This window comes from Sorghum bicolor, chromosome 2 (assembly GCF_000003195.3).
Source record: "Sorghum bicolor cultivar BTx623 chromosome 2, Sorghum_bicolor_NCBIv3, whole genome shotgun sequence".
Taxonomy (NCBI): domain Eukaryota; kingdom Viridiplantae; phylum Streptophyta; class Magnoliopsida; order Poales; family Poaceae; genus Sorghum; species Sorghum bicolor.
The window spans coordinates 64,952,858-65,019,493 of record NC_012871.2 but is presented as its reverse complement, the minus strand read 5'-3'; the positions used below and the strand labels follow the sequence as shown (position 1 = coordinate 65,019,493).

General features: G+C 44.4%; 3 protein-coding genes across 11 annotated transcripts; 1 reads left to right on the top strand and 2 right to left on the bottom strand.

Moving 5' to 3' along the window:
- On the bottom strand, positions 5,977 to 12,212 carry LOC110432761. The gene is made up of 7 exons (XM_021453568.1): positions 11,755 to 12,212; positions 11,562 to 11,664; positions 11,107 to 11,202; positions 10,979 to 11,030; positions 10,634 to 10,759; positions 10,292 to 10,539; positions 5,977 to 6,096 (listed from the first exon to the last, which is right to left on the bottom strand). Exons 1-7 carry the CDS (start codon positions 12,210 to 12,212, stop codon positions 5,977 to 5,979), a joined length of 1,203 nt encoding a protein of 400 aa, XP_021309243.1.
- Positions 30,122 to 58,110, bottom strand: LOC8059008. Of its 9 annotated transcripts, none has more exons than XR_002450113.1 (12): positions 57,802 to 58,096; positions 37,238 to 37,316; positions 33,423 to 33,452; positions 33,079 to 33,220; positions 32,730 to 32,934; positions 32,559 to 32,651; positions 32,388 to 32,486; positions 31,963 to 32,292; positions 31,129 to 31,854; positions 30,804 to 31,037; positions 30,682 to 30,721; positions 30,122 to 30,562 (listed from the first exon to the last, which is right to left on the bottom strand). XR_002450113.1 is itself a non-coding variant. In XM_021453781.1 (12 exons), exon 3 carries the CDS (start codon positions 35,731 to 35,733, stop codon positions 34,681 to 34,683), a length of 1,053 nt encoding a protein of 350 aa, XP_021309456.1. In that variant the 5' UTR covers positions 35,734 to 37,125; positions 37,238 to 37,316; positions 57,802 to 58,110; the 3' UTR covers positions 30,122 to 30,562; positions 30,682 to 30,721; positions 30,804 to 31,037; positions 31,129 to 31,854; positions 31,963 to 32,292; positions 32,388 to 32,486; positions 32,559 to 32,651; positions 32,730 to 32,934; positions 33,079 to 33,157; positions 33,286 to 34,680. The 9 variants fall into 9 exon arrangements, 5 of the variants coding, with proteins under 5 accessions (XP_021309456.1, XP_021309453.1, XP_021309454.1 ...); XM_021453781.1 differs by having other exon boundaries at positions 33,079 to 33,157; positions 33,286 to 37,125; positions 57,802 to 58,110; XM_021453778.1 differs by adding an exon at positions 34,291 to 37,125 and having other exon boundaries at positions 33,079 to 34,216; positions 57,802 to 58,110.
- On the top strand, positions 62,308 to 64,493 carry LOC8059007 (eukaryotic translation initiation factor 3 subunit G). Its single transcript, XM_002462626.2, has 2 exons — positions 62,308 to 62,583; positions 63,810 to 64,493. The coding sequence occupies exons 1-2, from the start codon at positions 62,463 to 62,465 to the stop codon at positions 64,307 to 64,309; spliced, it is 621 nt and encodes a 206-aa protein (XP_002462671.2). The 5' UTR covers positions 62,308 to 62,462; the 3' UTR covers positions 64,310 to 64,493.

Sequence of the window (66,636 nt, the reverse complement as noted above, 5' to 3'; positions counted from 1 at the left end):
GCTCGGGTGTGCGGGCAATCAGGTTTTTGGGGAGCGTCTTCCACGACTGCTCGCCGGCGAGATCGTCTTCTTCCACTCCGGCAGATCGGGATCGTCTTTTTCCTGGTGGACGTTCGGGACTGCGACTACTTCATCTTCGTTTTCTTCTTGGTGGACGTTCGCAGGACTGCACTGCGAACATCTTCCTGCACCGACTGAGGTCCACTACTTCAAGCAACACACTATGTCGACTAGTGTGAATGGAGCCGCCGGTGCCTTCGGCACTGGTCCCTCCTCGGGGTACATCTTAAACGATTGTTTTTATTTTCAGTATGTCTGCTGTAGTTGCAGTAATATTTGCAATGTTTATCTCTAATCTGAGTAGTGATAAAATTACACACGTGCATATATATGTGTCACCACACTTTTATGTGTAATTTTCTGGATTAAATCAAACATTAAAATGTCTAATTTTCTAACAATCCAAAAACCTGATATTAGGCATTTTTGTGGTTTTGCTGCTGCGTTAAAACTGGATCCTTTTGATGGTTCAAACTATAAGCGGTGGCGCGCGAGAATGATACTGTGGTTGACTGCTATGAGTTGCTATCACGTCGCTAAGGGGAAGCCGGAACAATTTACTCGTGAGGAGGAGCAAACGTTCCTGGTTGCTGATAACCTCTTCAGAGGCGCCGTGATTAGTGCGCTCGATAAAAAGTATGTTGACAATTATATCATTTGCACCACTGCTAAGGAATTATGGATACGCTTGAGGCCAAGTTCGGGGTTTCTGATGCTGGTAGCGAGCTGTACCTCATGGAGCAACTGTTTGATTACAAAATGGTGGATAACCGTTCTGTGATTGAACAAGCACATGAGATACACGCCCTAGCTAAGGAACTAGAACAATTCCCTTGTGTGTTGCCTAAAAAGTTTGTGGCCAGCGGTATAATCGCTAAGCTGCCACCTTCTTGGAAGGATTTTGCTACTTCTCTAAAACATCAGAGGAAAGAGTTTGGTCTTGCCGAACTCATGGGAACTCTTGATGTTGAGGAGAAGGCGAGAGCAAAAGATACACATGGGAAAGGCGTTGAGTCTTCTAATGCCAATGTGGTGCAGAAGAAAAAGCAATACGCATTCCGTAATAAGAAAAAGAACAAGCAAGAGAACAAGCAAGGGACAAATCCGAAGCCAAAGAAAACTACAACCTTTAAGAAGAAAAAGGCAGATGGAGACTGCTTTGTTTGCGGTAGCGATGACCACTGGGCAAGTGCTTGTCCAGACCACAAATTCAAACGAGAAGAGAAAAAGTCAGTGAACATGGTCATTAGCGAGGCTGAAGGAGGAACATCTGGATATGATAATTATTTACCCACTGTTCTTTCAGTCTGTCATTCACCTGAGTGGTGGATGGACACTGGGGCTAATGTTCATGTATGTGCTGACATCTCTTTGTTTTCTTCTTATCAGGCCGGCGACACTGGAGCCTTACTGATGGGGAACGGCTCTCATGCGCGTGTTTTTGGTGTTGGTACGGTCATTCTGAAGTTCACTTCGGGAAAGACGGTGCTGATGAAGAACGTACAGCATGTCCACTCCATCAAAAAGAATCTAGTTAGCGGCTCAAAGCTTTGCAGAGATAGCTACAAAATAGTCTTTGAGGCTAATAAAGTTATATTTTCAAAGTTTAGAACTTTATTGGTAAAGATTATGATTGCGGAGGCTTGTTCCACTTATCTATGCATGATGTGTGTAATAAAATCATGAACCATACTGTTATTTCGAATGAGTCGAATATTTGGCATTCGCGATTTTATCATATTAATTACGGTTGTTTAACGCGGCTAGCAAATATGAATTTAATCCCGAAATTTAATTTAGTCAAAGGTTCTAAGTGCCATGTATGCATGCAATCCAAGCAACCTCGCAAGCCTCATAAGGCTGTGGAGGCGAGGAACTTGGTACCATTAGAACTAATCTATTCCGATCTATGCGAGATGAATGATGAGTTGACTAAAGGTGGTAAACAATACTTCATTACATTTATAGACCATTGTACTAGATTTTGTCATGTGTACTTGCTTAAAACAAAGGATGAAGCATTACAATATTTTAAAGCCTATAAAACTGAAGTAGAAAATCAACTTGAGAGAAAAATTAAATGCTTAAGGTCCGATCGTGGTGGAGATTATTTTCAAGTGATTTTTCTGATTTCTGCGTAGAACATGGAATTATTCATGAGAGGACACCACCATACTCCCCACAGTCCAATGGGATTGTCGAAAGAAAGAACCTTACTCTAACTGAGATGGTTAACGCCATGTTAGAGACTTCGGGACTATCTAAGGAATGGTGGGGTGAGTTGATATTGACAGCATGTCATGTCCTGAATAGAGTTCCTACAAGGAATAAAAAAATCACACCATTTGAGGAATGGGAAAAGAAAAGAATAAATGTCTCCTATTTACATACTTGGGGTTGTTTGGCTAAAGTGAACGTGCCAATAAACAAGAAACAGAAACTTGGACCTAAGACAGTTGATTGTATTTTCTTTGGTTATGCTACTCACAGCGTAGGGTATAGGTTTTTAGTTATAAATTCTGGAGTATCAGATATGCATGTTGGTACTATAATGGAATCCAGAGATGCAACATTCTTCAAAAGTGCCTATGAAAAGTACACCTAATATTTCTAGTCATGAGTCTATAAATTCCCATGAGCAATTTATTCCGATAGAACAATTTGAGGAACCCCATGTTCACTATCGTGAGGATGATGATAATGTAGTCACTCGAACGAGCAAAAGACAAAGAAAAGTGAAGTCTTTTGGAGATGACTATATTGTGTACCTCGTGGATGATACCCTAACAACCATTAAAGAGGCATTTTCCTCTGCTGATGCTAACTTGTGGAAGGAAGCAATAAGGAATGAGATGGATTCAATAATGTCTAATGGAACTTGGGAAGTGTGGAGGTATAAACCCCTATACCCTTACGGCTAGACTTGGGCCAGAAGACTTGGCCCATCACGAGACAGTTCGAGGCTTGATCCAACTGTTCGGAGTCTCACGCAAGAAAACAAGATGTGGAGATCAAGCCAGATCCTAGTCGATTAGAATAGGAATTGATATCGTGTTATCTATGGCATTTGTAACCCACTAGGATTAGTTTCTAGATCTGTAACCCAGCCCTCTGGACTATATAAAGAGAGGCAAGGGACCCCCCTAGGACATATCATCTCAACTCGACACAATCCACAACAATACAATCAGACATAGGACATAGGTATTACGCCCATACGGCGGCCGAAACTGGATAAAAACCTTATCTGTGTCTTGCGTCACCGTCAAGTTCGTAGCTTGCGCACCTGTCTGCCGATAAACTACTACCGTGGGTATACCCCAAGGTAGACTGCCGACTAGCTTTCGTCGACAGTGGCGCGCCAGGTAGGGGGTGTGCGTACAGCTTCCCAGACGAACAAGATGGTCATCGTCCCAGCTTCCGTGGCCGTGGCTGAAGATCTCACGTTCACCGTCGGGCAGATCACTTGGACAACTCGCGGTGACGGCCTTACGACCACGACTCTGGAAAAAACCTAGATCCAATCTGGGACAGTAGAGGCGTCGACCTCGATCACGCCGACTTCGAGGACTCGACCTCTGCTCCCTCGCTACAGGGCAAAGCGAGTCAACAACTCGGATCTTCTTCAAGCCCTCGATTGCGCCGACCACAAACTTCTCGAAGCCTCCAACCTAGTGGATTCAATTCTACGCAAGCCCGATCAGGCGGCAACATCAAATTTTTTCGACTCCCGTCGACCAACTCGTGACACCACGCACGAACGACTAGAGACATCCCTGACGATAACATCAACCACTGCGGGACGGACTGTCAAGCTCAAGACAGCCTCTCCAGACCCGACCTTCCCTCATGGTCTGAGCAACGCGGCCGATCACTTTTCGTGGCACATCCAAACCCTATTCGGGAATATGGGCTCGTCGCCGAGCCAGAATAGGCGAGCAGCCCGTCACTTTGTCAATATGGTCTCCATCTGCACTTTGCCAGAAGACAAGTCCAGCAATACAAACTCCAGCAGAGGGTCTGTCCCTACCTAGGTTTTACACCCTGAGGACGAAGACTATGACTTAGATCTGCCGCCATACCCCCCGGGGTTTTCCCACTTTCCAGTCTTTCCACCCAGACGTGGTGACCTGGTTCTCAACGTCAGCAACGACGAACCGGTTGTCGAAGGCGAAACTGACGAGAGCAGCGCAACGCCGACCGAGCCCAACGACGAGCAGACGAGGAGCGACAACTCGCCCCAAACAACCTTGGCGATGCTTTTGACATGGTCAAAAATCAGCAGGTCTACAAGACACTAAGCGCTAATGTGGCCGTCGCCATGGCAAACTTAGATCGCCTTCCCGACACTCCGAAATATCAGGACGTTCGAACCAACATACGAGCGCATCTGATCGCGGCCATGGGACAGACCGCTACTCTGCTCAAAAGGGTCCAAGCCGTCTCCTACACGGAGGTAACCTTCGACCGGACTCATCGCAGCCGCACCTCACCGCGATCCGGTGGGCACTGTCGTAGCCGTTCACCTATCAACAATCGAAGGAGGGACACCCATCGTGATAATCGTGGTCGGGACACTGGCAGTTACCACGAACAAAGACGCGGACGTGGTCAGGAAGTGAACCAAGACCGGGACCTCCGACACAACATTCCTCCTAAGGATGTCCATGAACGCATCAACAGGCGCATTACGGAATGAGCGGTACATGAAAATGTGCGACGCATCGAGTACGATGCAGCACATGCCCCCCCGGTCTAAGGCAGTTCTCCTCACACCTTCGCCAAGTCGTATGGCCTCGCAACTTCAAGCTTGAGAAGCTTAAAATGTACGATGGCAAGGAGAATCTTGAGAACTAGATCACTCTTCATGAGATCGCAGTCCGATCAGCTGTAGGGGACGAGCACGTCATGGCAAACTACTTCCCGGTCATCCTCGACCAAGCCGGCCACCAATGGCTCCTCGGTTTACCCGAGGACTCTTTTGATTCTTGGGAAGAATTGTGCCAGGCGTTTATTGATAATTTCATCACTACCTGCGAGCAGCCCGGAAATAAATACGACCTCAAAAGGATAAGGGACAGGAAGAATGAACCCTTGCGCGATTACATCCGACGCTTCTTGGATATGCGCCTCAAGATTCCGAAGATTTCCCACGACGAGGCTATATCGGCCTTCATCAAGGGCCTGCGCTTCCACGAAGCATTAAGAAGCAAGCTATTACGCAAAAGGTCGACCACGGTCGCTGAGCTCCTCGCCACGGCCAAAAACTACGCCGATGCCGACGACACAGAAAAGCTCATCCGTAAAGATGTAAGAGGAGCCAAGCAGCCTCCCCGACGCGATGACAGCCGTGGGCGTTTCGACAACCGGAATCCCTGCCGCGGCGACAACCGCAACCACCGAGAAGGGTGGGACAGGCGTCGTGACAATCGCGACGATTTTAGAGACAAACGACCTCACGACAATGATCACGAGGTGAACACAGTCAAGCGTTCCAATGGACGGCGAGACTACCAGGAAGACTATAACAAGACGTTGAAAGGACCATGCCAACTCCATCCCAAGTCCAACCACACGATGGAAGAATATCGTGTCCTCAAAAGCATCTACACATAGCGGGCTGCTCAGGGGGATACCGCCAAAAAAAACTTGAAACATGACAGACACGGTTAGGAAGACGAAGACGACGACCAGGATAGGGACCCATGACACCAATATGTCAGTCCCACCGACGTGGTACACTCCATCTTTGGAGGAAAAGTCTCCATCGAGTCAAAATGAGAAAGAAAGCTCTTGAAGAGGGCTTGTCTTAATGTGGACAGCATTGATGGTCTGATCGCTGATCCTAAATTCCCTCCCTGGTCGCACCGAGAGATTTCCTTCAACAGGCAGGACTAGTGGGCCGCCATCCCGGAACTAGGGCGCTTCCCACTGATCCTGGACCCGTGCATCAACAGCGTCAGGTTCGAGCGCGTGCTCGTTGACGGGGGTAGCTCCGTCGATATCCTTTTCCGCAACAGCTTGCCTACTCTCAAGCTAACTTCGGCGCAGCTGAAACCGTATGACGCTCAGTTCTGGGGCGTCTTACCGGGTCAAAGTTCAGTACCCCTTGGCCAGATAACGCTGCCTGTCGAGCTCGGAACACCAGACCACTTCCGAACAGAGTTCATCAACTTTATGGTCGCCGACTTTGACGGGACTTACCACGCAATTCTAGGCCGTCCTTCGCTTCCAAAATTCATGGCAGTTCCACACTACTCATACCTAGTCCTCAAGATGCCAACCGAAAAGGGCGTCTTAACCGTCAAAGGCAACGTCTACACTGCATACACTTGTGAAGAGAAAAGCTTCAAGATCACTGAGGCAATTGATCTCTCGATTCGCATGGCAAAAACCGTAGCACAAGCCACGCAAGTTCCACCCGACCAGCTCCAACTACCCGAGCAGGAGACTCCAAGAAAAAGCTCCAAGTCCAAAGAGCACAAGGAAGTACAACTGGTCGACGGCAGCCGAGAGAAGACGGCTCTTATCGGGGCCAACCTGGACGCCAAATAGGAAGACGCGCTCGCCAGGTTTCTAAAGGACAACATAAGCGTTTTCGCATGGACCCGCTCACATGCCCGGCGTCCCACAAAGCCTGATCGAGCACTCCTTAAACGTCTCAAAGACCGCAAGACCTATCAAGCAGAAGCTACGACGGTTCGCTCGTGACAAAAAGGAGGCTATTAGGACAGAGATCACACGACTTTTAGCAGCGGATTTATTAAAGAAGTGTATCACCCCGATTGGCTCGCCAATCCAGTCCTTGTAAGAAAAAAGAATAATGAATGGAGAATGTGCGTTGATTACACTGATCTCAATAAACAATGTCCTAAAGATCCTTTTGGTCTCCCTTGTATCGACGAGGTGGTCGATTCAACAGCTGGATGCAAACTACTCTCTTTTCTCGACTGTTACTCTGGTTACCATCAAATCTCGCTAAAGGAAGGCGACCAAATTAAAACTTCCTTCATCTCTCCTTTCGGTGCGTATTGCTATACCACCATGTCCTTCGGACTCAAAAACGCCGGAGCCACCTATCAACGCGCTATTCAGCAATGCCTCCATGACGAGATACGTGATGACCTCATCGAGGCTTACGTCGACGACGTTGTCGTCAAAACTAGGGATGCGAGCACCCTGATTGACAACTTAGACCGCACTTTTAAAGCATTAAATAAATACAAGTGGAAGCTTAACCCCAAAAAGTGCATCTTCGGGGTTCCCTCTAGTCTACTGCTCGGTAACGTCGTCAGCCGCGATGACATACGGCCGAACCCCTCAAAAGTCAAGGCGGTGCTCGATATGTGACCACCCTGGAATGTCAAAGATATTCAAAAGCTCACGGGGTGCATGGATGCTCTCAGCCGGTTTATCTCTAGGCTAGGGGGAAAAAGGGCTTCTCTTCTTCAGACTTCTAAAAGCATCGGAAAAATTCTCCTGGACAGAAGAGGCCAACGCTGCGTTCACCTAGCTCAAAACTTTCCTCACCTCACCACCCGTCCTCACCGCACCTCAACCCAACGAGGACCTGCTCCTTTATATAGCAGCAACTGATCGGGTCATTTCCACGGTGCTCGTGGTCGAGCGGGACGAACCAGGCCACGTCTACAAAGTCCAGAGGCCAGTATACTTCATAAGCGAAGTCCTAAACAAATCCAAGACTAGGTATCCCCAGATACAAAAGCTAATCTACGCCATCTTAATCACCTCAAGAAAGCTGAAGCACTATTTCGACGGCCATCAGGTTTTAGTTACTACCAGTTTTCCGTTGGGGGACATTTTGTGCAACAAGGACGCCAACAGAAGAACTGTAAAATGGGCAATGGAGTTATGCCCATTTTTTTTGGATTTTCAGAGTCACACTACCGTGAAGTCTCAAGCCCTAGTCGACTTCATCGTGGAATGGACGGATCTCAACGAACCACCCTCTCCAGTTGTCTTGGATCGCTGGTCAATGTTCTTCGACGGGTCCTTAAACATCAATGGAGCCAGTGTCGGAATACTTTTTATTTCACCAAACAAGGACAAACTTCGCTACGTCCTTAGGATCCTCTTCCCAGCATCCAACAACGTCGCCGAGTACGAAGCATGCTTGCATGACATCCGATTGGCTGTCGAACTGGGAGTCAAACCTCTACTGTAAAGAAATCTGGAGGTGGGAATCAAATTTTTACGGCATAGAGTACATCCACGTGGTCCGGGACAGGAATCAAGCAGCAGATGCGCTGTCAAAGATAGGATCGTCCCGAGCACAGATTCCACAAGGTGTTTTTGTTCAGGACATTCACACGCCAAGCGTCGGGACGGACCTGGTCAACAAGCCACCCAATGAGACACTGCTCGTAGGGGACGCCACTCTGACAACCGGCGGCCATGACTGGCGCACTCCTTTCGTCAAGTATCTCTCGGATGGTTCGAGATTTCAAGACAAAACGGAGAACGAGCGACTTATCCGGTGCTCTAAAAATTACATACTGGTCGATGGTAGACTTATGCGTAAGAACGCAAACTCAGAAGTCTTGTTGAAATGCATATCCCAAGACGATGGCATCAAGTTATTGGATGACATACATGTTGGATCCTGTGGCAACCACGCCGCCTCTAGAACACTGGTCGGGAAGGCTTTCCGAGCAGGTTTTTACTGGCCAACCGCAATCGCCGACGCCGAGAAACTGGTCTGACATTGCGAAGGATGCCAGTTCTTCACCAAGCGGACCCACGTACCTGCTCATGAGATCCAGATGATTCCGTCGTCTTGGCCATTTGCCTGTTGGGGTCTTGACATGATCGGGCCATTCAAACCGGCTCCTGACAATTTCAAATTCGTGTTCGTGCTAATCGACAAGTTCTCGAAGTGGATCGAGTACATGCCACTAGTCAAAGCGACTTCCGAGAAGGCTGTGGAATTCCTCAATCAAATCATACATAGATTTAGGGTTCCCAACAGCATAATCACCGACCTAGGCACTCAGTTCACCGGCACTATATTCTGGGACTTCTGTGATGACAGAGGCATAGTCATAAACTACGTGTCGGTAGCCCATCCGCGAGCCAACGATCAAGTCGAGTGAGCAAATGGAATGATTATTGATGCTCTAAAGAAAAGGTTGTACATGGAAAATGATAGGGCACCAGGGTGGTGGATGAAAGAGTTACCAGCCGTGGTCTGGGGTCTTCGAACACAGCCTAGTCGAGGCAGTGCTCCCCTCGAACGTAGCCTTTGGATCTCCAAGAGTCGAACATTTCGACCAGTCTTCAGCAGAACTCGCTAGAGAACTCGAAATCAACTGCACAGAAGAGAGACACTTGACTTCCTGCCTTCGAACAGCAAAGTATCTCGAGGCCATTAGGCGATACCACAATAAGAACGTCAAAGACCGCTCCTTCGTGGTCGGTGATCTGGTACTCAAATGGAAAACAAGCCAGGAGGGAATGCACAAGTTATCTACACCCTAGGTGGGACCTTTTGTGGTCGTCGAAGTTACACGCCCTACATCTTATAGACTGGCGTACCCAGATGGAACACGCTTGCCCAACTCCTGGCACATAGACAAACTACGACGCTTCTATCCCTAAGTTTCAGTACATTTTGCTTGTAAATCTTTTTTGATGAATAATAATAAAGTTTGCCTTTTTTGCCATATACTTTTACATATGCAGAATACTCGACAAGTGCTACAATAACTTTCCTCGACAAACTCCTCAAGGGCAATCAACATGATTCAGTGATACATCACTCAAGCAAATTTATTCACAGCGCTCAAAACCATGGTTCTCAAAATTTATTACAAACTTTATATACAAAGTTTACAATAAACACCCCTCTGGGCGGCTTCTAGTCTACTCCTACAGACTACTCTATAAACCTACTGCTCAGGCTGATCACCCGCACGGTTATCTTGTCCCGCCGAAGGGGTCGGGGCCACCGGCGCCTGGCTGGTCGAGACCACAGGCGTCGACCGCCCATCTCCCGCAATCGACGCCCCCGACAACTCCCTATCCGACCTGTCTGATCCCAGCTGATCGGGGGGGGGGGGGTTGACGTCCCACAGAGGTTTATATCGCCGATCACTATCGACGATAGGTCGAGCAGACTGATGCGAAGGTCATCTGCCTCCTTCAGACCAACCTCTTTCAGATACCTCCTCTCTAGCCAGGACAGATCGACCAAAGGGTAGTGAGCGCGTACCATGCTGAGGACGTGTGCTTCGGCAAACTCCCCGGCATCCTTGACGAATTGCTGAAGCCAGCCCCACGCTTGCTGCACCTTTTCGACCGGGGTCAGTTTCGGCGCGCGGGGCTGGTCCTTAGGGAGCTCGGGACTGATCAAGTCAAGTACTGGGGCAACTCCTTTCCAGAGCTTGATGCAGTTCGTCTTCCAGGAGTACCGTTCCTTGACCAACTCATCGAGGTGCTTCTTAGTGTTGACTTTAAGCACTACGACAAAACCAAGCAAATAGTCAGCAACATGCTACGGCAGTATAAAAAGAAGAGAGAACTACGTGGTCGAAAAGGACGAAACAGCTCTTACCAGCCAACTCCCGATTCTTGTTCTTCAGTTCCTCGCCAACCCTGCAGTCGGTCTCCATCACACTGGCACGCTCCTGGTCGAGCTGGTCCATCTCTTTTCGGAGACGCTCGATCTCCTCCTCCAGACCTGAGGCAACAATTGTTTGTCATCAAAACCGACCACGTGGTTAATTGCAACTGCTCGGACCACTTAACTTACCCCTTTTCGCATGGTCCTTGTCGGCTAGTCGCCGATTCAGGTCCAGCAAACGCTCCTCTTGAACCGCCTTCTCGGCCGCCTCCCTTTCGGCCTCCAACCGAAGGTGGTCCACCTTTGCAGTCAAGGCCTTGTTCTAGGCGACCACACCTTCGATTTGGTCGAAGCTCATTTTTCGGTACTTCGCCGTTTTCATTGCACCCTGCAAGAAATATACATATTACACAGTGAACAAGCAACAGTATATACATACTCCAGCAGAACATAAGACCACTCACCTTAACTTCATCAACAAGCCACTTAGCAGCGCGCTCTACCCTCTGGGCCTCCTCGGTCTCGGCAATCTCCTTGTGGCCGGCCCAGTGGTCCCCAAGCTGGCGCCACACATAAACATGTTGGCGACCATCGTGGGGGCGCCCTTGGATTTCCTCCACTTCATCATCGGAGGCCGCCTGGGCCCCCTAGTCCTCCACGCTACCCCCAGCCACGGTAACGGGTATCAGAGGACCCTTACCCCGGCTAGGGGAGCCTTCTGGCGTGGAAGCCTCCGCTGGGGCTGGAGTTGGGGCCCTCTCTTCTTCAGATGGAGGGGGGTCGGGACCTTGTCTCCCTCCTCTGCAACGCTGCTCGGGGGAGTCTCATCACCCCTTGTCGGGGTACTCGCCCCGGCCTTATCTTGAGCCGGGTCCTCCTCGGCGGTCTTTGCCACGGTCACAACCGCAGGCTACTCCACGGGCTGCTCGCGGGCGGTCTGCTCGGCGGCATTTTCATCGGCAACTGCCGGTTCGGCTGTTCTCTGGCCGGCAACGTTGCCCGGATCAACATCCGAGGCCGCACTAACAAAGAAGAGATAATGCCAATTACCATACCAACATCAAACTTCGTAAAAAAATAAAGAGAGCGCAGTGACACTATTTATAACTTACAGGTCGGAGCTCTGGTGCGCCGCCGTGAAGAACCTTCTCCTGGTTCGTCCGGCCACCGCTGCCGCTTCTATTCCTCTAGGATGTACCGGCTCGACGTGCGCGGCAGGCGGGTCCCTGGTCACCCAACCAGCGTCGATCGGCGCGACGTTAGGGCGGCCGTGTGGTCTCCGGACCAAGGACGGGGCCGTCTCGTCCTCTTCGTTGTCGTCGTCGACAATCCTCACAAGCCGGCGACGCTTGGGGGCATGGCTGGTCGATCCTTGGCCCATCGAAGGGTCTGCAGCCATCCCCGCTAGAATTGCTTCCGTGGGGGATGGCTCCACAACCATTGGCCTTTTCCTAGCCACCCTGTCATCCATGGTCGGTGCTGGACGGCTCTGGTCCTCGTCGCTGCTGGTGTATTGGAGACACCGAACAGCATTGTCTGCCGGCGGGTCCACCCCAGCAGGATGGTCCATACCGGGTGCCAGTGACACATACACCGAGCACCGGTCAATATCTCCTATCTGCGATACAAAGGCAACAAGTCATTCAGTCAAAAGGCTACAGTATTCAAATAGCAATACAAATAAACCAAGGTATTCATTTACCTTAGGAGCTGGTCGGCCTAGCTTGAAGGCATGCATCCGATCATTGTTGACGGTCCTTAAGTATCAAATTTAATTATCAAATAAACAAAGAAAAGGATCCAAATGAAATCAACATCTAGACTTAGGGTTTTATCTGACAGAATTCCACGAGTTTTGGTGTTTGTCTATTTCTGCAGGGGGTTATCAGGAAATACGGAAGAAAGGCCCACACGTCGGGATTACATAGAGATATTAACGTGCTGCGCAATTATCTTACATCTAGAAGACTCCAGAAGCCACGGGAAGGAAGCGGAGACCGAACGGAGTCAGGGACAGGGCGCCCGCCCACCTTTTTCGGCCAATCACGCTCAATCTCGTGGATTATGCTCCACCGACCTAAATGATCAAGAATAACCGTTCAATCAATGTCGGTTTGATCCGACGGCCCAGGTTCACTTGAGGGGACTATAAAACCAGACCCCCTGGCCCCTGGAGGAGGCACCCCTTGATCATTATTCATTATTCATAGACAGAGCAAAAGCTAGGGTTTAGAGATGAGAGCTCTCCTCTCTTCTCTAAACTAGAGTAGATCTTGATAGTAGCGAGATGGAGAGCGAAGGAGGATTAGAGGAGAGGCCGGCCTGTCGGTTCTTCCTCCGGTTGTACTTCGCCATGATCAAGCTCTAATCAAGCTTGCTCATGGGATGACTCTGGTAATCTACTTCTAATTCATTATGCAATTACTAATCATGTATGTTCTGGTTCACAACTCTTTTGAGTACTTCTAATCTATAGGACCCTATAGGTTAGAGTTGTAGTATAGGTGTAAGCGTGGTGCTTAGACCTAGATTACTTGTGGATATCCCCTGACTAGCTGGATCGTGTGGAAGGCCGCGTAGGTGACAGTTACGTTGGTCCCTTGTAGTCCACCTCTCGTTAGCAGGACGGGTAGGGTTTATCGGCCTATGGATAAGCATCCTTTGTGGTGTACTCTTATCACGTGGTTCGTCCCAGACATAGACATACCCCTTTGAAGTAGAGAAACCATAGTTATCCTCTCTATTCTGCTACCATCGCCCATATACTAGAATTGCTCTACTCTCTATTCCCATATTATTACCCATTGTTATCTTACCTTTAATATTGTTCTTATTCAATTCTACTACCTTTCCTATTTATACCTATCTATCTATCTTGGTTAAGTTAGAGCGTAGATCAGTTCTCCCGTTTCCCTGTGGATACGATAAAACCTTTAACCGGGTAAAAGCTTCAACGGTATCCGTGCGTTTGCGGATTATCTGTGTGCGTATAAATACCATAGTACACTCTAGTGCCATGCTGGGGATGACAACCTAGTATTCAAGTGGTGTTAGCATGTGTCAACAAGCATTTTTGGCGCCGTTGCTGGGGAAACGGTTGCTGAGTTGACTACGAACTAGTTTAATCATTTTATAAAAAAAAATAAATAAAAAAATATTTTTCTTTTATCCTTTGCCTCATCTCTGCTATTCTTTCTTCTTATCTAATCCTTGATCTCTGGTCTATCATGAATTCAAACATGTCTATCAATGAATTTCATAGACCTATGGGCACACATCTCGAACCACCAAAATCTTCAAAGCCTATCATAGCATCTAGTTTTGAGATAGACCTCGAATACATAGAATTTATTCAAAAGCAACCTTTCTCAGGAGAAGGTGAGGAAAACCCATACACACACCTAAGAGAGTTTTATCGAGTCTGTGACCTCCTTCGCATAGAAGGCATGTCCGATGAGACCCTTAAATGGAAGCTCTTTCCGTTCTCTTTAACGAGAAAAGCTAGACATTGGTATAAACTCAAAGTAGGGAGTGTTCATGGAGATTGGAAGGAGTTATATAGTAGTTTTCTTTCTAAATATTTTCCAATCTCCAAAGTGGTGGAACTTCGGCGTGAGATTCTTTCTTTTAGACAACTAGAAGAAGAATCTCTTGGCAAATCATGTGACCGCTTTATTAACCTTACTCTCACTGGCCCAAAGCTTTCTATTCCAGAAGAAGTTCTTCTAATCCACTTTTTTGAGGGCCTTAGTAGGGAAGATAAGCAAACCCTTCATGCGGCCTCTGGAGGATCTTTCCACCACCTATCCGCTAGAGAAGCTTGGAATTTGATTGATTTAATGAGCGGAAAGTCTCCTAGCTTTTATATCCCTGAGAAAGAGAAAGAACCAGTTCCTAGACAAGAAGAAGAAGTTTCGATAGCCAGATCACAACCACTTCAATCCCAAACTTTAGCTATCGATCCTAAACCATCAATACCCCAAAATTCTCCAAGGGAGGAAGGAATTCTGACCTTAAATCTTTTAGATGCTGATGGTTTAGACTTCTGGTTCTATAAGAGACCTTCAAGCAGGGATAATTCAAATCCTTGCAATAATGTTTCTCTTAGAGAATGTCCTGGTTCCTATCATGAAGAAGTCGAGGATGACATATCAAGTGAAGGAGAGCTAAGCCATATAGACAATTCTATCTACTCCCCTTCCATGTTCACAAGTTCTAAATCCATCCTTAACCTTAGAGATCCCTCTTATCCCTCTTCTTTTCAGTCTCATGATGATCCTAGCAATTCACCAAGACGACCAAACCATAGGAGTCATGAAGACCATAGGGATGGCATGTCAAGTAATGCCATAGAAGGAGAGCTAAGCCATATAGAAAATTCTAACACCTCCCCTATTTTGATCACAAGTTCCAAATGGCTAGAATGTGTAGAATGGATGGATAAGGAAGAAGCCATAATGGATTCTGACTTTGACTCAATTTCAAATGGTGAGTTCTTGACTCCCTTTGAAGATGAGATTCCTCCAACTATAGAAGAGGACATAGGTGAGACCAATCCAGGAGAAACTCCGAACATTCAGATTGGAGACGAAGATAACATTAATGAGCATGGAATTTATTTCATAGCCACTTCGTTTACTCCATGCTCATATGCAACATCTTCCCAATCTATTGGTCTCTCCGACATCACCACACTTGAGATCTCCAACCCCCTCTTCCTTTCTATTTATAAAAACTTTAAAAGGGTGGTTGTCGATGCATATGTCTATAATAAATATAGCAGATCTCGCCGACATAAACTGATGGTTTCCCAAGGACAAGCTTAGTGTCTTAAAATAAGCATTGATCAGATCGTAACATGAGCCTTTAATTATTTGCAACATTACCTTATGTATTGAGCATATAAGGATAATTGTAAAAAAATATTCCTTCGGGTATTCTTGTCACTAACCTTTCCAGGATTGGAGCAAGAAGATCGGATGAATGACAAGCACAAGGTATGTCCAACCAATCATCATACAACATTGAATTAAATTCATCCAAACTTGAATTTTGCAAAAATTCAAGCTTGGGGGAGTACTTTACATAAAAACATCCTTTGCCATGTTGCTATGCTGGTTGTCCCTACCTTTGAGACATGCTCAATTTGTTAAATACTAATCACACTACTTCATCTCTACTTGAGTAGATCTCTATAAATGCTGTCATGCTACCTTTGTCTATTTACTAGCAAGTGTTGGTTTGGAAGTACTCGCCATACTTCCATTGGCTTTTAAATTAAGCATGGTGCTTAGGTTGAATAGCCTTCCTTAATCTGATTAGACATGGAGTCTAGTTTGGTTATTGAACTAAAAAAAACTGCTTGAGTAGATATTGGTATATTTTGTCGGACTAACCCCTGCAGAAAAACTTTCAATATCGATTTGGGAAGTCCTGAGATAAACTCACATCAGAGACGAAGAGAGTGACACATGAAGTTTAACAATTTGCACAAGAAGGACATAGCTCATTCATCATAGAGAGATGATCCATGGAGGGTGCCACAAACACGATGCACAACCGCTAAGAAAGGAAAGCTTCCACAAGGTGATACTGTACCATCACTTTTCAAGCAAGGTAACATCTTAAGGTACTTGACTATCACTTTTATAAGCTTCTCCTTGGTTCTGGCGTTCACATAAATAAAAGAGACAAACATGTATGATTTACAACTCTAGATTAACCAACCCAACTGATTCAACATGTTTAGTCCTTTAATCTTTGTCCCTAGTACTACATCCATGATCCCACACTCCTAATCATATGAGCTAAAATGTTACACATTCAATCATTGAGAGATATAAAGAAAAAGATATATACAGATTATCTTTCCATAAGGTTGAAGCGATCTGATCTGACAAATGTTATAAGTGCTACATTCATGAACTTATTATTCATCAACTTTGTCTTGCTCACCATGCTTAAGGTTAGAGAAGAACAAATACACTTTTGGTTCTGTTGGTGTTTTCCCACCAACAGGGCCCATGCACTTGATCTCTGCCTTGTCTCTATGAGCAGGTACACTACGAGCACAAACACACTGAGCAAGATACTGGTAACACCGCACTTCGAACTGCTGGGCAAACGAAGAACATGGGTGACACCGTATTAAAAAGTGCAGACGTCAAGGTCCGCACCTGAATCAAATGACGCACCTGAAGAATGAACACGTTGAGAAGTCTTGTCAAGAAGACTTAAAACATTGAACCCTCGCCGAAAGGTAAGATCGGTAGTTATCCATATTTATCCTTTCTGCATTCCCTTTTCCCTTTAATTATTTACTTTCCTTAAATAGATTATTAGTTAATCATGCTATCTTGAAAAGAAAATAAAAATGTTAAAAAATACTAAGCCCCATGTGAGTATACGAGTGGCATAAAACCCATAGGTACCTTCACTGTGGTGGCACAAAAATAAAATAAATATTTCTTTTCTACTTTATAAAATAAAAATATAAAAACAGGGAGTAATATTTACTGAGGAAGCTCAACGTGATGAAGGCTAGATATTTATGCTAACACTTAATTAGTTCCACAAGCTTTGTTGTCTATTTGAGCTCCACAGAATTTAAGAATCAAGAAGACTAGCAGACGGAGGACATTCTAATCGCTGTCCGAATGCTGCTAACTTTCAAATACACCTCTGCCACCTGCTAGCTACATCAAGAGAAATTACGTCAAAATTTAGCTTGGGGGAGAGCACCCCCATTTATCTCGCTAAGTATTTCTACCTATCTTTATACTTATATTATATTAGAATATTAAAATACATAAACTATGAAAACCCAAATAAAGATTTTGTGCTTATATATATATCTTTTGCTTAGTGTGTTTAATAAATAAATAAAGTGGCTATGCTAATCTGAATCTTAATAATAAAACTCTAGCATGGATATGATGAATAGTTGCTCTGCCTAATTTGCAAATTTGAAGTTCTCTCTCAAGTTTAGACATAACTGTTATAATTTAAAGCTTGCTCTAGATCTAAACTTGTGGGATGAAAACTTGATCTGAAATCTAAGTTGTTAACGGATATGATATGGGAAGGTTGAGCTGCTGTTTATCTGTTCCTAGAGATGCTAGAATTCTGGAGAATTTTATCTTTGAAAAATCTTTAAAATATTGCATGATGAGTTCCTGTATGATGAGAGTTTAAATTCCTACCACAGCCATATATACATGCTTGCTAGACTTTGAGCCACACATTTACTATTTACTGCTTATGAGCATTGAGTGTGGTCAAGCTGTGTAGACTCTTAGGAGCTTGTCATGTGGTTAAATCAAGATTCACTTGCACGTTCACTCATATATGCTACTTCTACTCCGGAAGTAGCATCCACATATATCCATCCATGTCCATCTCCAGAACCATCTAAAAATATTCTACTCCTAATCCGGGAGAGAATAGCCAAAAATATTTCTGTTTTCCCTTGTGAAATAAATGCTCAAGTTATCTTGCTACTACCACTTGCTATATTATCTCAAGAGATGAGTGCTCTGAAAAAAAGAAGAAAATAAAAAAATAAACGAGGAAATAAAAAGGGGCAAGTGCCCGGAACCTCGAAAGAAAGAAAAAGTGAGACGAGAGGTAAAAATGGACAAGTGTCCGACAGTAGAATTAGGGGTACAAGATACCCACCTGAGAGGAAAGAAAAAGAAGAGCATCTCATTCTCCTCATAAAGTTTCAAAAAGCAAGGAAGGTATGTATCCCCTCATAAGAGCAAAAGTAGAATTAGACTTTCACCATTGTTATCACCATCATCACTATACACCATTCATTCGCCACACATGCACATCTTGATTTGGCTTATTGATTTGTTTCTTTGGATCCATGGTTTGACTATACAATAAATGTCTTGTAAGTATGTATACTTTATCTCCCACCTATGAGCTCCAGATATTAAAGCCTTATTAGAGTAGGGTGAGAGAGAAGGCAATGTCACTATGCCTTATACCACAAATACCACATATTTTGAGAGAAGGCATATACCATCACTGCCTTGGTAAGGATCCAGAAATACCACAAAAGAGAGATATGAGAGAGTCATACAAAGGAATCTCTGAGTTTTATTTGAAAATCTGCAAAAACTCCAGAGCTATAGCTGATCAAGAATAAGAGACATGACACTTGGCTAGACTGTTCTATCTTTTAACTACTCAAGACAGAAGTGACGGTTACAAGTCCCATGGTGAAAGGTAAAGTAAGTAAGTTTTAGTTCTTGACAGTTTACTCTAACTCAGAGATGAGAACTTATTTAAAAGCATGTGTACCGTCAATTTTTAAAGATATTGCAACAACTTATGATCCATAGCTGAGTCTATCCTTGCTTAGGGACGAGCAAGAGGTAAGCTTGGGGGAGTTTGTTGACGGTCCTTAAGTATCAAATTTAATTATCAAATAAACAAAGAAAAGGATCCAAATGAAATCAACATCTAGACTTAGGGTTTTATCTGACAGAATTCCACGAGTTTTGGTGTTTGTCTATTTCTGCAGGGGGTTATCAGGAAATACGGAAGAAAGGCCCACACGTCGGGATTACATAGAGATATTAACGTGCTGCGCAATTATCTTACATCTAGAAGACTCCAGAAGCCACGGGAAGGAAGCGGAGACCGAACGGAGTCAGGGACAGGGCGCCCGCCCAAGTCCTTAGGACGCACGCCCACCTTTTTCGGCCAATCACGCTCAATCTCGCGAATTATGCTCCACCGACCTAAAGGATCAGGAATAACCGTTCAATCAATGTCGGTTTGATCCGACGGCCCAGGTTCACTTGAGGGGACTATAAAACCAGACCCCCTGGCCCCTGGAGGAGGCACCCCTTGATCATTATTCATTATTCATAGACAGAGCAAAAGCTAGGGTTTAGAGATGAGAGCTCTCCTCTCTTCTCTAAACTAGAGTAGATCTTGATAGTAGCGAGATGGAGAGCGAAGGAGGATTAGAGGAGAGGCCGGCCTGTCGGTTCTTCCTCCGGTTGTACTTCGCCATGATCAAGCTCTAATCAAGCTTGCTCATGGGATGACTCTGGTAATCTACTTCTAATTCATTATGCAATTACTAATCATGTATGTTCTGGTTCACAACTCTTTTGAGTACTTCTAATCTATAGGACCCTATAGGTTAGAGTTGTAGTATAGGTGTAAGCGTGGTGCTTAGACCTAGATTACTTGTGGATATCCCCTGACTAGCTGGATCGTGTGGTAGGCCGCGTAGGTGACAGTTACGTTGGTCCCTTGTAGTCCACCTCTCGTTAGCAGGACGGGTAGGGTTTATCGGCCTATGGATAAGCATCCTTTGTGGTGTACTCTTATCACGTGGTTCGTCCCAGACATAGACATACCCCTTTGAAGTAGAGAAACCATAGTTATCCTCTCTATTCTGCTACCATCGCCCATATACTAGAATTGCTCTACTCTCTATTCCCATATTATTACCCATTGTTATCTTACCTTTAATATTGTTCTTATTCAATTCTACTATCTTTCCTATTTATACCTATCTATCTATCTTGGTTAAGTTAGAGCGTAGATCAGTTCTCCCGTTTCCCTGTGGATACGATAAAACCTTTAACCGGGTAAAAGCTTCAACGGTATCCGTGCGCTTGCGGATTATCTGTGTGCGTATAAATACCATAGTACACTCTAGTGCCATGCTGGGGATGACAACCTAGTATTCAAGTGGTGTTAGCAAGTGTCAACAATCATCACTTCGAACGAAGTTGTTGTCAGCTAGGTTGAATAACTCGTTCATCAACCGCTGGATCTCTGATTTTTCCAAGCTGTCCCGGTGCATCCTGGTCAGGTCTTGGCTTCCCACGTACTCGTACACCGAGTGCACTCTCCTCTGGCAAGGCATCACTCGTCGGGCGAGGAAATTCCCGACCACTCGTCGGGCAAGGCACCACTCGTCTGGAATAGAGTTTGGGTGCAGATTGCAAATCCCGATCTCATAGTAAAGGAGAAGACCTTGAAGAAAAGGATGAATGGGAACCCTAAACCCCCTTTTGAAGTAATCCTCAAAGACTATGATCTCACCGGCGCAGGGCTCGGGGTAACTCTCTCCCTCTGGTGCCCTCCAGCCGCCGAGCTCGTGGTTGTGCAGGAGTCCCATTCCGACGAGGTCGTTGAGGGACCTCGTGTTGCTCCGAGACTTTTTCCACTCTTTGGCCATCATCTGGGCCCTCTTCTTTGAATCGCTCTTCACCATTGTCGTAGCAGGAAGAGCTTTGAACTGGGTGTTGAGGATGGTGAGGATGGCGAAGGCAGGAGGCAGTAGTGGCAAAGGCAGGAGGCTGCTATGCAACTGCTGGGTAAAAATATGGACATAACATCAAGACCTTTATAACAGCAAAACCACCTTTTCCACTTCCCGCATTTTGGGGAAGTGGGCGGATCTTGCGGTAGTTGTGGCGTTTCAATTTTCAAGAATTATCGCAGTTCATTTGGCAGCCTTTCTGAATGATTGTTGGTTTCCTTTTCTTGGTCCGCGCAAAGAGCAGCTGCACAGTTAGCAGGTGCCCCTTTTTATGCAACAGACTGACAATATGGCAGGACGCTCTGTCACATCGAACATTAATACGGCGATACGATTTTTTTAAAAGATAAGCACAATCTTTGGCCAGACGAACATGATATGCTCGGGGATTGTACCGACTAACGAGCACGATGGGCTTGGGGACTGGTCGGCCAGTTCGCCCAATCGACAAACCAGGGAATGTACCGACCACCGAGCACGATGGGCTCGGGGACTGGTCGACCAGTTTGCCCAATCAACGAACTGGGGACTGTACCGACCATAGAGCACGATACGCTCGGGGACTGGTCGACCAGTTTGCCCAATCGACAAACTAGGGACTGCACCGATCACCATATGCTCGGGGAATGGTCGACCAGTTCGCCTATTTGACTAGTCCGATCTTTAGAAAATCTGGGGGCTGCACCAATCGTCGAGCATGACGTGCTCGGGGACTGTGCCGACCACCGAGCACGTTCACGTTCCCAACCGTGCTCTTCTCAGTTTGGGGATTGCTCTTCTGAGTTACATATAAATTGGACTCATATACAACTGAGGGATAATTTTAATTTTTTAGACCTTGCTACAAGGCTCATGCTTCGCCTTCCAGCAAGCTCGGGGACTACATCGGTACGATGCATCTGGCGATGCATCTCAATATCAGATTTTCTATGAGGACTTTTTCATTTTGACCCTGGCACCACGTGCCTACGTCACCTACTACCAGGCTCGGGGACTAAGTGGGCACACTTCACCTTGCGGTGAACTTGCTTATTTTTGGCAGACTTTACTATGCAGAAAAGTAAAGTGGACACACTTCATCAGGAAAGAAATGTTTTTTCTCAAGAGCACCATGCATTCTTTGAACAACCGGCTTCTTCGATGTTGATGTTGGTCAACTGGCTTTCAAGGTTGGTCAAAATATCGTTACAATTGTTCGAGCGACTTTCCTGGTTATCAAAGATGTCAAGTCTTGCTAGTCAAAGAAGCTCAAGACGGCGTGTTGCATCATAATACATGGAGCTCGGGGACTAGCTGTGGGGGTATAAACTCCTATACCCTTACGGCTAGACTTGAGCCAGGAGGCTTGGCCCATCACGAGACAGTTCGAGGCTTGATCCAACTGCTCGGAGTCTCATACAAGGAAACAAGACGTGGAGATCAAGCCAGATCCTAGTCAGTTAGAATAGGAATTGATATCGTGTTATCTATGGCAATTGTAACCGACTAGGATTAGTTTCTAGATCTGTAACCCTGCCTTCTGGACTATATAAAGAGAGGCAAGGGACCCCCCTAGGACATATCATCTCAACTCGACGCAATCCACAACAATACAATCAGACGCAGGACGTAGGTATTACGCCCACACGGTGGTCGAACCTAGATAAAAACCTTATCTGTGTCTTGGGTCACCGTCAAGTTCGTAGCTTGCGCACCTGTGTGCCGATAAACTACTACCGTGGGTATACCCCAAGGTAGATTGCCATCTAGCTTTCGTCGATAGGAAGTGGTTGAATGGCCTTATGGGTGTAAACCTATAGGGTGTAAATGGGTGTTCAAGAAAAAGCTTAGGCCTGATGGTACAATTGAGAGGTACAAGGCTAGGCTTATGGCTAAGGGTTATACCCAAAGAGAAGGGGAAGATTTCTTTGATACTTATTCACCAGTTGCCCGTTTGACAACAATTCGAGTGTTACTATCCTTGGCTGCCTCTCATGGTCTTCTCATTCATTAGATGGATGTGAAGACAACTTTCCTAAATGGAGAGTTAGAGGAAGAGATCTATATGGATCAGCCTGATGGATTTGTAACAAATGGTCAAAAGGTCAAGGTGTGTAAGCTACTAATATCCCTATATGGCCTAAAACAAGCTCCAAAATAATGGCATGAGAAGTTTGATAGAACTTTAACTTCTGTCGGCTTTGCTGTTAATGAAGCTGACAAATGTGTGTACTATCGGTTTGGTGGGGGTTAAGGTGTGATCCTTTGTCTGTACATGGATGACATACTAATCCTTGGGACAAGCGTTGATGTGACCAAGGAAGTTAAAGACTTTTTGTCTAATAACTTTGAGATGAAAGATTTGGGAGAAGCTGATGTTATTCTAAACATTAAGCTTTTAAGAGAAGGCAATGGTGGGATTAAACTAGTGCAATCCCACTATGTGGAAAAGATTTTAAGTCGCTTTGGGTAGAGTGACTTTCAATTTGCTCCTACGCCGTATGATCCTAGTGTGCTATTGAGGAAAAATCGAAGAATAGCAAGGGATCAACTAAGATTCTCCCAAATTATAGGCTCACTGATGTACTTTGCAAGTGCCACGAGGCCTCATATCTCGTTTGCAGTTAGCAAACTTAGCCAGTTTATGTCAAATCCGAGAGATATTCACTGGCAAGCTCTTGAGAGAGTAATGCGCTATTTGGAAGGTACTGTGAGCTATGACATTCACTAGATCGGATACCCCAAGGTATTAAAGGGTTATTGTGATGCCAATTGGATATCTGATGCTGATGTTTTAAAGGCCACAAGCGGATATGTGTTTCTGCTTGGAGGTGGCGCTGTTTCATGGAAGTCTTGCAAGCAGACTATCTTAACGAAGTCAACCATGGAAGCAGAACTCACAGCATTAGACACCGCCGGCGCTAAGGCCGAGTGGCTTCGTGAACTCCTCATGGATCTACTGGTGGTTGAAAAACCTGTGCCGGCTATTTCCATGAACTATGACAATCAAACGGTGATCACAAAAGTCAACAGTTCTAAGGACAACATGAAGTCCACAAGGCATGTCAAACGGCGTTTGAAGACTGTTAGAAAATTGAGAAACTCTAGAGTTATAGCGTTGGACTATGTCCATACGCCTAAGAATCTGGCAGATCAATTCACAAAGGGACTATCACGTAATGTGATAGATAGTGCATCGAGTGAGATGGGTTTGAGACCCACGTAAGGTCTACCATGGTGGCAACCTATTCTATATGATCGGAGATCCCATGGAGTAGAATGGTGAAACAAGCTAGAAGTAGATTGTGAGGAAATACCCTTTACTTAACTCATCTCAATTGCACTTCTTCCCTAAGTCTGTAAGGAAGGCTGGTTATATACCTTAATGTATTCCAAAGCGGCTTGTGAAGCGATAGATGTTGTCCTACAGAACATCTTAAAGGAATACACCTATATGAGTTTGACTGCTAGTCACAGTCTGTGAGATTTGGGTGGTCTCTAGATACTCATGAATGGGCTAGAAGTATGACTTATATGCTTCATCCAGAGGGGATGTTCATGCAACCCGGTATCAGTTATGAGTTTAGATGAAACTTATATCACACAAAACTTGCAATTCAAGCCATAGTCTATTGTTCAAGGTGTGACTAAGTGTAGTCTGTACTCTAGGTGGAACTTCAACTTAACAGTCTCCATCGAAACAATTGGTATATGAAATGACATGGAAATTTGAGAGCTTTTCTTATGTGCTCTAGAAATAGGTGGGGACTGTTGAATATAAATGGGCTTTTAGCCCATAATTATATTTGATGATTAATTCAAGGGCCCATAATAAATGGTATAATGAAAACGGTTTAGTACTGTATTGATGATTGACCATGTGTTAACTCAACTTAAATAGGTGGCCTTTGATAGCTCCTATGGAGAAGTTGAGAAAGGGAAAAGGGTGCCAAACGCGCGCGTGCTGCCACCGCCGCCGAGCCGAGCTGTGCCATGCCGTGCCTTGCCTTGCCTTGCTTTGTCGAGGTCGAGTCGTGACGTGACGTGACATACGAGGTCCAGACGAGACATGACGTGGCACACTCGTGGTGAATAAGGAAAGGGAGGAAAACGGGGTCTAACGGGATCTGACCGTTGTGCAATTAATGGCAATTAATTGCTAATTGACTGACTCGTTAATGACAATTAATTGTGATTGATTGCCATTAATCAGACGTTTTCTCCTAGGGCCTATATATTCCATACGCGTGACACACTTTCCTTCCCTGCGAGACACAACACAATCACCCCTCTCCTGTCGAGTTGCTCTTGTTCGTCCCCGTCCCGAACCTCTGCGCGCACAGAGATCGGGACAGCAGGCCTCCAGAACTCGACGCCCTACATCAAGACACCTGCTCGGGTGTGCGAGCAATCAGGTTTTTGGGGAGCGTCTTCCGCGACTGCTCGCCGGCGAGATCGTCTTCTTCCACTGTGGCGGATCGGGATCGTCTTCTTCGTGGTGGACGTTCGGGACTGCGACTACTTCGTCTTCATCTTCTTCCAGGTGGATGTTCGTGGGACTGCACTACAAACATCTTTCTGCACCGACTGAGGTCCACTACTTCAAGCAACACACTATGTCGACTAGTGTGAATGGAGCCGCCAGTGCCTTCGGCACTGGTCCCTCATCGGGGTACAATCTTAAACGATTGTTTTTCATTTTCAGTATGTCTGCTGTAGTTTCAGTAATATTTGCAATGTTTATTCTAATCTGAGTAGTGATAAAATTGCATACATGCATATATATGTCACCACACTTTTATGTGTAATTTTCTGGATTAAATCAAGCATTAAAATGTCTAATTTTCTAACAGATTCCACCAAATTCTTTTGCAACCGGGGGAAGAATTCAAAAGAGCTTTTCAAATACATTTTGGGCAATATGAGTTCAAGGTCATGCCGTTCGGCTTAAGTGAGGTGCCAGGAACATTTCAAGAAGCTATGAACTCCACTCTAGCACCGCTACTGATGAAGTTTGTTTTGGTATTTTTGATGATATCCTCATATACAACCGTTCTTATGAAGAGCATCTAGATCATTTGCGACAAGTCTTCGCTTTGCTTCGTACCAATCAGTGGAAGCTCAAACTTTCAAAATGTGCCTTTGCTCAACGGCAGATTAGTTATCTAGGCCATATCATTAGCAGTGCTGGTGTTGCCACCGACCCTGAGAAGGGCTCTGCTGTTTCTTCATGGCTCTCTCCGGCGAACGTCCGTGAACTCCACGGATTTTTGGACCTTGCGGGATATTATCGTAAGTTTGTGTGGCATTTCGCCTTGATTGCAAAACAGTTGACCGAACTACTTCACAAGAATACAGTCTACCGTTGGACTTTGGTACATCAAGCGGCCTTTCAAGCTCTTAAATAAGCTCTAGTTTCTGCTCCGGTATTGGCTCTGCCCAATTTTTCGTGTCCATTTTGCATCGAAACAGATGCGAGTCCTTCTGGTATTGGTGCTGTGTTGACTTAGGATGGTCATCCTCTTGCTTATATCAGCCGTGCGTTGGGACCTAAGTCCAAGGGATTAAGCACTTATGAAAAGGAATATATGGCATTGTTATTAGCTGTACAACAATGGCGCCAATATTTGCGATCAGCTGAGTTTACAATTTTCAGTGATCAACAGAGCCTAGTCCAACTCACTGAGCAGCGGCTTCATACTACTTGGCAACATAAATTGTTCTCCAAGTTATTGGGTCTCCAATAACGAATTGTGTACAAGCGAGGCAGTACTAACAGAGCCGCAGATGCCTTGTCCCGGTGAAATGACCCCAACTCTGTTTGTGCAGCAATGTCAGTAGTCACTCCTCAATGGATACAACAATTGGTGGATGGTTATGTGGCTGATCCCTTTACCACTGATCTCCTCGCTAAGCTAGCAATCAATCCTTCTGTCGTACCCTAGTATTCCTTGAAGGATGGTATTTTACGATACAATCAGCGCATCTGGGTGGGTGCCAACCCTCTTCTGCATCAAAAATTGCTGCAAGCTTGCCACTCTAGTGCCTTAGGGGGCCACTCTGGCTTTCCAGCTACATATGCTCGCATGAAGCAACTCTTTGCTTGGAAAGGAATGAAAGCAGATGTTCGTGACTTTGTTGCTTCTTGTCTCACATGCCAGCAAGCCAAGCCAGATCGTGCACGTCTGCTAGGCTTACTTCAACCATTACCAGTGCCCAATTCTACTTGGGAAGTAATTTCTTTAGATTTTGTTGAAGGGCTGCCCCGTTCCAAGGGCTTCTAATTGTATTTTCGTGGTCATTGATTCATTCACAAAATATGCTCATTTTATACCACTTTCACATCCATTTACAGCTGCTGGGGTAGCACAATTGTTGTTGAATCAGATCTACCGTCTGCATGGGCTGCCTACTGCTATCATCTCAGACCAGGATCGAATTTTCACGAGTTCATTCTGGCGTGAGCTCTTCCGCTTAGCTGATGTCAAACTTCGGATGAGCTCTAGTTACCACCCATAGAGTGATGGCCAGACAGAACGTCTGAATCAGTCTATGGAAACATTTCTCCGCTGCTTCGCCAATGCCTGTCCTTCAAAGTGGCTAACATGGCTGCCTCTGGCGGAGTATTGGTATAATACTGCCCCCCACTCTGCTTTGGGTTGTTCACCATTTGAGGCTCTCTATGGCCACAGTCCACACCATTTTGGTATTTCTGCTACTGATTCAGTCTTCATTCCGGATTTAGCCGTTTGGCTCCAAGAAAGGCGTGTCATGTCTGAGCTCGTTCATCAGCATCTGTCTCGTGCAAAAGAGAGGATGAAGCGCTAGGTAGATAAGAAACGGTCTGAACGACAATTTGAAGTGGGGGATTCGGTGTTCGTGAAATTGCAGCCATACGTGCAATCCACCTTAGCTCCCAGATCCAATCAAAAACTGGCTTTCAAATACTTTGGTCCATACAAAGTCGAAGCACGCGTTGGTACAGTGGCTTACCGATTGACGCTGCCAGCTTCATGTGCGATACATCTAGTTTTTCATGTCTCCCAGCTCAAACCAGCGGTGCTTCCTGGAACAATGGTAACTTCTAAAATTCCATCTAATATTGAGCTTCCTTGCATTCCCTTGTCCATCTTGTAGCGTCGCATCATACTTGATGGTACAGACCAGGTGGAGCAAGTGCTGGTTGAGTGGTCTGATTAGCCCGCTAACATGGCAACTTGGGAGAACCTGACAGCTATTCATCAAGCGTTCCCTTGCGCTCCTGCTTGGGGTCAAGCAGGTTCTCAAGACCGGGGGAATGTTAACACGGGTACTACGACTACTGTAAACCCAGAAGACAAGGACGGTAATGGGCCCAAGAGGAGTGCTAGGAACAGGAGGCCCAACAAGAATTTAATAGGAGATAATTGGAAGTAGGTGATTGCGTGCACAGGAGCTGGGCAGGGCCCATTGAAAGCCCTTGTTTGGTTTTAGATAATTGATGAAAACCTAGTACTAACCTCTATGCTAAGTGTGTGTGGACTTAATGAGGTTGGTACATGCCAAGTGATGGAGCAAATGATGATCATAATGATGATGGTGATGACCACAAAATGATCAACTGCTCAACTTGGAAAAGAAGAAAGAGAAAAACAAAACCCTATGGAGTTCAAGGCAAAGGTATTGCTTAGGGTTTTGGTTTTGATGATCAAGACACCATAGAGGGTGTGATCACATTTAGTATAGATAGCCGTACTATAAAGAGGGGAATTCTTTGGCTAAGCGGTTATCAAGTGCCACTAGGTGTCATTGTTCATGTGCATGCATTTAGAACCTAGTGAGCTAACTTAACTCCTTCGAAGAAAATGATTGTGAAAATGCTAACACACGTACACATGTTGGTTTACACACTGTGGTGTTGGCACACTTTGAGAAGGAGGTGGAGTCTGAAGGGTAGAGAGAGGATGGGTTCCTCTCTCCCTCCCGCCAAGCTTGCGAGGCGAGATTCGACGCTTTTTGAGAAAATGAAGTGCATATTTTCTATTGCACGAGTGGGAAAATTGGAGAAGCCACGAGAGTGTTTCTCACTGAGAAATACTCACCGGACGCTGGCCACTGAGGCACCAGACGCTGAGTCTGTGCGTCCGGTGTAGTCAGTGCCTGGCCCAGCTAGGGTAAGGCACTGGACGACACGCACCGGACGCAGGCTTGTGCGTCCGGTGGTACGTGTCCAGGGTGAGGTCCGTTTGTTTTCCTCGCTGGGTTTAAGTCCGGTGAGCACCGGACGGTCTGGTGCTCAGCGCTCGGTGCCCTGCGCGTTTTGCGAACCTCTCTGCGTTTAAGACCGGTGTGCACCGGACGCGTCCGGTGCCAACTTAGGAGCGTCCGGTGCTTTGCAGGTTACCGTTAGACTCCGACACGTGGCTGTTTCCAGAGCACCAGACGTAGGGGTTTGAGCGTCTGGTGCCCCCTAAAGAACGTCCGATGACCCCGTGTTTTGCCCAGTGAAAGAGCCAACGACTCTATTTGTTTGAGGGGCCTATAAATACGTGTTGGCCGGCTTAGGACTCACTTACTTGGCATTCTAACATACTTGACATCCTTGTGAGCCTAAGCAAACACCTCCCACTTATCTCCTTCATAGATTATTCATCTTTGTGAGATTGGGAGTGATTCCAAGTGCATTTGCTTGAGTGATTGCATCTAGTGGCACTTGGGGATCGTTCTAGCTGCGGTTTTCTTGTTACTCTTGCTGGTTGCCCCCACCTAGATAGCTTGGAGCAGCGGAGGAGGATTGGCATGAGTTGGTGATTGTTCGTGGCCATCTCCCGGTGATTGTGAGGGGTCTTGTACCTTCCCCGGCGAAGAGCCGAAAGGTACACTACACCACAGCCCCAGAGTAACGTTGCACAATGGGTCGTTATATATCGATATAGAGACGTCCCATCGGTCGCTACAGATCTATGGCGACACTTAACAGCTGACGCTGAATATGGTGTCGGTATAGGCTATAGCGACCGACATGTTTTTAGCGACCGATGGTTTGATTATTCGATGAACAAATACCGACCAAAGTGCGTATGGCATATATATGTTATACCGTCCAAAGTACCAAGGCTAATAGGAACTATACCAACTAATAATCAAACGCCATGATCACATGAGCCAAATACATATTTTCAATCCTACTTTATCAAATGCATCACTGTTTGACATTTTAAACATATATAGAAGCTCACATTCAATGTCAGACATAGAATAAGTCATAACATAGGAGTATTTCATTCATGCCAAACAAATGGCACATTTAACAGCCATGGGTACAATGATGTTCGCAACAATGACATAAGTTTGCCTTGCACACACCACAACTAACATGCCCACGTTACAGCACAACTAACAAGTCTGCATTGCATACTACAACTAACATGCTCATGTGAGAACACAACTAACAGGCATGTCCTTGGAGTTCTTTTCATAATCTAACATCATGCAACAAAGGAACCAACATCCATGAGCAAACAGTACTTTACAAAATGGTATGGCATCCCATACACAGCAACATGGATCATCGATGTTTTGCCACCTCACAAAATGATCAGGTCACCACAAAATGATCAGGTCACATCTCCATCTGCTTCAGTGCGTTTTCTGGACATCCCCTCCTACAAGACCAACATACCACAAGTATGAGCAGTTTTTTTAAAAAATATCTCTAGATTAAACTTATATTAGTCTCACAAATAGCAGTTTGGTGAATGTCATGTTGAGGAAAAAAACAGACCTGTAGACTGGGATGAATGTGATGTCATGCTAACCTTCAACTGTAAGAAATATCAGTAATTAGACACTTTATTAACTTACCACATATGAATAAAAGAAACAAAGTCTTGTCTAGTCTATTACCCTGTTGTATGGCCACTGAACTGACATTGACTTAGCATCAGCCAAAGTCTCAATGTCACCATAAGGGCGAGGTAGCATTGTATCCCTTTTGATCACAACCTTCACAACAACTTCACAAAATAGCCTTCCTAGAGCTTGGCCTCCTAGTACATTGATTGGATTTGTTGAAATAACGACCGCCTTACCCACAATTTCTGGTCGCAACATGGCATATAATGTGACCTCCTTTCCAACCTACACAAATAGTTTATGGACTTGTCAGCAAAAAATAAACACATTTATAGAACTATTAGAACTGAAAGCACCATTAGATTGAAGTAATTACAAGATCATCAGGTGAAACACGAGGGTCTTTATTCTTCCTTGTTAGGGCTGCATTCTTCATGGGACTGGTAGCGCTGCAGTCCATAAGTTGATTCTTTGATCCTCCCACAACACTGTGCACAGAGGAGGCACTAGCACGTTGCGAAGATGGCGCAGGAGCAGGTTGCGTGGACAAGCCACCAGCACGATGTGTCGACGTGGACAGGCCAGCAGGATGCTGCGCGAACTGGCCAGCAGCACGCTGCGCGAACTGGCCAGCAGCACGCTGCATGGACGGGGCATTAGCAGGCTGCGCGGATAGGTCAGTAGCATGTTGCGCGGATAGGCCAGCAGCACGCTGCATGGACGGGGCATTAGCAGGCTACGCGGATAGGTCAGTAGCATGTTGCGTGGACGGGGCAGTAGCAGGCTGCACAAATAAGGCAAGACCACGCAATGCAGACAAGGTAGCAGCACGCTCAGAGAGGGCAGGAGTATGTTGATCAGATAGGGCAGGAGCATGAGGTGTAGGTAGGGCAGAAGCACGCGCAGATAAGGCAGCAGCACGCTGTGTAGATAGGAAATTACCATGCTGTGTAGATGGGGCAGCAGGAGGCCTACGAAGAAGCAAATAATCTTCTTGATCAGATTGTTCTGAGTTATCATTAATATCTGGAAAAACCTCATCTTCAAATGCTTGACCATCATGTGCTTGTGCCTCATCAACATGTTCTTGAGACCTTGGACTCTACATAAACAAGACAAGAGAAGTCATAACATGTCACATTAATATCCAGTATAACATACATTCAATAATCAAGACTGAAGTAATTCTAAGTCGGGAGAAGACATTTACCACATGGCTCCGTGAGTTAGAACAGTTATGCGAGCTTATTTCCAAATTTCTTCTTTCCTGCAGTTGCTCTTCCAATTCTTGTATGCGTCGTTCAAGAGCGGCTTTGTCACTCTCAACCTTGTGACGAGCTAGAACTTCCATTTGTAGCCTTGTTGACTTGTAGCACCTCAAACCAGGGGTACCAATGTCTTGGGGAGTTGGTCCTAGACCCAAAGCCCGAACACGCCCTCTTGGCTCCTTTTCTCCACAGGCAGCAGCAAGAACATCACCTTGTTGAATTGATCTTTCTGTCAACTCTGGGTGGGCTTCAGCAATTGATTTAAGTTTGTTCTAACAAAAAGGAAGTTGGATGTTATGCAAATATCAAATCAGTTATGAAAGATCAATTCAGCTACTGACTACAATTCTATTATGAAAGAACTTACAATTATTGGCACTGCTTGTTGGGTTGGAACTCCAGTTTTCCTTATATGTGTTCTAATATAGACTTCATCTCTTCGAACCGGTCTCCCTAGCTGTACACTCTGAAATTGTTTCAATTCTATGTTATAACGGCAGCAAAATAAATGCACTAAAATTCAATGCATCTTCTATACCATTTCATGCCTATAAGCAGCAAAGCTCTTGCTTCCAGAGGTATGATGTATCCCCAACTTGGCACGATTAGCTTTCGATATTTCCCTTCGAGCCTAGGATACAAACAGTTATATTTTGCAAATATATTGAAGTACACAAGTCCAAATATGCATAGATAAAAATTATCTCACTTCAAATTCAGGAGAGGTCCAGTGCTTAATCAGAAACTTCCAGTCATCATCTTTAACTCTATCACCATGTTTTCGCTGCAGTTGCTCATTTGTTAAATTTTCATTAAAAAAAATCTGCCTTCAAGGTAGACTTAAATTCCTTCCATTTCCTTGCAGCAGTGATCAGAACCCAGTTTTTGGCCGCCTCATCAATGTCATAGATTTCCTATGTTTCATGAATAAAACACACCAAATCAGTCCTTAACACAATAATCTAAAGTAGTATGATGATCTGTAGTAAACAATTTTAAATTAGAAACATGTAACATGAAACGATATTTGTGATGCAGCATGTAACACTATACAAGACCTTCATCATTGATTAAATCATCTCCATTTGGTTGATACTCAGGGTCTTCTTCTTCAATCTGCTGACTTGCAATTTCAGCCTGTCTTTGTGACCGGCGCAGATTGGGCAAATCAGCTGCTGCATCATTTGATTGGTGTGTTCTCTATAGAAAAAGGGACATAACACTATAAATAAAAGTTATCAATATGCAATGATTTTGTCTATCACCTTTGTTCTTTTACTAGATTGACCATTTTGTCCTAAGTTCTGCATAGGAGGCAGATTTAGAGATTGAAGCTTCCTGTTGTTCGCTGCAATTGTTTCATTTCGACATTTCTCATAAGGATTGACAGGGGCATCCTTACTGGTTCTCCTAGTTGTCGGCATGCTTCCTCCTATGAATGGACAAAAAACATAGCAATACTCGGAGGAAAACAATAAACACAATATGTGAGTCTGTAGCAACAATATACACAGAAAACTTACTTTCTAGAACCTTTTCTATCATTCTTTTTAGCAACAATAATACCATCTATGTCTATTCTAATAGATGGGACAACCCCATTAATAATATCCACAGTCACATTGCCATTTATATTAGGCAGGTACACTAGGCCATTATCATTAGCAATGTGATCATCCTCCAAGTTATCAAAGTCACACACATCTCTTTGGACTGACTGAACAACAGCAACCCACTCAGTATCAACTGCTTCAGGGACATAGTATACTTGAGTTGCTAAAATGAAAGGCTCATCGGATATCTTTTCACCTGTGTTGAATAAATGCTTAAAATTCACAGATGTGATCCCAAAATGATCTGTTTGTACCCATTTGTTTCGCACACGGTTGTCGACCCAATCACACTTGAAAAGCACCACATTTCCTTTGTGGTGATAGTTCAGTTCAAGAATTTCAGTTATAATACCAAAATATGTCTTGCTTCCTACTAACAGGCTATCATTATTACCACTTTCAAAGTTTGGGGACTCAGCAACTAGAGCAACCCCACTACTTTGAATAGGTCTACCCTCATCATAAGAAACTATGTGAAAGTTGAATCCATTTATGTTATAACTACTATACTTATGTGCAAACATTGCAGGCCCCTTAGCTAAAATTTTTATCTCATCAGGGGCTTCCTCTCCCATTCCTCCACCTGTGATTTTGAAATTACAATTAATATACATGCAAAATCCAAATTGACTAGTGTTAGGTTTTATTACTACTTACATGCAGCCTAAACCACTCATGAAAGGATTCATGATGCATGCGATTGATGTCTCGTCTATTTCGAAGACCAATTGATGATAGATACTGAGCATGCTTGCTGCAAGGTGCATCAGTTTATCACTTTAGTATGCAAAGAAAACCAACCATGTGATGAAAAGTGTGACAATGGGTCTAGATAACTTACTCCAAGTAAGGTTGTATACTGTCATAGTTGAACAAAACATATCTATGGGCTTGCAGCCATGTCTTGTGATCAATACTCACTAAACACTTTCCGGCCAATCCTCGACCAATGGTACCAAAGAAAGGAGTTGTGGTACATTCTTCATCTCCAAACTGAGGTGTGGTTTGAGTCCCATCATGTAAGTAGCGTGAACAAAGTGTAAGGCATTATGTAAAATTAGACCACTCCATCATTGATCCCTCAGGGTGACTTTTTGTACGAACAGAACCCTTCAGTCTCATCAGATACCTCTCCACAGGCCACATACTACGAAAATGAACTGGTCCAGCTATCTTTGCTTGGGCAGGAAGATGAACCATCAAGTGGACCATGATGTCAAAGAAGGAAGGAAGGAATATAGTCTCAAGAAGGCTCAATGTTTTAGCTATTTCAACCTCTAAATTTTCCATATCACTTATTCGAATGACAGGGGAGGAAAGTTTCTTGAAAAAATTACATATACGGATCACTGCAGCACTCACAGTTTCAGGCAATATTTTTCTCACAGCTAGTGGAAGCAAGTGTTGTAAAATAATGTGGCTCTCGTGACTCTTAAGGCCAAATATCTTCCTCTCATTAACATGTATATTTTGACGTATATCAGAGGCGTATCCATCAGGAAACTTGACCCCCTTCAGGACTTGACAGAATAATTTCTTCTCATCGGGACTCATTGAGTATGGAGCTGGTGGTAAATAAAGTTGGCCATCCACTTCAATAGGGTGGAGATCACTTCTAATACCTAGAGCTTGAAGGTCCAAACGAGAATTCAAATTATCCTTGGATTTCCCTTCTGTGCCTAGGAATGTATTAACTAAGCTTTCACTCACGTTTTTTCCTATGTGCATGAAGTCAAAGTTATGTCGCAACATCAAATCTTTCCAATAAGGTAGTTTAAACCATATACATCTCCTTTTCAGTATGACCAATGGCTCTCCTTCCTTACGTCTCTTGCTTGCTGGTTTCTTTCTAGAAGGATCTTTACCAAAAATATGATTAATGTCTTTAGTGCACTCCAAAATCTGCTCCCCAGAAAGTGGAGTAGGTGCTGCCCTAAATTCAGTTTTACCATCAAACTTATTAGCATGGGTGGTTTTCAGGCAAGAACCTGCGATGACCCATATAACAAGTCTTGCTACCATTCCCAAGCCTAAGTGAACATGTGTAGCTATGACAATCAGGACATCCAGCTTCACCAGATGTGACAGACCCGGACACATAGCCTAAACCAGGGAAGTCAGTAATAGTCAATAGTACTGCTGCCCTCAACTGAAAAAACTCCCCTTTCGAAGCATCGTATGTTCTAACTCCCTTGGTAAACAAATCTAATAGATCTTCAACTAGTGGCTGATAATAGACATCCATATCACTTCCAGGAGCTTCTGGACCAGGGATCAACAAAGAGAGGATGAAATTTGATTTCTTCATGCACATTGAAGGTGGAAAGTTGTAGGGAATACAAATACCAGGCCAAACACTATAAGTAACATTCATGGTCCTAAATGGATTGAAACCATCAGTGGCAAATGCTAAACGGATATTTCGGCTATCTTTAGCAAATTCTGGATGTTTCTTATCAAAGTCTTGCCATAGTAGAGAATCTGCAGGATGCCTAAGCAGACCATCCTTTTTTCGGCCTTCATCATGCCATCTCACTAGACTAGCTATTTTAGATGATAGAAATAAGCGTTGAAGACATTTCTTTATTGGAAAGTAGCGGAGAACCTTTTTAGGAACCTTATATACATGTTTTCCATCATGGGCCTTGCTTATTGATTTCCACCGAGAAGCCTTACATTTTGGACAGGAATCCAACCCCTCTTTATCCTTCCAAAATAGAATGCAGTCATTTTCACAAGCATGAATACTATTGTATCCGATTCCTATCGATTTCACCAATTTCTTAGCTTCATGAAAGTTTCTAGGTAGCATCGAACCCTCAGGTAATGCATCATTTAGTAGATCTAGTAGCAGGTTAAAACTCTTATCACTCCACCCTCCAAGGAGTTTGGTGTGGAGTAACCTAATTAGGAAACGCAGTTGTGTATATTTCTTGCAACCAGGGTATAACTCTTTTTTATTCTCTGATACTAACTTTTTAATGGCAGCTAGCTCTGCACAGGCTCTAGGTCTTCATTGTTGTGATCAAAATCCCCTCTGTCATCTATACCAGCTGCTAAATCTCTAAGGAAATCAGAGATCTTATCATCTTCATCAGTCTCCTCCATAAGTTCAACACCATCATTTCCGTGATTCAAATAAGAGCTAACTTCTCCATGTAAGGTCCATGTCCTGTATCCTTTTAAAAACCCATCACATATCAAATGCTCACGTACTTCACTTCCCTCTTTCCAAAATGAGTTAACACACTTTGTACAAGGGCATAATATCTTGCTTCCTACAGCTGAATTCTCAAATGCAAAAGCTATGAAATTGTTCACCCCTTGTTGATACATCTTGGTATGCCTACATGCAGTTTTTAAGTTAATTCCTATGTTAACTGAAGATAGAACTTTTAGTCTTTCTAAAAATAGTGTTGGTACCTAGCATCATTATCGATCCATGATTTATCCATCCTTCTTTGTGAAATATCAAGCAACTTTAGAAATGAACTATAAAATAAATAAATACCATAAGCAACTTTAATTTAAACACGATTGTTGTGTTCATGATCTCAAACAATATTAACAAAGATGGCATGTAGCTGCAGATAGAGGATCATACCGTTGCCACTTAGGCTTAAAGCTGGAGTAAACGGTCCTGTGGAGATTCTTTCAGCTACAACACCAACTCAACAAGGCACCTGTAGTGTGAGTACACATGACATAAGATGAGTACATGTACAAGTAGATTTGATTACCCATGCAAATATTTCTGAATACCAATGCAAATATTTCTGAATACCAATGCAAATATTTCTGAATACCAATGCAAATATTTTTGAATACCAATGCAAATATTACTGAATACCAATGCAAATAGTTCTGAATATCAATGCAAATATCTCTGAATACATAGAAGACTAAAATGATAGTTGAAGATACATAGAAAGGGAGTTGCTCTAACTGGATATGCAAACTATAAAGTATCCAGCCTCAAAGCCCAAATATAAATAAATTCTAAACTGAATCAAAGCATCTAGAGAGCAAAACAGGGAATCGCTAATCCTTCCATGTAGTGGAGCCCGGCCATCTTCCCGGACCCCGGCCGGTTCGACCCAGGCCATCTTCCCGTTCGGCGGCGGCGCGCGCATCTGCCCCGGGAACGAGTTCGCCAAGGTGGAGACGCTGGTGGCCGTGCACCACATCGTGACACGCTTCATGTGGAAGCTCGTCGCCGGCTGCGACGGCAGCTTCTCCAGGTCGGGGAGGGGATTGGAGCAGCGACTTGGAACAGGGAGGGGATTGGAGGCCGGGGGTACTTACGAACCGAGGGTGTGCTCCAGCTTGAACGAGCTCCTTGCTCCTCCGCCAGTCGCCAGTCGCCAGTCGCGCCGCCGCCAGTCGCCTTCGCGCCGCCGTGTACGCGCCGCCACCAGTCGCCTACGCGCCGCCGCCTCCTCTTCTCTATTTCGGGCGCACAGGAGTGGACGGCAGGAGGGGATAAGTTAGGGTTTGGGGCTCTTCTAAACGGGCCGGGAACCGAAGGGGTATGGCCCTATTCTGACCAATGGTGGGCTCTCTTTGATGAACTGTCCCGACAAATCGTTGAACCATATAGCCCAAAATTTATAACGACCGATGCTCGAATGCCAAACAAATGTTTTCCGACAAATAATCGGTAGACATGGTATACCGACTGAATATTGAATGGTACTAGTTCATTTATAACGACACATATGTGATGCTGTATTAGGGCTGTGGTGTAGTGGTAACTCTAGTAAAGTGCTCGTGTCATTGAGCTACCTCACTTGTGGGTCGATTCTTGTGGTGTCCTAGTGAGGACGAGGTTCGTGCTACACCTCTTAGCCACCGAACCACCAAGTGTTGGTCGACACAACGGGGATGTAGCATGCCGGTAAGCACATGAACCTCGAGAGAAAAATTGGTGTCTCAATTGTGTTTGATTGGCATTCTCTCGGTGCATGATTGTTTATATTGGTGATTTGTTCATCCCCTACATGGTGGTATAAATATCTCATCCTATCGTTTACTTACCGCAAACTAGTGTAATTAGTTTAGTTGCTTACTTTGCCTTGTGTAGCTTAATTCACTAGTGTAACTTGTAGAGACCTAGTTCTTATGTGCATAGTGATCATAGCAACTAGAATTGTTGGGTAGGTGGCTTGCAAACACCCCTTTAGAGCTAGAGCAAAAAGCTTCGCTTTGTTATTTACTAACCTCTTGCTCTAGTGAGTTTGTAGAATTTTTTAATAGGCTATTCACCCCCCTCTAGCCATATTAGAACCTTTCAAGTGGTATCGGAGCCGTGGTCACCGTTTTTTGAAGGCTTAACAACCTCGGTGCTCAAATTATGGCTCAAATAGTGTTCAACCATGGTGGGGGCAAACCACTATTCTTTGATGGGACAAGTTCTTTTGACTATTGGAAGAGAAAGATGAAAATGTATCTTGGATCAATCAATGATAGAGTGTGGGAAGTCACGGAGAATGACTTTGTGATCCTTGACCCCACCAACCCCACCGACAATGAGAGAGCCAACAAGCAATGCAATACTATGGCTCTCAACACAATCTATAATGGCATTGATTCAAAGGTATTTGAATAAGTTGAAGATCTTGAGAAGGCTAGTGAAGTATGGACAAGATTAGAAGAAACATATGAGGGCACTACAACGGTAAAAAGTGTCAAGTTGTACATGCTCAAGGACAAGCTATCCAACTTCAAGATGAAGGATGATGAGTCAATCCCAGAGATGTTCTATAGGCTCCAAGTCATCATCAATGATCTCAAGGGCCTTAGTGAGAAAGTAAAGGATGAGGACTTCATTCATAAGTTCTTGATGTGCTTGCCCAAGAGGTTCAAGACATTGAGAACCATCATATTTAGAGGAGGATTGACAGGTGTATCTCCCAATGAGGTACTTGGAGATGTCATGACCGAAGACCAATACAATGATAATGATGATGATGAGGTCATGAAGAAAGATGATGATGATGATAAGAAGAAGAAAAGTGTAGCATTCAAAGCTAGCTCTTCATCTAAGAGCAAAAACAAGGGCAAGGCCAAGAAGGAAGAATCAAGTGATGAGGAGTGCTCCAATGATGATAGTGATGATGAAGCACTGATGATGAAGAAGGGCTACCATACAAGAAAGAGAAAGGACAACTCCAAGAACAAAGAATATGTGAGGCTATGCTACAAGTGCAAGAGCCCCGATCATATTGTGGCGGATTGTCCATACAATAGTGATTATGATGAGCATGAGAAGAACAAGAAGGAGAAGAAAGAAAAGAAGGACAAGAAGATGGTCTTCAAGAAGAAGAAGAAGGGTGGATCCTATGTTGTGACATGGGATAGTGATGCTTCTTCGAATGAAGACTCTAGTGATGATGACAAGGCATCCAAGAAGAAGGCGCTTGCAAGCATTGCTATCAACAAGCCATCACTCTTCGACACTCCTTCATGCTTCATGGCCAAGGGCCACAAGGTACAATATGATGAGAGTAGAGTGAAAGTGAAAGTGAACATGAACATGATAGTGATAGTGATGATGAAAATGAATTCACTAATGAACAACTCATGGACATGCTAGAACAAGCCGATTCTCTTATTCAATCTAAAAACAAGAAGTGCAAAGAATTGGCCAAGAAGTTGAAAGCTCTTGAGCAATCCTTTGATGAGCTCAATGCTAATCATGAGAGGCTAGTGGAAGCCCATGAGAATCTTGGCAAGTCTCACACCAAGCTTGAGAAAGCTCACTCCTTGTTGTTAGAAGAGAACAAGGAAAAGGTTGTTGTATCATGTGATGTGGGCACAACATATGACTTAATTAAAGAATCACCCAACCCATCTATTGTTGTTGCCACTAACTCTTCTTGTAGGTATTCATCCACCACAACCAACTCTACCTCTACTTCTAGTGTCGGTGTCACTTGTGATACCTCACTAAAGGTTCAAAATGAGACTCTCAAGAGAGAGGTGTATGAGCTCACTCACGCCCTAGGCAAAGCCTATGGTGGTGAGGCCCGCTTGCTAAAGTGCTTGGGTAGTCAAAGGTTTTCTATCAACAAAGAGGGATTAGGCTATACCCCTAAGAAAGGCAAGGCGGCCTTTGTAACTCACAAGCCTAGCTTTGTGAAGAGCAATGGTCGGTATTGCAATAGATGCAAGCAAGTTGGACACCTAGAGCTTAATTGCAATAAAATGAACAAGAACACGAAAAATGCTAATGTATCTTACATTCCTTTTGATTCTTGTTATGTGCTTACCAAGGGTGAGAAGGGTGTGCATGCTAAGTTTGTTGGTACACCAATTGTGGGTCCAAAGAAGAAGGCCATTTGGGTACCAAAGAGCTTAGTCACTAACCTCCAAGGACCCAAACAAGTATGGGTACCTAAGAAACATTGATTTGTTTTGTAGGTAAACTATAAAGCCGGAGGAAGGCATTGGGTGCTTGATAGTGGGTGCACACAACACATGACCGGTGATTCAAGAATGTTCAATTCAATCAATTCAAGTGATGACAATGGTATTGATAGTATCACATTTTGTGACAATGGCAAAGGCAAGGTCAAAGGGCTTGGTAAAATTGCTATATCCAATGACTTGAGCATTTCCAATGTGCTACTAGTAGAGAGCTTGAACTTCAATTTGCTATCCGTAGCTCAACTTTGTGATCTTGGTTTCAAATGCATGTTTGGAGTTGATGATGTAGAGATCATAAGTGTAGATGGCTCTAACTTGATATTCAAAGGCTTTAGATATGAGAATCTATACTTGGTTGATTTCAATGCTAGTGAAGCTCAATTGTCAACATGCTTGCTAAATCTAGTATGGGTTGGTTATGGCATATAGGCTTGGTCATGTTGGAATGAAACAATTGAACAAGTTAGTCAAGCATGATCTTGTTAGAGGATTGAAAGATGTCACTTTTGAGAAAGACAAGCTTTGTAGTGCATGTCAAGCTGGAAAACAAGTTGGCAACACTCATCTAAAGAAAAGCATCATGAGGACATGCAAGGCATTTTAATTGTTGCACATGGACTTATTTGGACCAACCACATACACAAGCATTGGTGGAAACAAATATGGATTTGTGATAGTGGATGATTTCACAAGATACACATGGGTATTCTTTCTTAGTGACAAAATTGATGCTTTTGCAACCTTCAAATCATTTGTCAAGAGAATACACAATGAGTTTGAAACAACCATCAAAAAAGTGAGAAGTGACAATGGAAGTGAATTCAAGAATACAAGAGTTGATGAGCTTTGTGATGAATTTGGCATTAGGCATCAATTCTCGGCCAAGTACACTCCACAATCAAATGGTCTTGTTGAGAGGAAGAATAGAACCTTGATTGACATGACAAGATCAATGTTGAGTGAGTACAATGTGAGTCATTCTTTTTGGGCCAAAGCAATCAACATAGCTTGCTACTATAGCAACCGACTCTATTGTCACCCAATGATGGAGAAGACACCATATGAGCTCTTGAATGGAAGAAAGCCCAACATTGCATACTTTCGGGTTTTTGGTTGCAAATGCTACATATTGAAGAAAGGCACTAGATTGAGTAAATTTGAAAAGAAATGTGATGAAGGATTCTTGCTTGGTTACTCCACTACTAGCAAAGCTTATAGAGTTTGGAATTTGGCTAGTGGTACTCTTGAAGAGGTGCATGATGTTGAGTTTGATGAAACCAATGGCTCTTAAGAGGAAGATGAGAATCTAGATGATGTGAGAGACACTCAATTGGCCGATGCAATGAAGAATATGGACATTGGTGATTTAAGGCCTAGAGAGGTGATTGATGTTGAAGATGACAAAGATCAAGTGCTTCCTACCTCTAATGTACAAGCTAGTGGTTATCATGATCAAAATCAAGCTAGTACAAGTGGTACACAAGTGCAAGATCAACAAGCTAGTACATCATCTCATGATAAACCAAGTGCAAGCAATCAAGTGCAAATACTCCAACATACAAACATTGCAAGAGATAATCCATTGGATCATATCATTGGTGATATTCAAAGAGGAGTGCAAACTAGATCAAGACTAGCATCATTTTGTGAGCATTTCTCCTTTGTGTCTCACATTGAGCCAAAGAAAATTGATGAAGCATTGGGAGATGTTGATTGGGTTAATGCTATGCATGAAGAGCTTAACAATTTCAAGAGAAATCAAGTAAGGGAATTAGTTGAGAGGCCTAGTGATCATAATGTCATTGGTACTAGATGGGTCTTTCGCAACAAGCAAGATCAAGATGGGATAGTTGTAAGAAACAAAGCAAGATTTGTAGCACAAGGCTATACGCATGTTGAAGGTCTTGACTTTGGTGAAACATATGCCCCGGTTGCAAGATTGGAAGCAATTAGGATCTTGTTGGCGTATGCTTGTGCTCATAACATCAAGCTCTACCAAATGGACGTGAAGAGTGCATTTCTCAATGGCTATATCAATGAAGAAGTCTATGTTGAGTAACCTCCCAATTTTGAAGATGACAAGAAACCCAACCATGTTTACAAGCTAAGAAAGGCATTGTATGGTTTGAAGCAAGCACCAAGAGCATGGTATGAGAGATTGAGAGACTTCTTACTCTCTAAAGGTTTCAAGATGGGCAAGGTTGACACCACTCTCTTCACCAAGAAGATTGGCAAAGACTTGTTTGTGTTGCAAATCTATGTTGATGATATCATATTTGGATCAACCAATCAAGAATTTTGTGAGGAGTTTGGCAACATGATGGCTAATGAGTTTGAGATGTCAATGATTAGAGAGCTTAGCTACTTCCTTGGTCTTCAAATCAAGCAATTGAAGAATGGCACATTTGTGAGTCAAGGCAAGTACATAAAAGACATGCTCAAGAAGTTTGGTATGGATGATGCAAAGTCAATTAGCACTCCAATGGGAACAAATGGAAGCCTAGATAGTGATACAAGTGGAAATATGGTGGATCAAAAGTTGTATTGGTCTATGATTGGAAGCCTACTCTATGTGACCGCATCAAGACCAGATGTCATGTTTAGTGTATGCATGTGTGCAAGATTCCAAGCCTCACCAAGAAAAAGCCATTTGAAAGCAACAAAGAGAATATTGAGGTACTTGAAGCATACACAAAATGTTGGTTTATGGTATCCCAAAGGTGCAAAGTTTGAACTTATTGGATATTCCGATTCGGACTATGCGGGATGCAAAGTTGAGAGAAGAAGCACATCGGGCACATGTCAATTATTGGGTAGATCACTTGTCTTGTGGTCATCCAAGAAGCAAAATAGTGTTGCACTATCAACCGCCGAAGCGGAGTACATTGCAGCTGGTAGTTGTTGTGCACAAATCCTATGGATGAAGGCAACTTTGAAGGACTTTGGAATCAACTTTAAGCAAGTGTCATTACTATGTGACTATGAAAGTGCCATGAAACTCACCAACAATCTGGTTCAACACTCAAGAACAAAGCACATAGATGTCCGTCATCATTTCATAAGAGATCACCAACAAAAAGGGGACATTTGCATTGAGAGTATAGGCACCAATGATCAAATTACCGACATATTCACCAAGCCACTTGATGAGAAGAGGTTTTGCAAGCTAAGGAATGAATTGAACATACTTGACTTCTCAAATATGTGTTGATGCACCCCCACTTATATGACATGCCACTCCTTCGAGCAAAGCAAGGTAAAATTGATTGACATGTCATTCATCCTATGCTAAGGACCTGCTTAGTGCATCTAGTCATTCCTTATATGTATTAGGTTCATTCATGAAAATCAAATGAATTTGATGCTTGTATGGTACCACTATTGCTTCTATGCTTGCCTTGATCTAGTGGTAGCATATGACATGTTTGTGGGCTTGCAATCCTAGTGTTTGATCTAGAATATGAGCTATAAGTGTTTAACTCAACATGGTACAAGATAACCCTTATTTGGAGGTGTGAAGAAGCTTGTCCTTGGATCAAACCGAGTTAAATATCTTAGGCAAGTAATCTAGATTGGACCAATTTGGGAAAATGATCTCACTTCACATGGTTTCACACTACCCTATCTAAAATTTGAGCTCACCTTTTGTGGTCATTGATGACAAAGGGGGAGAGAATTTCCCAAAGATTTGCTAAAGGGGGAGAGAAATCACAAAGAAATACAAAGATAGGGAAGTAACATGATAAAAAGAAGGGGATCAATTAAAATTTTGAATGACACAAGTAGGGGGAGCAAGCTCATAAACTTGTATGTTGCATTTGTATGTGCATCAGATATGGTTGCTTGCATTTGCATTAGCTTTAAAAGTTTTCTCTCCAATGCCTTGCTTGTGTGGTGTATGCTAGTTGTAGGCTTGATTGATGAAATGAAGAACTAGCATGCATAGGTAGTGTAACTAGACTTTTAGTTGTTTCACAAGTGGTACTAGAACCTTGTTTATATTGTTGATCTCACGAGATGTTCTAGTTTTGTGAATGTCTAGTTACTAATGGTGCTAAGGATGGTATACATTGGCAACTCCGATTGGTATCACGCTTCAAAGGTCCATTCTTTACACCTTAGCATCATTTGGTAGAAATTGACTCCTATATTTCTTATTCAAGCATATGTGCAAGCTTTCAATCCAAACTCTTAGCACATATGTAGGGGGAGCAATTGCTACCAATTTGGGTTTATGAAACTTGTCCACAACCTTTGCACATGGTAAAATGCTTGGGCAAGCAACATGAATCCAAGAAAATTTTATTGAAAATCTTTGTAAAAAGGGTTGTCATCAATTACCAAAAAGGGGGAGATTGAAAGCCCTAGTTTGGTTTTGGATAATTGATGAAACTCTAGTACTAACCTCTATGCTAAGTGTGTGTAGACTTAATGAGGTTGGTACATGTCAAGTGATGGAGCAAATGATGATCATGATGATGATGGTGATGACCACAAGATGATCAAGTGCTCAACTTGGAAAAGAAGAAAGAGAAAAACAAAACCCTATGGAGATCAAGGCAAAGGTATTGCTTAGGGTTTTGGTTTTGGTGATCAAGACACCATAGAGGGTGTGATCACATTTAGGATAGATAGCCGTACTATAAAGAGGGGAATTCTTTGGCTAAGCGGTTATCAAGTGCCACTAGGTGTCATTGTTCTTGTGCATGCATTTAGAACCTAGTGAGCTAACTTAACTCCTTCGAAGAAAATGATTGTGAAAATGCTAACACACGTGCACATGTTGGTTTACACATTGTGGTGTTGTCACACTTTGAGAAGGAGGTGGAGTTTCAAGGGTAGAGAGAGGATGAGTTCTAAATGTGAACCCATCCTCTCTCTACCCTTCAAACTGCACTTCCTTCTCAAAGTGTGTGGTGTTCTTGTTACTCTTGGTGGTTGCCGCCACCTAGACGGCTTGGAGCAGCGGAGAAGCATTGGCACGAGTTAGTGATTGTTCGTGGCCATCTCCCGTGATTGTGAGGGGTCTTGTACCTTCTCCAGTGGAGAGCCGAAAGGTAACTCTAGTGGATTGCTCGTGCCATTGAGCTACCTCACTTGTGGGTAGGTTCTTGTGGTGTCCTAGTGAGGACGAGGTTCGTGCCACACCTCTTAGCCACCGAACCACCAAGTGTTGGTCGACACAACAGGGACGTAGCGTGCCGGCAAGCACGTGAACCTCGGGAGAAAAATTGTTTGTCTCTATTGTGTTTGTTCATTGGATTTCTCCCGGTGATTGGACTTCATATTATTGATTGGTTCATCCCCTCTACGCGGCGGTATAAAGATCAAACCATCTCTCTTTCATTCCCGTAAACTAGAGTAGCTTACTTACTTGTATAGAAACTTTAGATAGCTTTCTAGTGTAAGTAGTGACATAGCTCTTGTGTGCCTAGTGATCATATCAACTAGAATTGTTGGATAGGTGGCTTGCAAACACCCCATTAGAGCTAGAGCAAAAAGCTACGCTTTGTTATTTACTAACCACTTGCTCTAGTGAGTTTTGTAGAATTTCTAAATAGGCTATTCACCCCCTCTAGCCATAGGACCTTTCACTTGTACCTTCTCCGGCGAAGAGCCGAAAGGTAACTCTAGTAAAGTGCTTGTGTCATTGAGCTACCTCGCTTGTGGGTCGATTCTTATGGTGTCCTAGTGAGGACGAGGTTCGTGCTACACCTCTTAGCCACCGAACCACCAAATGTTGGTCGACACAACGGGGACGTAGTGTGCCGGCAAGCACGTGAACCTCGGAAGAAAAATTGGTGTCTCAATTGTGTTTGATTGGCATTCTCTCGGTGCATGATTGTTTATATTGGTGATTGGTTCATCCCCTACACGGTGGTATAAATATCTCATCCTATCCTTTACTTACCGCAAACTAGTGTAATTAGTTTAGTTGCTTACTTTGCCTTGTGTAGCTTAATTCACTAGTGTAACTTGTAGAGACTTAGTTCTTGTGTGCATAGTGATCATAGCAACTAGAATTGTTGGGTTGGTGGCTTGCAAACACCCCTTTAGAGCTAGAGCAAAAAGTTTCGCTTTGTTATTTACTAACCTCTTGCTCTAGTGAGTTTGTAGAATTTTTTAATAGGCTATTCACCCCCCTCCTCTAGCCATATAGGACCTTTCACCCATGTATCACCCTATATGAGGAGGAGCAGGTAAGAGAGGAAAGGCATCGAATGTATAAACCAAAACAACTCTGTCAATCTAAGATTTCTCACCACACCACCATGTTCTCCACGCTGCTGTTCTTCTCATCCTGATCCCCAATTCTCCATCCTATCCCCTTGCTACCTTCCCCAAATTCCCTGCTGCTAACATTCATCGTCCAGGGCACTGATGGCAATACATGTTTGCTGTGTTCTTGTTTGCAATTCGGCAGCTCTGATCCCTCTATCGGATGCTTCACAATTCGTAAGTGTCTTCTCTTCTTTCGTCGACCACTAGTAGAATTATAGAGTGCTCTGCTGCATGCTCCGTTCCATCACACATTTTTTCCTCAAAAGTTAAGAGATCCACATTGCCTTGTTCGTTTGACTGATAAGCTATAGTAGAAAATACTGTTAGTTGATTTATTATGAGAGAAAATTATTATTGAATGACTATCAGAATTGGCTGATAAGCCCAAACGCCGAAGAGTAGACAAAAGCCCAAGCCCAAATGCCTTGTTCACATCTTGTTTGGCACATTTAGGCCTTGTTTAGTTCATTTCAAAAATCAAAAACTTTTCAAGAATCCTCGTCGCATTAAATCCTGCGGGATATGTATGGAACATTAAATATAGATGAAAATAAAAATTAATTGCACACTTTGTCTTTAAATTGTGAGATGAATCTTTTAAGTCTAGTTACTTTATAATTAGACAATGTTTGTTAAGTAAAAATAAAATGCTACAGTGTCAGTCTAAACAATGCCTTAGCTGATGAATACTGATGATAGTGTTGCTGACTACGCGTCGTGCGTCAGGCTATGCTGGCAAGCAAGATCAGCGTAGGCGCAGATGGCGGCAGCAAGTATCTGGTGACCGAGGCCTCGTTTAAGTTCCAAAAAATTTTATAAAACTTTTTAGATTTTTCATCATATCGAATTTTACGGCACATACATAAAGCATTAAATATAGATAAAAAAATAATTAATTACACAATTTATAAGTCATTTGCGAGACAAATCTTTTAAGTCTAATTAGTTTGTGATTGGACAATATTTGTCAAATACAAACAAAAATATTACCGTATCTATTTTACAATTTTTTTTCGAACTAAACAAGGCCTTGACCTCATAACCTCTTTTGGAGCGTCTCCTTTGTTCATCTGTGAGCGAGGATCGTTACGGGACTCAGGTTGTGCTTCGACAAGGATCTCAAGGTCATTCATTCCTCTGGCGAGTCGTGCATCTTAGCTGTCTGTCTAGGCCTTGTTTAGTTTAAAAACCATTTTTTTCAAAATTCCCCATTACATCAAATCTTATGGTACATGTACGAAGCAGTAAATATAAATAAAAACAAAAACTAATTGTATAATTTGTTTGTAAATCGCGACATAAATCTTTTAAACTTATTTACTCCATAATTGGATGATGTTTGTCAAATAAAAAATAAAAATTCTACAATGTCAAGATTCAAAAACTTTTTGATCTAAATAAGGCCTTAGTTTCTATAGCATTTTTTTTCACTCGTTTATTTCTTTCAGCCTCTTGACTGCAAAAATGGAGAAAATGACAGCAAAAATGATACGGTAGAAAAGAGCAGCTCTTGACCTTCTTACAAACCTCATGGTATATCTAATATGCATGTTCGTGAAGTTTGATATTCTTATGAAAATTGAGGAGCATGTCTCTTCTTCAACACGTCACCTTTTTTTTTGAAGCCTTAATTTTTTTCTCCAATTTCAGGTGGTGGCACTAGTGGCGCCATGAGATTTTTTTAGCACAATCATGAGTAAAGATGGTGTCGGTGTCTGGACTCGGGGTCCAGGCACTAACGAGTGATGAGTCTGCGTGCCCCCTTAACCCGAATGGTGATGCAAGAAAACACAGAGGGTTTATACTGGTTCGGACCTTGGATGCCCTACGTCCAGTGAGAGAGTCGAGGTCTGTATTGTCTTGTACCCGAAAGTGCTTGTAGTAGGGGGTACAAGCTAGTTGCGAGAGAGGGCTAAACCCCAGGTCTCGGCTTAAGGAGTGAGTGGAGGGATGCTCAATATCCTGAGTCCCCTACCTCTACGCGAGTGGAATGAAGTGTGTTCGTGTGTTGCCTGATGAGCTATGCCTGTGTGTTGCGCTTGTGTTCTAAAGGATGCCCTGCCTCCCCTTTTATAGTCACAAGGGGTGGCAGGGTTTTTACATTCGTAAATCCATAGCTTGTCTTCAGTGTGCCGTAGTGTAACAGTGCCAACCCTGTGGAGATTGGCTCCCTCGTCCTTGGGGTGTGGGTGACGGCGTGGTCGTCCCTGTGGAGCATCGCCGAGCTCTGTTCGTTGTGGAGGTCGAATCTGAGATCCTATGGCCTGTCCTGCAATAGTAGAACTGTAACTGCCAAAGTACGGTTACAGTGACAGGGGTTAATCTCCTCTCATTCCTCTTACTGTCATGCAGCGCCTCACAGTGACAGAGGTAAGGTGCCACAATGATAGAAGTTGTTGGAATAGTGGACGACGTGCCCTGCTACATCGCGGGGGCATAGCGTGCGTCGCATCAGTGGTACGGCCGCTATGCGTTGGAAGCCTGGTACCGTGGCTAAGACTCGGGCGAGGCGTTGATTGCGCTCAATGTCGGGGCTCGGTCGAGCCGAAGATTGCGCTCGAGGCCAAGGGCTTGGGCGAGATGGAGATCGTGCCTGAGGCTAAGGGCTCGGGCGAGACAGAGATTGGGCCTGAGGTTAAGGGCTCAGGCGAGACAGAGATTGCGCCCGAGGCTAAGGGCTCGGGCGAGACAGAGATTGCGCCCGAGGCTAAGGGCTCGAGCGAGACGGAGATCGCTCGAGGCTGAGGTCCGGTCGAAGCGCTGGTTTATGCTGGGGCTCGGGGTTCGCCCTTATTCTTTTTTGCCGCTTTTTCCCCTCTTAATTTGGGTATCCCGGTTTATGGTACCCAACAGTAGCCCTCTGAACCTATCGAGGAGCTGGGGAGCTCCTTAAGAGGCTTTTTCAAGGGTAAACTGTTAGCCTGAGGCTCTTATTTCCTCCAGGGGTGCGCGCGAGTGCACCCGCTGGGTGTAGCCCCCGAGCCCTTGGAGGAATGGTGTCATTCCTTCAAGGGCTTTTACTCCTTATTGCACTTAGGGAGTGTCTGGGGAACATGGTACATGTTCTTTAGATGCAGTGCCTGTTCTCCCAGCACAGGTGAAGCCCCCGAGCCCTTGCCCATAGGCGAGGATCGATTAGGGTCCTTCGTGACTTTATTTTATGCCCCTTAGTCATCCTTTCGCTCGGAGGAGGGATGGAAAGTGTCGTACTACCCTCTATGGGCAAGTAGCGACGTTCTCGGGTAGCTGCTAGTGGGTAAGTCCAAGTGGATGTCCAAGTCCCATTCGATAAGGGTCAGCTTGTGGCCTTATGGGCACATCTCAAGATACCCGAGGGTAGTCACGGTGGATGTCGGCACCATTCGATAGGTTCCAAGGGCTTGATGCCTCCCTCGATGGGATTCCACTCACACAACACCCGCATAGGTCTTAGACACGACTGTTAGGGATGCGCCAAGCCTCTGCGAGGCTCAGACCGTGGCCTCTCTTGGGCTCGTCCCCAGTCATCCCTCGCTCGGTCGTCCTGAGGCGACTGTTCGAACCCACTTTGCAGGCCAGTCTCGCAAACTCTGGACCACAAGAGGCCATGGCTTGGGGTGCTTACCTCGGAAGGTGTCGGTCCAAGCGTAAAAAGGGGTGGGGTCGAGCGCCCCTTGCCCTAGAAGGAATCGCCTGAATCCAGTCGGTGGGGCACTCCTTTTGAGGCAACTCTCGTTGGGAGTCGGAACGACCGTGTCGTTGTACTGAGTCTGGATGGGACATTTCGACTGTGAAATTAATGCACGTGTGCGCGTGGTTAGCGTGAGAATTAGAAGAAGTGGCCGCCTGGGTTACCGCGTGTAGTTAATGAATCGGTCGGCGGTTTGTTTCCTCCTCCTCGATCTGCTCCATGGAGGGCGGACTATGGGCGCCTTTTCTATAAAAGCCACCGCCGGGGCCCTAGTTCTTTCCCCCTTCGCCTTTGCCTCCAAGCGCTCTTGCCTTCAAGCTCCTACAGTTGCCCTTCCTGCCACCGCCAAGCTCTTGCCTACGCTTGCCCACACCCACACTTAGCCATGGCTGGCGATGACATGTGGCCCGCTTGCAACGTCACAGAGGTGGCACTCAGGGCCCATGTATCGGGTGGACTTCTCTGTCCTATTACGGACGAGAGGATGCCGGAGTGGCTCGTTCCCCTAGTGAATGATAGGGAGCCAAACCCGCCGCTAGGCTACGTGGTTTGCTTCTTGGCGTTCTTAGACCGGGGGTTCAGGATTTTGGCCAGTCGGTTCATGCGTGCGCTTGTGCACTACTATGGGGTGGAGCTTCATAACTTCAACCCCAATTCCATCATGTAAGCGGCGGTCTTCGCCATGATGTGCGAGGGGTACCTAGGGACTCCGCCCCACTGGAACCTCTAGCTCCACCTATTCAAGGCAGAGATGTCCTCCCGGAATGAAGGTGGGGAGAAGATGCCTTTGAGGGCCAGCGGCTGCACGCTTCAGCTTCGGTAGTCACGTTCCCACTTGTACATCACGACTCTGATGCCGTCATCAAACCAGGGGTGGCAGAACGAATGATTCTACCTCCGGAACGACCACGGTCTTCTCCCAAAGTACACGGGGAAGATGGTGACTGAGTGCCTTGAGAAGTGGGGGTGGGGCACGCCCGCTGTGGAGCATAAGAAGCTGGACCCCCTCCTCGACGGCTTGGCCAAGCTGAGGCAGGAGGGCGTCACCGTGGCCATGGTGGCAGTCGCTTTCCACAAGCGGTGTGTCCTACCGTTGGCGCAATGGGTGCTACTCATGTGGGAGATGACTCCCGAGGTATCCCTAGTCGGGACATAGATGCTGGAGGAGACGGTGCTCGCCATGGAGATTGCACTCCGACTCTCGCGGATGGTGTTCTGATGCGTCTCGAGAGGGGCTACATATCCCTGGTGAGTAAGATACTTCTGCTCTCATCTTTGCTTCCTCGATTTCCCCTTCATCTTTGTTTTTATTTGGCTTGATGTCTGCTCATAGGGAATGGGCATCATGAGGTACGTCCTGCCCTCGGTCCCAGAGGACAAGGAGACCTAGGCCAAGAACCGGGCTAGGAACAATGAGCAGAAGTGCCAGAAGGATGAGAAGAAGGTGAAGAAGGCAGAAGATTTGGCCAAGCACTGTCGTGAGGTCAAGAAGGAAGGGCTCCCCGAGCCCAAGTCTTTCGAGGCCTCCGTCTTGGAGATTGAAGGCAGGGAGGATCCCCACTGGCTGAACAAACTCATGGACGAGGAGGAGGAGGAGGTCCCCCCAGTCGGTGGAGAGTCAAAGGCCCCTAGTGGGGGGCCACAGATTCCTAGGGCCGTAGAGGGCGCCCCCTATATTATTGTTGACGAGGGCAAGGATGAAGCCCCACAGGCGGGTTCAGTAGCCCCGGGTCCCCAGGAAGGGGAGAAGCCGACAGGCGGGGCGCACAGAGCGCCCGAAGGCTTGAGGGCTCCGACCGAGCCTCGCCCTAGGCCAAGGGTGGAGGCGGAAGTCTCCCCGGAAGCTCCAAAGGTTGGGCCGAGGCCCTGAGGTCCCAGGAGGAGGAGGAGGAGACGGTCCTTGCCCTTGGGTCCATCAACCCGTTTGGAGATGTTGACGTGGGGAGCGCAGAGGCCCGGCCAGGTTGAGGTGGGTGGCATTGAGGAAGCCTCTGAAAAGGCGGCCTCGACCAAGCCTCACAGGAAAGGACCGGCTAGCCGGAAGCCCTAGGAGCAGATGGGGAGGCCATTGCATCTTGGGGCAAAACCCCGGTGATGTGGCCTAACCCTGAAGACCCAGAGGGGAGGGCCCGGTTCGTCCTAGATGACCCTTCCGAGGAGTACCTCTGGAAGGGTCTTCAGGAGTGTGGCCGCACCAGCGTTCTGGCCATCAACCGGGCATCCGAGCTCATGAGCCGGGACATGTATAATTTTGCCTAGGTAAGGACGCCTGGCCCCTTTGGGTTATTTTTTCATTTATGCCCTTTCTTTTTGCTGATTTTTCACGCTGTTGACACCGTTTTTGGGCTCGTGTCCATGATCGGTAGAATGTAGGTCGGCAAGACAAGATGGCAGTGCTTGGTCTACAGGATGAGTTGCCGATGAAGATGGTTGCCGATGGAGGGACGGTTGGATATGACTAAGTCCATAAGTGATGATGTGTTTGTGCCGATGGCTGCAACAGGGGAGTCTGCCGATGATGCAGAGGAAGGACCTAAAGGTTGCCGATCGGCTTGTGGAGGTGTTCCAGTTTGTCACGGGAGGATAGTTTTATGTTTTCCTTAGTTATTTTGATCGTTTTGTATACGGAGACCCGATGCAATTTCCTTCTAAATGGTTCATCAAATTGGTGATGTCCGATGCTATTTCCTTCTTATAGTTCCTCAAATTATTGTTGGATGCTAGAAATCCAAGAATGCACGTTCCAGAATCTGGATGTAATTTATTGCATGAATTTTGTTTGTACAAATTCTTTACGATTTTGTCTGAGTTTTTGTCCCAAAATTCGTGTGTATCAGATGCAATAACAAAATATTACTACCTGATTTAATTATTGTTATCACTATTTACTGCTGCAAAAACCAAATACTATCAAATTAGGTTGTGTGTCACGACTTTGACGATCAAATTACGGTTGGGTTGGGATGTGATAGTTCACGCAAAGTTAATTTTACTCCTCACAGGCCATCCCAAGTTACTGATTGAAGAAAATGACCATGGCAGTAATAATAAAATTCCTGATGCAAAAATCGGATGCGTCACCAAGTAGCACATCCAAGTTTTTTGCTGATAAAAGTAGCATATCCAAGTTTGATGCACATGGACTCATTCGGAATTATTTATCGATGCAAAAGATAATGGTTATAAAAAAATAAGCGTCTCAATTTGATGCTCACGAGTTATGATAGAATTATTATAGACCAAAATGACACCCTAAGTAATAAAAGAAAGTCTGATCGAAAACTGGACATGTGACGCCGTGTTGATTATCTCAAGCAAACTTACTGTCATCAGCATTTAGTAATAAAAGATTTAGCTTGGCCAGAGACCGGATCGGGACAATTACAACAAATTTTATTACGCACAGATCCAATTGTAATTATTTATTGCCCGGAATAAAACTATTAGTAATAAAAATAACTCGTCTGAATACTCCTTACAGCAGACATAATTATTTATAGAAGCAAATGATATTGATACTAATAAAAACCACCTTGATCAAAGACTGGACGTCCTGATGACTATCAAATTTAACTTTACTCCTATGGGTCAAGACATAATTATTTATAGGCAAATTAAAAATGATAATATGAGTAATAAAAATAGCTTGATCGGAGATCAGACGCATATGTCCAAACAGAATTATTTATAGGCCCTATTGATATTTAGTAATAAAAATTACCTCATCCAGACACCGGACGCCCCTCACAAATTTACTAACACACACGTCATGGTGGAATTATTTATAGGTTCAATTGATGTTATTATAAATAAAAATTACCTCATTATTGTGATACTGGGCGTTGTGTTGATTATATCAAGCAGATTTATTGTCACAAACATTTAGTAACAAAAGATTTACCTCGTTGGGAACAGTAGTAATAAAAATTTAGCCTGCGCAAAGACCGGATGCCTAAGTGACTAGACAATCATTTTGACTCCTCAGTCCTCACCAGTTAGGATGAAATTATTTGTAGCCCAAAATAAGGGGGTGTTTGGCACTGCTCCACGAACTCTGCTCCACAAACTCCACCATGGAGCAGCTCCACAAAAAACTGGAGTTTGTGGAGTATCTCTTTAGGTGCTCTCACAACTCCACTCTTTTTCCTCGAACTGAGTGCGTGGAGCTAAAACCGTTTGGCTAAAAAACGTGGAGCGGAGTAAAAAACGTGGAGCAGAGCAGTCCCAATCACCCCCTAAATCTCTTAGTAATAAAAACAGTCTAAACGGAGACCAAACATACCGATGACAATTACAACAAATTTTATTACTCACAGATCCAAATGGAATTATTTATTGGCCAGAATAAACTATTAGTAATAAAAATTAGCTCGTTCGGATATTCCTTACGGTATGACCTCATCCAAACACCGAACGCCTCTGGCAAATTTACTAACTCAGACGTCATGGTGGAATTATTTATAGGTTCAATTGATGTTGTTATAAATAAAAATTACCTCATTGTGATACTAGACGCCGTGTTGATTATCTCAAGCAAATTTACCGTCACCGGCATTTAATAATAAAAGATTTTACCTCGTTGGGGGCAGTAGTAATAAAAATTTAGCTTGGCCAGAGACCGGATGCCTAGGTGACTAGACAACCAATTTGACTCCTCACGGGTTAAGGTGAAATTATTTGTAGCCCAAAATAAATCTCTTAGTAACAAAAACAGTCTAAATGGAGACCAAACATACCAGTGACAACAAATTTTGTTACGCACAGATGCAAATGGAATTATTTATTGGCCAGAATAAAACTATTACTAATAAAAATTAACTCGTCAAATACTTCTTACGGGTTCAGACGGAATTATTTATATAAGCAAATAATATTGATACTAATAAAAACCATCTTGATCGAAGACGGGACGTCGTGATGACTATCACATTTAACTTACTCCTATGGGTCGAGACATAATTATTTATAAGCAAATTAAAAATTATAATACAAGTAATAAAAAATAGCTTGACTGGAGATCAGACACACATGTCCAGACAGAATTATTTATAGGCCCAATTGATATTATTAGTAATAAAAATTACCTCATCTAAACACCAGACGCCTCTGGCAACACGTCATGGTGGAATTATTATAGACCCACACGATAATATTAGCAATTAAAAAATAGCCTCCTCAAAGACTGGATATGTCAGTGACTATTACAACAGATTTTACTATGCATAGATCTGCACATAATTATTTGTAGGGTCAAATGATAATATTAGTAATAAAAAAATAGCCTTCTCAGAGACCGGACATGCTAATGGCTATTACAACAAATTTTATTGTGCATAGGTCTGGACGTAATTATTTATAAGGTAAAATGATAATATTAGTAATAAAATATAGCCTTGGCCGGATACTAGATACGTGTGAGTGTGTGTAATCAGACTCCAGGGGAATTAAGAAAGATATTGCCATATAATCTCTCTCTCCCGTCTCCAACTAAGCCTAGCCGGCAGAGGGGGAAAACCTCAGCCCTAGACAACGACGACACGAGACTACGAGCTCCGTAGTCAAGGGCCAGCTACCCTAGGATCCGACACCCTTGACACAACCCATCATCTCTCTCTCTAGGGCATCAGCAACACTGGCGGAGGACAGTGGAAGCAAACCTGGGCTATGCCCCCCTAGCCTAGTCCTCACACATGAATTTATGTCCTCGTGATGCGTAAGTTTTCTCTCATTGCAAAAACTAGAAGATTGAATGCAGATTGTTTGTTTGTGTGCTGAAAGAGGTCAGTGCTAGCAGCCAACACTGCTGCAGCAAATGGCAGGCAGCAATACCAAAGGGGATCAATTACTAATTACCCCCCCCCCCCCCCCCCCCCTTTACCTGCACGCTCCGGCACTGATCAGCAAGAATGAGTGCATCATCCGCAGAACTCTTCCAAACAGCCAGTATATAGGTGGACTTTAAGTCAATCAACAGCAGCTAGTATATTTTATACGGCATAATTCTTTCTACCCTGAAAGCTGCAGAAAACTTAGCAATGACTAGAGCATGCACATGGGTACCATCAACTGCACCCATACAGTCCTACACTACATGAGACCCATGTCAACAACATTAATTTATGGTCCACACAATTCAAGCAATCCTACCATCTATATGCCAATTGGTTTATGTCTTCAAATATGGAACCATCTTGAGCAGGTACTGATCTTAAGTGAAATCTCATTGAATGGTAGCTTAATCATGTGTTCCCTAATTTCACCAATAGCACACAAAACCTCCTTGAAGTATCTACTGACTATCTCTATAGATCTCACAAAAGATACAGTTGGCCATGCGTCAGTACATGTACAAACATTGCAACTTGTTCCTCTACAAAGCTATGGATGCAATCGTGTAACAAGTCCTTGGCCCTTAGCAAATTGCACAGCTCAAAAAGGGAGGGGGGGGGGGCTCTATTGCAGTTGTAGATTTTGTTCACGTATATGTTTGACGCAGGGTTCCAAAAAGCGGCACTAAGCGCACGCTTCAGCGCGCTGAAGCCTTCAGCGGACAGGTAACGCTTCGCTTTGGGGCATAAGCGCTCCCAGAGAGGCGCGACCGCCTTGGTGGAGCAGCGGCTGCTGGCTCCAGCCTTGGCGAGGGCGCGAGGCGACTGGCGAGAGGCGGGAGGGGGGTCCGCTGACGCCGCCGCCGAGCCTGGGACTACCCTGCCGTCGCTACCGACGAATCTCCGCAAAACGCACCGAGAGCTGCGAGAGATGGAGGAATTGAAAAAAGTAGATCTCACCCGGCTCCTGGATCGACGCGCTGCGGCTCCTCCCTCCTCACGCGCGTAACCGGCGACGGAGAAGAAGCCCGGCGGCCAGGAACGACGGAGGGAGGCGGGGCGGCGATGAGAGGCGAGACGGCGCAGGAGGGGCGGAGCGGATGAGGCGGATGCGCGCCGTCGCTCGGCGACGGGCCGGGAGGTGTGGGGCGGTGGTGCTAGTCCGAGCAGGAGCGGTGGGGGCGGTGGGGCGGTGAAGGACACCGGGTTCCAAGAGCGATGGGTTAAGGGAAAGAACAAAATTATATCGGTAATGGAGCATTTTACGTGTATGCACTATGAAAGATTGAGCAAGAGCCTATTAAAAAGTTGTTTCGCACTGTTGTACCCAACTTCATCTTCGGATATTCCGTTTATTTTGAAGCCTAACGACAGTTAAGTGGTCTGGAAGTAGACTTGAATACCCCTGGGCCATTTGGTCTCGACAACAAAATTTGCTTGTCCCCAATGCCACTGACAGCGATGGGCTCTGACTTTTCCTCTCCATCACCGGCCACCCTCGAGGCCGAAGTGCTCCACGCCATGACCCAGCACATCTAGAGGAACATCGCCATCTCCTCCGGCGTGAGCTCCCCAATGACCTTCCCGTCCTCGTCACCACCCACGTCCGGCTGAAGCTGGACGCCGCACGGTGCCCCCGCGCCGGTGCAGGCGGCGGCGTACACGCGGAGGAGCAGTACGAGTGAGCACAAGGCTGGCACGCGCGCGCAGCAGCGGTTGAACCCCCTGAGGAACGGGACCCACCTGGCGTCCCCCTCCGGCACCGCGGCAGCTCCGTGGCCGAAGAACTGGGAGCCAGCGTCTTGGCGTTGGCGGCGGCGGGGATCCGGGCAGACGGAAGGAGGCGGGCGGCGGGGCGAGAGCATCCAGCAGCGCGTTGGCGTTGGCGGCGGTGGCGGAGCGGGAGAAGGCGGCGCGGAGGAGCGGGAGGGAGAGGGCGGCGGAGGCGAGGGTCTCCCGCTCCCGCTACTCGTGCGCCTCGGGGACAGGTTGCCGGTCGAGGAGCACACGCCCATGGTCGGCGTGGTGTCGGTGCGTGCGGCCATGGACGCTGTGGCGGCGGCGCGGGTCCAAGCGGTTCCGCGTGCGGGGCGGCCGCCGCATGGTGGACATGGCCTGGGACCTCTACCGCGCGCGCTTGCTCTGCCGCGCACACTCACCCAACGTGTGCGCCAACCGCGCCACGCCCTGCCTCGCGCGCCGGAACGCGAAGCCAGTGAGGTCCACGGGCAGCGCCATCAGCCCGACGTTGAAGAGGTCCATGAGCACGTGGATGGGGAACGCCCTACTCCCTTCGCCCTCGCTACGGTCCAGCCACCGGTGGAGGTGCGCTAGGATGACGCGCTGCTGCGGTGTAGGTGGAGAGCGCGCGCGGGGTGAAAGACAAGAAGGCACAACCCTTGCCGAGAGAGGTGGCGAGCAATGGACGGAAGGGCAAGAAAGACATTGTGCTACACGGGACCCACGTGTCAGACCCCTTAAATGAAAGGAAACGAAGGAAATGGGGACGGAATGGCATACGGGTATAGCTGAAGATGAAATTGGGCACAACGGTGCGAAATAACTTTTTAGTGGCCTTCTGGTTTGGTCAATCTTTCATAATGGCATACAGGTAAAATGCTCTCGGTAATGCTAGTGGACGGGCGTCCTATGTGTTCGGACGCGCGTCAATGCGTGATTGGACCATCGCTCGGTTTATCCACCCGCACGACTTATTCTTTCTGCCCGCTGCTCATCTTCTATTCTTCCTCCTCATCCTGCTCCTCCACTCCTTGCTCATGCCCGCGCCTCCCCTCCCTCTATGTGCTTCACGCCGCGATGCCAGCGAGCTTTCCCTCCCTCCCTTCCACCCTTTCTCCTGTCGTGCGGTGCCCCGCGACCTCCATACCACTAGAGTCAGAGTCGGGGGTGATGGAGGCGGTTTTCGGCGAGCCAAACGTCTTTCTCCCCCCTACTCTCTCTCCCTCGCGGTGTTCCGCGACCTCCATGGATGCCGGCGACACCCCGCGAGGTAGGTGGGGTTCTTGTCTAGATCTCAGACTTCTCCTCCTCCTCCTCCTCTTCCTCCTCCTCCTCCACCCTCTAGACTAAACTCTTCTCTACCTTCTCCTCGTCGTCCTCCTCCTCATCTCCTCTGGTCTGGATCTAATGGATGCGGTGGTGGTTAGGGTTCCGATGAGCCCTTAGGGTCAAATCTCATCGTTGTTGGAATAGTTCTGTTTGAGTGTTGCAACTGATGATTTGCAATGTTATAATGGTATTTTTTTGGTTATTGTAATAGGCGTTTTTCGATGTTGCAGTAATAGTACTTGAGATGTGGTAATAGCTTTTCTTCGTTGTTGCTGCTGATTTTCCCGATGTTGCACTAGTAGTGCTTGAGACGTTGGAACAACTTTTTTTGGTTGTTGCAACAATTTGTTCATGTTTGCGGTGGATGTTTCTTATTGTTGCAGTAGACCTTTTTTATGTTGCAGTTCATATTTTTATTTGTTGCATTAGATGTTTATTCATTGTTGTAATATTTTTTTTTGTTTGTTGCAGTAGTTTTTTTGTTTTATTATATGTTCTCTCGATGTTGCAATAGCTTTTTTCTATTGTTATAGCTGGTGGACGGGCTATGGGGGGCGAGCTGGTCGTGGGCTGTGGTGCTGGAGTCGGTGAGGGTTGAGGCTGGACGGATCGGTGCACATGGGGGATGGGGCGCGTCCCTAGCGTTCTCAGTGCTAGGGTGGGCGACTTTATTTTCCTTCTTTTTTGTGTGGGGGATAGGCGGGGGCACGATTTCGTGCAGGGAACAGGCGGGGGCACGATTTCGTGCGAAGGACAGGAGGGATCGCGTGCGGATGCATGGCGTCCACGGCACTGTCCGATGGATCGGTCTCTCGGACGTCCGGGCACCAGCACATCCGAATCTATATACCTTTTCTATATACTCTATATATACCTTTTTCTATAACGCTTATTATCAGACGTGCGCACCGAATCAGAAAAGTCTGGACCTTGAGTGTAATTGTCAAAAAAAAAAAAGACCTTGAGTGTGGCTCGCGTAATCGAGAACTCAAAAGGAAATCAGAACCGGAGAAACACCCTAGTAGTATTACGATGAGGAAAAATCTATATTATTTTTCTAAACTTCCGTAAAAGTTCATTTTTCTTTTTTAAACTTCAAAACCGCGCAAAACAATTCCTTTAACTTTTAAAATTGTTTATCTTACCTTCCTAACTCTATTATAAGCAGTTTTAAAAGTGATTTTATCTTTTTTATTTCGGCTGAGTTTTGAAAAAATCATAGTAAATCACAAAAAAAGAAAAATCATAAAATAGAAAAAAAAACAAAATTGTTAGACTCTACATGAGTATGTCTACACAGTGAATAAATAATATAGTATGCTTTACTATAAAATTTTTGTTGTGACTTTAGATCTATACTTTTATGTAACTAATTGAAATAATTCATAGTTGTAGTTTCTATGGTCCAATTGCAACGAATTTTTTATGGTAGGCTAATTATTGTATGATTGAAGTATAGTAAAAATTTCATACTCATTGAATCATGTATAGCTTTTTTGCGAGCAAAATCATGTATAGCTTAGTTATAGATTTATTTATATTTAACAACCATAAACCTAGATAAAATCTATAACTAAATTATACATGATCCAATTAATATAAAATATTTACTACAGATTAAGCATATAATAATTAGAAAATTATAAAAATTTCATCACAATTGGATCATAGAAACTGCATGCATGAATTATTTCATTTAATTATAGAAAAGTTCTAAAGTTATAGCAAAACTTTATATTAAAGCATAACATATTATATGTTTACTGTGTAGGTCTATTCATGTGAGTCCAATAAAATAAAAAAAATTATGATTTTTTATAATTTACTATAATTTTTCAAAGAAACAGTGGAAATAAAAAAGAAAAAGATAAAATTGCTTTCAAAACCACTTATAATCGGATTAGGAATGTAATGAACAGTTTTAAAAGTTAAGAGAAGTGTTTTGCCTGAGGCCTTGTTTAGTCCACCCCAAAAACTAAAAACTTTTCAAGATTTCCCGTCATATCAAATCTTGCGCCACATGCATGGAGCACTAAATATAGATGAAAATAAAGATCAATTATACAGTTTGCCTGTAAATCGCGAGACAAATTTTTTAAGCCTAGTTACTCTATGATTAGACAATATTTGTCAAATAAAAACAAAAATGCTACAATGTCATTTTTAAAAAATATTTGGAACTAAATAATTTTAGAGTTTAGAGAGAAAAAAACGAATAGGAAGATAATGTATACATTTCTTTTTTTTAATTACGTCGATGGATTATTTGGGGCTCTGGGCCGAGGAGCGCCTTTTCCCAGGCCTACGGAGCGGACCGGGCCTCGAAACGGGCCTGCTGGATAGCAGGATAGGGATTCCTCGTCGCTACTCGGTAGCGCCGCCGCCCCACCGCTGCCATATATTTCCCGGACTCCTGGTCGTCCCGAGCGCCGCCCGCCTAGGTTTTTCTGACCTGTTTCTCTCCGGCGTTTCGGCACCGCAGGAGAAGAGAGGACCTGTCCCGCTCCAACTTCAGCACCGCAGGGGAAGAGAGGAGAAAAGCGAGGGTGATCATGTCCTTCACCGTGGGACGGTGGGATAGAGGCAACAAGTTGAATATGGAGAGGAGAAATAAGATGTCGAAAAACCAGCTTGCAGGAAAAATCCAGGACACATTCAAATTTGAAGTGGAAGGTGTGTTCTCTCCTTTTAGTTTCTTATTATTACTAATCGTTCGCAGTTTCTCTTAAATCTTGTTTACAAAAAAATAGTTTCTCTTAAATCTGTATAATTACACAAACAATTGCCAGAAGTGAAATTTTACATATTCATCTTTTGGACGGTTTTAGTCATGCATGTGAAAATAGCTATTATAGAATTCCAATTATTGTGGCTTCTCCCAAATAAGACTGCAAACATTTATTTCTTTCAAATGCCTCCAAACATTATTTGTAAACTCTAATGATATTTTAATACAATTAATCATATTTTAGTCCTAAATACATGTATTTGATTTAGAAAGGGTTTGCGAGTCGCGACCCGCACCCGTCGCCTGTTCCTCGGCTCTTTCGCTGGTCAGGCAATTCTGGGTTTTTGCGTAGGAATTTGGAAAGTCATTTGATGATCGTGTTCAGGATATCAATTGGGTTCAGATTTCGCGCAATTTAGAATCCCTAGCCACTTATATAGTGGCAGAATTGCTGTCCGTCAGCAGTGAGAGATGCTGCTTCTGAATGTACAATATTCTTTGATCTTGTTTGGAACTAAATTATGGTCTTGTGAGATGAATTTGTAATTGTTAGATTCATATTTGTGCTAAAATTCATTTGTGAGATGTAGAGCTTTTTTTAAGGAAGCTGTACATGTTAACATAGTGCCAGGCCTAGGGACAAAAGAGTCATGCCATAGCCATTGGCTAAATACATGTATTGATTTAAAATATGGTTAATTGTATTAAAATATCATTAGAGCTTACAAACAATGTTTGGAGTCCTATTTAGGAGAAATAAATGTTTGCAGTCTTGTTTGAAAGAAACCAAAATGATTAAAGTCGAGAAACAAATGTTTGCAGTCTTGTTTGGAAGAAACCAAAATGATTAAAGTCCTATAATAGCTATTTTCTCTTCATGCATCTATGTTTTTTTGGACGGTTTTACTAATGTATGCTCCTTTGGAGTAAACCTTAATTTCTATGGCGTCGTATTTTTAGCTCTCTTTTTTTAGTGGATGCTCATTGCGAAATAGTCGATTCCAGTGTGATCAGTGAACAGAAGCAAAATCAAAATATTAAAAGAAATATAAGAAAACAAAAGAAAATAGGGGCAGTATCGAAAACAAGATTTCGTTTTTGTTAACTCCATGGACTATGCTTTTTTAACATGAAGTCTAATTTATATCTTTGTGTTTGTGGTTGACAACAGACCCGCGTGACACGGTTTGGTTTACCAGGATGGCCTACGCGAGGTCTCCAGCTCAAATGAATTGTTACAATTGTGGAGTGTTAAGTCATTGCGAGCGCTACTGTCCTTATAACTACATGTATGGGCGATTTGCCCACAAAGACTCATTGGCCCATAAAGACTGTGGAGGAGATTGTGCCCCTGGTCCTAGACAACATAGAATTACCTCTCGGGCTCGGCGCAAGTTCTTCCGGCGTTTTATACGCGTGACCAATCTGCCGCCAGGATTCATGGAATGGCACATTCCGGAGCTCTTCGGCCTATTTGGACCATTGCTGATGTGGGATGTGCCAAAGTATATCAATGACATATGCTCCTGCAAATCTGAAACCCGTATGAGGTTTGCTGTTATGGTGTTCGAGAAACGTAAGGATGGAGAGAGGGCCATCATTGAGCTCAATGGCTACGAGGTCGGCGGCTATAAACTTCGGGTTGACTGGGTATATCCCTCTTGTGTATAGTTTCTCTTGATTGGTTAGACACTTGCGAGTTCTGCATGTGAAACTTTTGCTGGCTGTAGTAGCAGAAGTATCTCAATTCTCAGATGAGGATTTATGTTTCTGGCCACTATAAAGAAGAATCGCATCCATGTGGTTGTGCCATACCGGTGCTTCTCTTATGAAAATGTGACGTATTTTCTTAACACTAGCACTGTATTAACAATGGCAAATGTATTTCTCTTATACCAAGATTGTTTCATATTTTACTTGCTAAAAAAGAATCCCGTTAGCTAGAAAAATAAAAATATCCATAAAACAAAAATGATCAATAAAAACCTCGTTTCATATCTCTACTACTAAAAAAACGTAACATCGTATGGTGGTGAAATCGACTATGCTTGGCGGCTTATGCAATCTTTCTATGATGTTGACATACGGTGAACTAAAAGAAACAACGCTCTCATAGTCCCACTGCTATCCTCCGCTTGGGGCACGACGCCCCTTCTCCTCCCCGCCTCCCAGAGTCCCATTGCTACCCTCCGCGTGGGAGCATGGCGACCCTTCTCCTCCCCGCCCCATTGCACCCAGCCCACACCCAATCCCCATCACCGCCACAGCATTGCCGATTTGCCGTGCCCAAGGAATTTGTCTGCCATCCATGCTGCTATAGTCCGTTCCGTGCGGGCATCAATCATCCGCTCTTTATGTCCAACAAAATATATGTCTTACGCAGCGCTTTATGTCCAACAAAATATATGTCTTACGCTTTATGTTAGATCATATAATTTAGTTTTGTATGACTTTATGTTTTATGATCTAACATATTAACTATTTATAAAACGTAAGACATAAAATAATACAAAACTAATATAGGTTATGATAATTTTTCTCTAATATTGTAGCTTGTTTAATTAACTCGTGAGAGGCTCGCGAGCTGTCTCGAGTTGGCTCGTTATAGTTGACGAGCTAAAATCTTGGCTCGGCTCAGCTCGTTATCCTAGGCCTTGTTTAGATCACCCTGAAAACCAAAAATTTTTTAAGATTCCCGTCACATCGAATCTTACGACACATGTATGAAACATTAAATATAGACGAAAACAAAAACTAATTACACAGTTTAGCTGTAAATCACGAGACGAATCTTTTGATCCTAGTTAGTCCATGATTGGATAATATTTGTCACAAACAAACGAAAGTGCCACAATACCGAAAACTTTTCACTTTTCGGAACTAAACAAGGCCCTAACGTGTTGAGCCGAGCCAGCCACGAGCCGAACGAGCTAACGAGCTTCGAGTTTTTTGTCGAGCCTTAGAAAAGTATCACATAGTTTATAAGTCACAAGTATCTTGCTACCGGAAGCACATAGAAGATCCCATATGAAAGCTTGAGCTGATCTAATCAATCCGACCCAACCGAACACTAGCAACACTATTGCTCCGGAAGCACATAGAAGATCCCATAAAAAAAGCTTGAGCTGGTCTAATCAACCGAACACTAGCAACACTATTGCTTGGAGTCTTGGACCAAAAATCAAGAACCTGCAGGATGACAACACAAATCTACTCCCTCTCTCCCAAAAAGAGTGTCGTTTTAGGTTTTCGTGCCACAAGTTTAACTCGATTTGTAGAAAATACGTGCAATATTTGTATCTCTAAATAAATTTATTAAAAAACTAGATATAAATATCTTTTCAATGATACTAATTATATACTATAAATATTAATACTTTTTACTATATATTTAGTTAAACTTATTTCTCGAGAAACGCAAACGATAAACAGAGGCAGTAACTCGGATTGCAGACTCAGTAGAGGCGGAGGCACGGTCGCGAGCAGGTATTAGCACAGTCCTGCGGCGCGCCATGCTACGCCTATCCTTTTTGCCATGGCTGTCACACCAGGCTATGCCTATCCTTTCAGCCATTATATACTCTGTCTCATAATGGGCCTCTGGGAGGCCATTTGTAGGCCTTCACGGTGCGGAGAAGCAGGGATCAGGGACGGGGGATGACAAACCATCACCGTCACCGGAGACGTATTTTCCACTTTGAATCCCCGTGGCTCCTAGGGAATTCTCCATGGGGTTTGGGGATCGGTCCCTGTTGTCATCTTGAGCTGGATCTCCTCATGGTATTGATTTTTTTCTCCCATCTCCTTCCTCCTTAATGCTGATTCGTAAGGTTATGTTTCATGAACTCTATTTTATCTGTTTAAGACACAGTTTAGTTGGCCATGTCGATACTAAGTAGAGTACAATGTTTGCAGCTTTGTTTTCAACTAAACAGATAATACCCCGTGTGTTGCTGCAAGAATTTTGTAGTGTTATAAAAGAGAACTTGATGTAATAA

Coding starts and splice junctions, on each gene's coding strand:
- LOC8059008 (XM_021453777.1), bottom strand. CDS start 35,733: ATGTGTCCGGGTCTGTCACATCTGGTGAAGCTGGATGTCCTGATTGTC.
- LOC110432761 (XM_021453568.1), bottom strand. CDS start 12,212: ATGGACCATCCTGCTGGGGTGGACCCGCCGGCAGACAATGCTGTTCGG. Junction 11,665..11,754: donor GCGCACCAGAGCTCCGACCT/GTAAGTTATAAA, acceptor CTTCTTTGTTAG/TGCGGCCTCGGATGTTGATC. Junction 6,097..10,291: donor AAGCACACGTCCTCAGCATG/GTACGCGCTCAC, acceptor CGCCGAAGTTAG/CTTGAGAGTAGGCAAGCTGT.
- LOC8059007 (XM_002462626.2), top strand. CDS start 62,463: ATGTCCTTCACCGTGGGACGGTGGGATAGAGGCAACAAGTTGAATATG. Junction 62,584..63,809: donor ATTCAAATTTGAAGTGGAAG/GTGTGTTCTCTC, acceptor GGTTGACAACAG/ACCCGCGTGACACGGTTTGG.